The sequence below is a fragment of the Hordeum vulgare genome, chromosome 3H (genome assembly GCF_904849725.1).
Source record: "Hordeum vulgare subsp. vulgare chromosome 3H, MorexV3_pseudomolecules_assembly, whole genome shotgun sequence".
NCBI classification, from domain to species: Eukaryota; Viridiplantae; Streptophyta; class Magnoliopsida; order Poales; family Poaceae; genus Hordeum; species Hordeum vulgare.
The window spans coordinates 551,079,941-551,152,029 of NC_058520.1; the positions used below are offsets into that span (position 1 = coordinate 551,079,941).

The 72,089-nt window shown below is 45.8% G+C and overlaps 3 protein-coding genes across 6 annotated transcripts; 1 reads left to right on the forward strand and 2 right to left on the reverse strand.

The window, feature by feature from the left end:
- Positions 1-41,984: 41,984 nt before the first annotated feature.
- LOC123444939 (histone H2B.5) lies at positions 41,985-42,622 on the forward strand. The gene has a single exon (XM_045121829.1). It carries the CDS (start codon positions 42,068-42,070, stop codon positions 42,476-42,478), a length of 411 nt encoding a protein of 136 aa, XP_044977764.1. The 5' UTR covers positions 41,985-42,067; the 3' UTR covers positions 42,479-42,622.
- On the reverse strand, positions 42,509-48,487 carry LOC123444938 (pentatricopeptide repeat-containing protein At5g42450, mitochondrial). Of its 4 annotated transcripts, XR_006631048.1 has the most exons (3): positions 46,815-48,486; positions 46,504-46,678; positions 42,509-44,598 (listed from the first exon to the last, which is right to left on the reverse strand). XR_006631048.1 is itself a non-coding variant. In XM_045121828.1 (2 exons), exon 1 carries the CDS (start codon positions 48,209-48,211, stop codon positions 46,835-46,837), a length of 1,377 nt encoding a protein of 458 aa, XP_044977763.1. In that variant the 5' UTR covers positions 48,212-48,487; the 3' UTR covers positions 46,141-46,681; positions 46,815-46,834. The 4 variants fall into 4 exon arrangements, 2 of the variants coding, with proteins under 2 accessions (XP_044977763.1, XP_044977762.1); XR_006631047.1 differs by having other exon boundaries at positions 46,504-48,486; XM_045121828.1 differs by lacking the exon at positions 42,509-44,598 and having other exon boundaries at positions 46,141-46,681; positions 46,815-48,487.
- A 696-nt stretch (positions 48,488-49,183) lies between these two features.
- On the reverse strand, positions 49,184-51,917 carry LOC123444940 (50S ribosomal protein L17-like). Its single transcript, XM_045121830.1, has 6 exons — positions 51,729-51,917; positions 51,574-51,628; positions 51,431-51,481; positions 50,703-50,794; positions 50,085-50,162; positions 49,184-49,474 (listed from the first exon to the last, which is right to left on the reverse strand). Exons 1-6 carry the CDS (start codon positions 51,782-51,784, stop codon positions 49,321-49,323), a joined length of 486 nt encoding a protein of 161 aa, XP_044977765.1. The 5' UTR covers positions 51,785-51,917; the 3' UTR covers positions 49,184-49,320.
- Positions 51,918-72,089: the final 20,172 nt, after the last annotated feature.

Sequence of the window (72,089 nt, forward strand, 5' to 3'; positions counted from 1 at the left end):
CGTTCTAAGCAAGATAAGGTGCATAAAGGATTAACATCACATGCAATTCATAAGTGACATGATATGGCCATCATCATGCGCTTCTTGATCTCCATCACCAAAGCACCGGCACGATCTTCTTGTCACCGGCGTCACACCATGATCTCCATCAACGTGTCGCCATCGGGGTTGTCGTGCTACTCATGCTATTACTCCTAAAGCTACGTCCAAGCAATATAGTAAACGCATCTGCAAGCACAAACGTTAGTTTAAAGACAACCCTATGGCTCCTGCCGGTTGCCGTACCATCGACGTGCAAGTCGATATTAACTATTACAACATGATCATCTCATACATCCAATATATCACATCACATCGTTGGCCATATCACATCACAAGCATACCCTGCAAAAACAAGTTAGACATCCTCTAATTTTGTTGTTGCATGTTTTACGTGGTGACCATGGGTATCTAGTAGGATCGCATCTTACTTACGCAAACACCACAACGGAGATATATGAGTTGCTATTTAACCTCATCCAAGGACCTCCTCGGTCAAATCCGATTCAACTAAAGTTGGAGAAACTGACACTTGCCAGTCATCTTGGAGCAACGGGGTTACTCGTAGCGATGAAACCAGTCTCTCGTAAGCGTACGAGTAATGTCGGTCCAAGCCGCTTCAATCCAACAATACCGCGGAATCAAGAAAAGACTAAGGAGGGAAGCAAAACGCACATCACCGCCCACAAAAACTTTTGTGTTCTACTCGAGAAGACATCTACGCATGAACCTAGCTCTGATACCACTGTTGGGAACGTCGCATGGGAAACAAAAAAATTCCTACGCGCACGAAGACCTATCATGGTGATGTCCATCTACGAGAGGGGATTTCCGATCTACGTACCCTTGTAGATCGCACAGCAGAAGCGTTAAGAAACGCGGTTGATGTAGTGGAACGTCCTCACGTCCCTCGATCCGCCCCGCGAACCGTCCCGCGATCAGTCCCACGATCTAGTGCCGAACGGACGGCACCTCCGCGTTCAGCACACGTACAGCTCGACGATGATCTCGGCCTTCTTGATCCAGCAAGAGAGACGGAGAGGTAGATGAGTTCTTCGGCAGCGTGACGGTGCTTCGGAGGTTGGTGATGATCTAATCTCGGCAGGGCTCCGCCCGAGCTCCGCAGAAACGCGATCTAGAGGTAAAACCGTGGAGATATGTGGTCGGGCTGCCGTGGCAAAGTTGTGTCAAATCAGCCCTAAAACCTCCGTATATATAGGTGGAAGAGGGGGCGCCTTGCCTTGGGGTCCAAGGACTCCCAAGGACTTCGGCCGAGCCAAGGGGGGCAACCCTCCCATTCCAAACCGAGTCCAACTAGGTTTGGAAGGAGGAGTCCTTCCCCCTTTTCCCACCTCCCCTTTTTTTCTCTTTGATTTTCTTCCTATGGTGCATAGGGCCTTCTTGGGCTGTCCCACCAGCTCACTAAGGGCTGGTGCGCCACCCCCAAGGCCTATGGGCTTCCCCAGGGTGGGTTGCCCCCCCCCCCCCCGGTGAACACCCGGAACCCATTCGTCATTCCCGGTACATTCCCGGTAACTCTGAAAACCTTCCGGTAATCAAATGAGGTCATCCTATATATCAATCTTCGTTTCCGGACCATTCCGGAAACCCTCGTGACGTCCGTGATCTCATCCGGGACTCCGAAAAACATTCGGTAACCAACCATATAACTCAAATACGCATAAAACAACGTCGAACCTTAAGTGTGCAGACCCTGCGGGTTCAAGAACTATGTAGACATGACCCGAGAGACTCCTTGGTCAATATCCAATAGCGGGACCTGGATGCCCATATTGGATCCTACATATTCTACGAAGATCTTATCGTTTGAACCTCAGTGCCAAGGATTCATATAATCCCGTATGTCATTCCCTTTGTCCTTCGGTATGTTACTTGCCCGAGATTCGATCATCAGTATCCGCATACCTATTTCAATCTAGTTTACCGGCAAGTCTCTTTACTCGTTCCGTAATACAAGATCCCGCAACTTACACTAAGTCACATTGCTTGCAAGGCTTGTTTGTGATGTTGTATTACCGAGTGGGCCCCGAGATACCTCTCCGTCACACGGAGTGACAAATCCCAGTCTCGGTCCATACTAACTCAACGAACACCTTCGGAGATACCTTTAGAGCATCTTTATAGTCACCCAGTTACGTTGCAACGTTTGATACACACAAAGCATTCCTCCGGTGTCAGTGAGTTATATGATCTCATGGTCATAGGAACAAATACTTGACACGCAGAAAACAGTAGCAACAAAATGACACGATCAACATGCTACGTCTATTAGTTTGGGTCTAGTCCATCACGTGATTCTCCTAATGACGTCATCCAGTTATCAAGCAACAACACCTTGTTCATATTCAGAAGACCCTGACTATCTTTGATCAACTGGCTACCCAACTAGAGGCTTTCTAGGGACAGTGTTTTGTCTATGTATCCACACATGTATATAAGTCTTCATTCAATACAATTATAGCATGGATAATAAACGATTATCATGAACTAAGAAATATAATAATAACTAATTTATTATTGCCTCTAGGGCATATTTCCAACAGGTCTTGGTACTAAAAAATAATGGTACTTTCCGTATGTGCATTGATTACACGGACCTCAACAGAGCTTGTCCAAAAGATCCTTTCGCTCTTCCCCGCATCGACCAGATTATTGACTCGGTGGCGGGATGCGAACGTTTGTGCTTCTTGGACGCCTACTCTGGATATCACCAAATCAAGATGGTCGTGGAGGATTAAGAGAAAATAGCTTTTATAACCCCCTTTGGGGCTTTTTGCTATGTGTCCATGCCGTTTGGACTCAAGAGTGCATGAGCGACTTATCAACGCTGCATCCAGAATTGCCTCCGTAGCCAAATCGGACGTAACGTCCACGCCTATGTCAATGACATTGTGATTAAAACCCGCGAGGGGGAGACGCTACTGGAAGATCTCAAGGAAACTTTTGATAATCTGCGGGTGTATCAGATGAAGCTGAATCCCACCAAGTGTGTTTTTGGTGTTCCTGCAGGGAAGTTGTTGGGCTTCCTGGTGTCTGAGCGTGACATCGAAGCTAACCCGGACAAAATCGAAGCAGTTACTTCCCTTGGAAAACAAGCAAATGTTAACCAAGTCCAACGAATGGCGGGTCGCATTGTGGCCTTAAGTCGCTTCATAAGCCGCCTGGGAGAAAAGGCGATTCCCCTTTATCAATTGCTAAAGAAATTTGACCATTTTGTTTGGACAGATGAAGCAGATGAAGCTTTCGAAGCCTTGAAACGGCAACTGGTCAACCCGCCGGTCTTGGCCGCCCCGACTGAGAAAGAACCCATGCTTTTGTATATTGCGGCAAACTCCAAAGCAGTAAGTGTGGTGGTGGTCGTTGAAAGGAAGGAGGAAGGAAAGGAATACCCAGTGCAGCGCCCGGTGTATTTTGTCAGCGAAGTGCTAACTCTTTCCAAGCAGCGGTACCCACATTGGCAGAAGTTAGTGTATGGGGTGTTTATGGCGAGTCGAAAGCTTAAACATTATTTTCAAGAACATCCCATCACAGTGGTTAGTTCCGCCCCCCTCGGGGACATCATCCAGAATCGGGAGGCAACAGGGCGGATTGCCAAGTGGGCAATTGAACTTGGGCCGCATCACGTACGATACACCCCTCGCACAGCCATCAAATCTCAAGCCTTGGTTGATTTCGTCAATGATTGGACCGAGTTACATGCCCCAGAAGACAGGCCTGATCTTACATACTAGACTATTTATTTTGACGGATCCAGACAGTTGGAAGGCTCGGGGGCTGGTGTGGTACTGGTGTCCCCTCAAGGAGATAAATTCTGTTATGTCCTCCGACTCATGTTTCCGTGCACCAACAATGCTGCAGAATATGAAGCTTTGCTTCATGGCTTGCGACTCGCCAAGGAGATGAACCTTACCCGGGTCAGATGTTTTGGCGACTCTGATCTGGTGGCTCAGCAAGTTTCAGGCACTTGGGATTCTCGAGACCCCGTGATGGCGGCTTACAAAAGAGCTGTGTCCGATGTGGAGGGTCATTTCCATGGCTATCAGGTTGATCACATTGACCGGCGCCTTAACCAGGTGGCTGTTGCCCTTTCGCGTCTTGGTTCCCAGCGAAAGCCGGTTCCCCCCAATGTTTTTCTGGATACTTTGCATAATCCCTCCGTGAGTTTGCCATCAGAGGAGGAGTTGGCGATACCAGATCCAGAGTCTCAATTCGTGGCAGCTCTCCACGTTACGCCGGATTGGGTTCTTCCCTATCTGGCCTATCTCGCCCGAGGCGAGTTACCAACAGATGAAGTTTTGGCCCGCCAAATTGTTCGGCGAAGCAAATCCATGGTGATCATCAACGGCGAATTATATAAGTGGAGTCCCTTTGGGGTTTTTCAACGATGTGTTTCCTTCGAAGAAGGGTGCATAATCCTAAATGACATTCATTCCGGAGATTGTGGGCATCACGCCGGGTCACGTTCTTTGGTTTCAAAGGCATTCCGTCATGGTTTCTTTTGGTTGACGGCTCATGCAGATGCAGAAGAGATAGTTCGTCGATGCGAGGGATGCCAGCGTTATGGACGACGGGCTCATGTGCCGGCTCAAGAACTAAGAATGATTCCCATTACTTGGCCTTTCGCGGTCTGGGGGTTAGACATGGTTGGCCCCTTTAAAATGTCATCCAACAAGAAAACCCATTTGCTGGTGGCGGTTGATAAGTTCACCAAGTGGGTTGAGGCAGAGCCTGTTGGAACTTGCGATGCGGAGACAGCGGTCAAATTCTTGAAAAAGTTGATCTTCCGGTTTGGATATCCATACAGCATCATTACTGATAATGGCACTAATCTGTCTCAAGGGGCGATGCAGGAGTTTTGTCGTCGAGAGCATATCCGGCTTGATGTTTCTGCGGTTGCTCACCCACAATCTAATGGACAGGCGGAGCGGGCTAATCAGGAAGTTTTACGGGGAATCAAGCCCCGACTCGTGGTTCCCTTGGAAAAAAACCCGGGATGTTGGGTTGAGGAGTTGCCTTCAGTGCTATGGAGCATCCGGACCACCCCGAACCGGTCCACGGGTTTTACCCCTTTCTTTCTGGTCTATGGAGCACAAGCTGTTCTTCCCACTGACATAAGGCATGACTCACCTAGAGTCACCACTTATGTGGAACAGGACAACGAACTGGCGCATCGAGACTCTTTGGACGCCTTAGAGGAGGCGCGTGACTTGGCTGCGGCCTGATCGGCCATTTATCAGCAGGATTTACGGCGTTATCACAGCCGCCGGGTCAAGAGCCGAACTTTTCAGGAAGGCGACTTAGTGCTTCGGCTGATACAGGATCGTGCTGGCATGCATAAGTTATCACCACCATGGGAAGGACCATTCGTCGTCAGCAAAAATCTTCACAACGGCTCTTACTATCTGGTGGATCTCCGGCCTAACCGGCCAACCACGGAGGCTGAGTCGACTCGCCCCTGGAATATTGCCCACTTGCGGCCTTATTACACTTGAGCTCTTAAGATCTGTATTTTGTAAGTTTTTCAGTGCTTATAAAGCAATAAAATTAAAACGCCTCCCGACTTGGGGGCTTCCTCTCATTGAGATCAATTTTATTACCCATTGGGCCTATGAAATTATTGTCTTGGGTGGCGCTTGAGCTTGTTTTACTCGCCCTATCCTGTCGTGACCTTATGAGCCGACGAAATTATTATCTTGGGTGGCGCTTGAGCTTGTTTGACTCGCCCTATCCTGTCGCGACCTTATGAGCCGACGAAATTATTATCTTGGGTGGCGCTTGAGCTTGTTTGACTCGCTCTATCCTGTCGCGACCTTATGAGCCGACGAAATTATTATCTTGGGTGGTGCTTGAGCTTGTTTGACTCGCCCTATCCTGTCGCGACCTTATGAGCCGATGAAATAATTATTTTAAGTGGCGCTTGAGCTTGTTTGACTCGCCATATCCTGTCGCGACCCTATGAGCCAACAAAGTTGCTATTTTTACCTCCCTCGCACTGTTACAAGGTTTTTCAGACTTTTTTTCTGACTCGTCTCAAAATATTTTGGGGCGACTGCTATTTGTTATCACTTATTACTCACTGAGATGGTTTGATATATGTTTTCAAGCTTAGAACAGGTTGATGATCAAAATCACTCCATCCATGGCGGATTAAGCATCATAAAAAGGCCTCAATTGCGGGTCAAGTATTATGATAAAAAATCCTCAAATGGCGGATCAAGCATTTCAAAACGCCTTAAGGGAGACATAAGGATTTTTTTAAGGTGTCACAGAAGCAGTGTTGATTCCTAAAAGAGACCTATTACATGGCTCTCATGGCCAATTCAATGAAATTTTATTCTGCTGATGCCCTTGGATCAGCCTGCTGCGAGCTTTGGCCAACCTCAATCTGCAAGTCGCCCAGTACCCAGTTACACTTGGATAAAGCGGCAAATTCATCTTCATCGGTCAGGATTGATGAGAGATCCGCGTCCAAGTCAAAAGGATTCTTGGGTCGACGTGGAGTTAAGATGGTCGTCACAAAGGTTGGCGGGTTGACCTTCTTGTTCTTATTGTCATAGGCGGCTTGGTATTTTGATAAGTCCAGGCTTGCAGCAAGCTGAGTCGCTGCCAGACGGGAGTCCTTGACAACACGCTGGTAGTCCTCTTCGGCAAATTCTGACCCATCATCCTTGAGTTGAGGAAAGCCCGCTGCTACTTCTTCTGGGTTTATCTCTGGAGCATATGCTAAGCATCGACTCAGTGTAGTCAGCACTCCTTTCTGGGCGTCTGACCGAGTTAACTCGCCAATTTGGGGAGGAAGAGTGGATAGGCAGCCAAGCATCTTCTTTATTGATGTTATAGGCTCCTTGGCGCCCATCACCGCTTTCACAGTCAGTACACTTCCGGTATATAGCTGCTCCGTCAGCGTGTAAATCGTCTTCAGCGTCAGGACGCAATCATCCTGAAGGTTGGCGGCTCTCGGGCCTGTATAAGGGGTAATGATAATCAGCGACTCAGATAAAAGTTATTTGTTTACAAAGGTCAAGAGTTAGTTTTTTTTACCAAAGACGGCTTGCGCCATGTTTGAGATATGTCGTTTTAAGCCGGACAGCTCTTGTTGCACAGTATCCAACTTGGCTTCAGCCTTTTCTGCTCGCTTTGTTAAAACATCTTGGTCAGCTTGAGCCCTTTTTAAGTCGGCTTTTAGCTTTTCCATCTCAGCTAAGACCAGTTCATACTTCTCCTCTGATTTGGCCCGGGCATCTTGCTAATCAGATAAGCTTTTCTTCAAGTCGCCAAGTGCTGATTCAGTCTGGATAAGAGATTCCTGTTGAATCATATGGTTAAGGGGCAAGTCTCGGAACTATTGCAAGCAACATTCCTGACACTTGGGGGCTAATTTATAATTTTTCCAGACAAAATTATACAGCATCAAGACCCGACTCATCTTTTTACTGATGACCCGGCCCTTGGGGGTTACTGGTCGAAAGTTTTTCAAGTCATCAAGACCCGGCTCATCTTTTTACTGATGACCCGGCCCTTGGGGATTACTGGTCGAAAGTTTTTCAGGTCATCAAGACCCGGCTCATCTTTTTACTGATGACCCGGCCCTTGGGGGTTACTGGTCGAAAGTTTTTCAGGTCATCAAGACCCGGCTCATATTTTTACTGATGACCCGACCCTTGGGGGTTAATGGGGATAATATAGTATACAACAAAACGTACCTCATGTTTGTTTTTCAGCATCCGAAGCAGGCTTTTCTCCATCTCATAACTCGCCTCCAGGCGGCCTAGCTTACTTCATGGCTGACTTTTTTGGCCTCTTGGACTAAAATTTATCACCTTTCTGAAATGGCATATTTTATAAGAGGTCATAGTTCAAATGAGACATAAGAAGTAAAATACAAAAGGTGGGTTAAAGTTGTTTACCTTAGGTGTCGGGTTAATCTTGCAGAAAGGTTTGAGACCTATTTGGCCGCATTTTCCCGCGGGCTCGCCGGTCAGCTTCTTGATGATGGTGACAATGTCACTTTCTGTCAGAGCCGTGTGGAAGTAGCACTGAGGATGATCTAGAGTGCCGTCGAATTCACACATTAACCCGTCCCGGCGACTTAAAGGGAGGATGCGCCATTCGACCCAGCAGCGGATCAAGTCAACTCCAGTAAGGCCGTTGTTTGTCAAAGATCTTAACTCGGACAATACTGGGATAAAATCTGACTCCTCCTCTTCGGTGAGCTTGTCTGGGAGTTTGAAATTCGTTGGAAGGCGATCTTCCCTATAACCCAGAAGTTTGTTTTCACCCTCAGGCGAGGTCTCTTGACAATAGAACCAAGACTCGCCCCAGCCTTTGGGGTGGCTTCGCATGGCGAGTGACGGAAATGGGCTATCCCTGCGGCGCTGAACATTTACACCGCCAAGCTCCAGGCTGGGGCCATTGTGAAATTCTGTTTGGCGATTTAAGTGGAAGAAATACCAGAATAAGGGAACTGAGGGTTCCATCCGCAAGTAAGCCTCACAAAACACGTGGAACTGGCATAGGTTGCTTATCAAGTTGGGCCCTAGATCTTGGAGGCGGACATTCATAAAAGCCATGGCGTCTCTGAGGAACTTCGATCTAGGCGGCTAAAAACCTCGCTCAAGGTGTTCAACGAAAACAACTATTTCCCCTTCTTTGGGATTGGGGACTTCTTCTCCGAACTCGGTGCGCCAACCGATAACATCCTGAGGGTCCAAATTTCACGTTTTCACATAATCCTCTAGTATGGCATCATTAACCTTGGTGGGGAGCCAGTCACTTTTGAAAACGGTGCCCATGCTACAAAGGGATAAAGTACGGGTGAATTGACATGCCAAAAACATCTACTGAAAGAGGTGAAACGATTTCATTTGGGTCCCCAAATAATTTGCCCGCTGGCTGAGGAAATTATTTGATCCGCCAACGAAGGCCCGGGTGAGGTTGCCAGGGCGACTTATGAAACTTTGGCTACTTAAGGGAGCAGTGTTTCAAGGCATCAGAGGTATTTATCCAAAAATGGCGAAGTATGAAGACTACAAACAGTTTTCACATAACAAGCGGTAGATTATGGATCTACTGGACAGATAGAAATGAACACGGAAAATGACCAGATACGGCAACCTGCGACTAAGATGGGATAATACTATTGATTTGGTGAAGTCCTACTCTAAATGTGCAAATCGAGGGCGGACGGATAAAGGTATCAAAGACATTGATTTTCTCGTCATCGTCGCCATCGATTAATCAGGAACAAGTAACAACTATTCGGGAAGCGCCAAGAACATGGCAGTGATGAACTTCGAAAGAGAGCTGGGATCTGCTCTTGAATAACAGAAACCTAACCTGGTGGATTCGGCTGGAGACGGTCGATAACGGCGAACTGCTCGGCCACGGCGAAGTGCTTGACGGTGACAAGGTCTTCGGGCGGCACCAATGCTTTCGGATGACGGCGAGAACCACGGGTGGTGGCGGAGCTCTCGGAAGACGATGAGGGTTTTCGCTGCGATAATGGGGAGAAGGGCGACAAGACTGGTAGGTGGAATGCGCCCAGTCCTTTCCCCCACCTATTTAAGAGGGCAGGCACTGGAATCGAGGTGCCATGAGCGGGAACCACCAAAAGATAAAGATTCGCCATGATGGCGCTCCGAAATTTTTGGGATAACGATACCGAAGGATCCGTTGGGATTACGTCATTATCTTTTTCGGAATTCAAGGGATAAGAAGGTACCAACAAGAAATGGTTTGGTGACTTAAGTTTTCCACAACAGATGGCGGGTTAAGTTCATGGCGTATAAAAGAGGATGAAAAATGAATCGCCCTTAATTGAGTAAGGATATTGGCGTGAAGAAAATTCAAGTCAATCTGGGGCCTAATGTTAGGGATATTATCTATTGATAACCCGCCCTAGTTGGGTCGGGTCACCAAATCTGGCGATTCATCTAAAATATGGTTCGGGCCTTGGCCTGGCGAGACCAAGGTTGTATGGCGGTTTACAACTTCCGGATGGTCTCCAAGCTTTGGAAAGATGGCGACTTAGAGATCGTAAGAGTCACGGTTTGTAGAAAGGAAAATACCCTTGTAAACCCTAGGGACTCGACCTGTATATAAAGGCGAGTCCAAGGGAAGAAGAGGGTAGGTTAGAAATCATCGAGTGCTAGGCCTGGCGAGTTACGCCCTCCTTGTAATCGAAACTCCATCAATACAACACAAAGCGGGACATAGGCTTTTACCTCCTCACGAGGGGCCGAACCTGGGTAAATCGCCGTCTCACTCCCGTTCAACCCCTTTGAGTCGCCACCAAGGTGCGATGGCTCCAATACTAAGTCCTTTCACGAGGACATCTATCGTGACAAAACCACGACAGTTGGCGCCCACCGTGGAGGGAGTAGTTCTCCCTCGGGGCTGAGGGTATGTACCAGTAGCTATGTGTTTGATCTCTCTCTCTCATGTTCTTGAGATGTCTTGATCTCGATGTACCATGGGCTATGCTACTATAGTTGGATCTTATGATGTTCTTCCCCCTCTCCCTCTTGTAATGAATTGAGTTTTCCCTTTGGAGTTATCTTATCGGATTGAGTCTTTGAGAACACTTGATGTATGTCTTGCACGTGTCTATCTGTTGTGATCAACTTGCGGGTTGTGACAATTGGGAACCTATGCATATGGGTTGGCACACGTGGATCCATGTGAGTACTCAATGTATGGTTTGGTGATCAACTTGCCGGTTCGTGACATTAGGAACCTATGCATAGGGGTTGGCACACGTTTTGACTCTCCGGTAGAAACTTTGGGGCACTCTTTGAAGTTCTATGTGTTGGTTGAATAGATGATTATGAGATTGTGTGATGCATATCGTATAATCATGCCCACGGATACTTGAGGTGACAATGGAGTATCTAGGTGACATTAGGGTCTTGGTTGATAGGTATCTTAAGGTGACAATCACTAACCTGGACTGACGTTGTTTTCAGCAGAATTGCCATGGTGTTGTTTTTGTGCAGAAATGAAAGTTCTCGGAACGTCGTGAAAATTTATGGAGATTTTTTCTGGAATAAAAGAAAAATACCTGCGCAAAGTTCCACGTGAGGGGGCGTGCCAGTGGGCCACAAGCCCCTGGGCCGCGGCCACCCCCTATGGACGCGCCATGAGGGCTTGTGGGGCCCACGTGGCACCATCGCCCCCAATCTCAGTTCTATATCTTTCGTTTCGCCTGGAAAAAAATCAGAGAGAAGGTTTAATCGTGTTTTGCGATACGGAGGCGTCGCCTAATCCTGTTCTTCATGTGGAGGGCACATGTGGAGTCCGTTTCGGGCTCCAGAGAGGGGAAGTCGTCGCCATCGTCATCATTAACCTTTCTCCATCGACAATTCCATGATGCTCTTCATCGTTCGTGAGTAATTTCATCGTAGGCTTGCTGGACGGTGATGAGTTGGATGAGATGTATCATGTAATCGAGTTAGTTCTTGACGGGGATTGATCCCTAGTATCCACTATGTTCTAGATTGATGTTGCTACTACTTGGCTATGCTTAATGCTTTTCACTAGGGCCCGAGTGCCATGATTTCAGATCTGAAACTATTATGTTGTCGCCAATATATGTGTGTTTTAGATCCTATCTTGCAAGTTGTAGTCACCTACTATGTGTTATGACGCGGCAACCCCGGAGTAACAATAGCCGGAACCACTCCCGGAGATGACCATAGTATGAGGAGTTCATGTATTCACCGCGTGTTAATGCGTTGGTCCGGTTCTTTATTAAAAGAAGAACCTTAATATCCCGTAGTTTCCATTAGGACCCCGCTGCCACGGGAGGGATGGACAATAGATGTCATGCAAGTTCTTTTCCCTAAGCACGTATGACTACATACGGAATACATGCCTACATTAGATTGATGAACGGGAGCTAGCCACATATCTCTCCGTGTTATAGGTGTTACGTGATGAATCACTTCCGTCACACCCATCCATCACCGATCCACTGCCTACGAGTCTTTTACTACTGGTTCTCGCTACGTTACTTTCCTAGGCTTGTCCCTTGCTACAAGAGGGATTGGGCCACTTTGCTGCTGCTGTCACTTTGCTGTTGTCACTATTGTTGTTACTTGTTACTTTGGTGTTGCTGCTATTATTGTTCCTTGCTACTCTGTTGTTACTTGTTGCAAGACTTTGTTGGTGCTAACATGCCGTCAACAGGGCCTTTTCTGGCGCCATTGCGGCGAGTTGTCAAAGCTTTTTCTCGTGTCGTTGCTATCATACTACCTTGCTACTGATACTTTGTTTGCAGACACTAATCTTTCAGGTGTGGTTGAATTGACAACTCAGCTGCTAATACTTGAGAGAATTATTTAGCTTCCCCTTGTGAGCGAATCAATAAATTTGGGTTGAATACTCTACCCTCGAAAACTGTTGCGATCCCATACGCTTGTGGGACATCACCTAGCCACTGATTCCACCAGAACCGAGAGGTCCTCTCTATCAGCCATGGCGTAGCCATGGCCACGGCCGCTTTCATTCATGTAAGAGCGTAGCAACATGCTCTGCACCTCTCTAGGAGGTCGTAGCACCTTCCAGTTCTTCCTCTCGCATCCCTGGTATCAAGTGCCATCTAGGCCGAGATCCGGCCGCCGCCTCTAGCGTCACTACCGTCGGCTCCGGCGACCCCCGCGCACCTAGCTTGTTGCATTCGATACGGACGAGCACGGGCTATACCCTAGTGGCCTAATCAGTCGCTCTGGTTGTCGTAGCATGGACACCGTCGTGCCCCTGGGTCACGAGCGATGAGCCCCATCGCCTATGTCATCGGCGGGTGGGCCCAGTTAGTCATGTGACTAGCTTAGTTCTAATCACTCATTTAATTAACCCCATGGACCGCTGACATATGGGCTCGACAGTGTGATATGTTTCTCCAGCAAAATGATACGTCCATTTTGCATCATGCTTTCATGTTGATATTTATCGCTTTATGGGCTGTTATTACACTTCACGGTACAATACTTATGCCTTTTCTCTCTTATTTTGCAAGGTTTACATGAAGAGGGAGAATGCCAGCAACTGGAATTCTGGCGTGAAAAAGGAGCAAGTTTGAGATACCTATTCTGCGCAACTCCAAAAGCCATGAAAATCAACGAGAATTTACTTTCGAATTTATAAAAAATACTGGGCCGAAGAAGTGCCAGAGGGGAGCGAGCAGGAGGCCACAAGCCTGCTAGGCGCGGCCTCCCTCCTGGCCGCGCCTAGGGGGCTTGTGGGCTCCCTGTTGGACCACTAGCCCCCCTCTTTTGCTATAAGGAGGGTTTCGTTCCGGAAAAAATCAAAATGAGGCTTTCGGGAGGAATCGCCGCCGCCACGAGGCGGAACTTGAGCAGAACCAATCTAAAGCTCCGAGAGGGTCGTCCTGCCGGGGAAACTTCCCTCTCGGAGGGGGAAATCGTCGCCAACGTCATCACCAACACTCCTCTCATCGGAGGGGACTCATCACCATCAACATCTTCATCAACACCATCTCATCTCCAAACCCTAGTTCATCTCTTGTAACCAATCTCCGTCTCGCGACTCCAATTGGTACCTGTAAGGTTGCTAGTAGTATTAATTACTCTTTGTAGTTGATGCTAGTTGGATTACTTGGTGGAAGATTATATGTTCAGATCTTTGATACTACTCATTACCTCTCTGTTCATGAATATGATTATGCTTTATGAGTGGTTACTTTTGTTCCGGAGGACATGGGATAGGTCATGCTATAAGTAGTCATGTGAATTTGGTATTCGTTCGATATTTTGATGTGTTGCATGTTGTCTCTCCTCTAGTGGTGTTATGTGAATGTCGACTAGATAACACTTCACCATTATTTGGGCCTAGATGAAGGCATTGGGAAGTAGTAAGTAGATGATGGGTTGCTAGAGTGACAGAAGTTTAAACCCTAGTTTATGCGTTGTTTCGTAAGGGGCTGAGTTGGATCCACTAGTTTAATGTTATGGTTAGACTTTGTCTTAATTCTTCTTTCATAGTTGCAGATGCTTGCGAGAGGGTTAATCATAAGTGGGATGCTTGTCCAAGTAAGGGCAGTACCCAAGCGTCGGTTGCTACTGCAACAAAAAACCTTCCAATGGCACCCGAAATAGGCACGTTGTCGGGAAATTATCTTAACGTGCTCCTCCCGGCAACGGCGCCAGAAATAGGAGTGTTGCTTGATACTCCTCAGCAATGGCACCAGGAATCCTTCAGCTGCGGCTACGCCTTAAGGGACTTCCTAGGCAAGTATGCAAAGGATTTCCCCCGTGGCCTTGGAGCCTTGCGTTGGTGTTCCCTCGAAGCAGAAAGGGTGATGTAGCGTAGCGGTGGTAAGTATTTCCCTCAGTTTGAGAACCAAGGTATCGATCCAGTGGAAGAGTATCTCAAGATCCTGCACAAACACAAAAGCTTGCTCCCAACGCTATGAAGGGGTTGTCAATCCCTTATAGATTGTTTGCCAAGTGAGAACTGAAAGCAACAAAGTAACAAAGCAAAGTAAAAGAGGAGGTGTAAATGATGGATGTGAATAGACCCGGGGGTCGTAGTGTTTACTAGTGGCTTCTCTCATGAAAGCAAGTAGATGGTGGGTGAACAAATTACTGTCGAGCAATTGATAGAACCGCGCAAAGTCGTGATGATATCTATGCAATGATTATATCTATAGGCATCACGTCCAAAACAAGTAGACCGATACTTTCTGCATCTACTACTATTACTCCACATGTCGACCGCTATCCAGCATGCATCTAGTGTATTAAGTCCATAAGAACAGAGTAACGCCTTAAGCAAGATGACATGATGTAGAGGGATAATCTCAAACCAATGATAAACCCCCCATCTTTTTACCCTTGATGGCAACTACTTGATGTGTGCTTGTTGTCCCTACTGTCACTGGGAAAGGTCACCACATGGTAGAACCCAAAACCAAGCACTTCTCCCATTGCAAGAATCATAGATCTAGTTGGCCAAACAAAACTCAAGACTCAGAGAGACTTACAAGGATATAAAATCATGCATATAAGAAATCAGCAAAGACTCAAATATATATATCATAGATAATCTGATCACAAATCCATAATTCATCGGATCTCGACAAACACACCGCCAAAGAAGATTACATCGGATAGATCTCCATGAAGATCATGGAGAACTTTGCATCGAAGATCCAAGAGAGAGAAGAAGCCATCTAGCTACTAACTACGAACTCGTAGGTCCGAAGTGAACTACTCACGAGTCATTGGAGGGGCGATGATGATGATGAAGAAGCCCTCCAACTCCAAAGTCCCCTCCGGCAGGGCGCCGGGAAGGGTCTCCAGATGAGATCTCGCGGAAACGGAAGCTTGCGGCGGCAGAAAAGTATTTTCGAGGCTCCCCTGATTTTTTGCTGAATATTTGGGAATATATAGGCCAAGGATCTAGGTCAGGGGGCGGCCAGGGAGGCCACAAGCCCTCACACCGCCGCCTCCCCCTGGTGGTGGAGTGGGAGCTTGTGGGCTCCCTGGAGCCCACCTGGCTTGGCCTAGAGGCCCCCTGATCTTCTTCCGTTCGGGAAAAAATCATTTCGGGGTTTTTATTCCGTTTGGACTCCGTTCCAAAATCTGATCTCAAAAGAGTCAAAAACACACAAAAAAAGGAACTGGCACTTGGCACTGAATTAATAAGTTAGTCCCAAAAAAGATATAAAAGGTACATAAAACATCCAAAGAAGACAAGATAGCAGCGTGAAACCATCAAAAATTATAGATACGTTTGAGACGTATCAAGCATCCCCAAGCTTAACTCCTGCTCGTCCTCGAGTAGAGAAGTGATAAAGAATGAATTTTTGATGCTTTCATGCTACCTAGCATAGGTTTCCTTTGTAATTCCTCTTATGCGACGTGAATGTTCAGATCCATTAGATTCAAAACAATAGTTTGCTATTGACGTGGAAACAATAATAATTCAAGCAAACTAGCAAGGTAATCATGAACTTTCAAAATAACAAGGCCAAAAGAAAGTTATCCCTACAAAAGCATATAGTCTGGCTATGCTCTATCATCATTGCACAACGAATTTAAATCATGCACAACCCCGGTATTGGCCAAGTAATTGTTTCACACCTTTACTTTCTCAAACCTTTTCAACTCTCACGCAATACATGAGCGTGAGCCATGGTTATAGCACTATAGATGGTGTGGAATGTGGTGGAGGTTGCAAGACAAAAAAGGAGAAGATAGTCACATTAACCAGGCATATCAATGAGCTGTGGAGATGCTCATCAATAGATATCAATGTGAATGAGTAGGGATTGCCATACAAATGATGCACTAGAGCTACGAGTATGTGAAAGCTCTTAAAGAAAACTAGTGGGTGTGCATCCAACTTGCTTGCTCACGAAGACCTAAGGCAATTTTGAGGAAGCCTATCATTGGAATATACAATCCAAGTTATATAATGAAAATTTCCCACTAGCTATACGGTGGTGACAAAACAAGAGACTCTCAATCATGAAGATCATGGTGCTTAATATGCACAAGTGTGGAAAAAGTGGTAGCATTGTCCCTTCTCTCTTTTTCTCTCATTTTTTTGGTGGGCTCTTTGGCCTCTTTTTTTTGGTGGGCTTCCTTGGCCTATTTTATTTCCTCACATGGTACAATGCTCCATTAATGATGATCATCACACTTTCAACTCAAAACTTAGAGCAACTATGACTTTGTATGGAATGCCTTCGGTAGTGTACCGTGGCAATGATCTAGCATGGCATAGACATCAATGGAACATCATGCTAGCTATCTTACGATCATGCAATGGCAATGTAGACGTGGTGGCACATGTGATGGTGGTACTTGCATGGCAATATATCTCGGAATGACTTTGAAAAAGCCATAGCAGGTAGGTATGGTGGCTGTTTTGAGGGAGGCTAATGGTGGGTTTTGTGCACCGGCGAAAGTTGCACGACACTAAGAAGATAGTGATGGTGGAAGGTGAAAGTGCATCTAAACCATGGACTCAACATTAATCATGAAGAACTCATATACTTGTTGCAAAAGTTTTATTAGTAATCGAAACAAAGCATTCAACACATACTCCTAGGGGAAGGGTTGGTAGGTATAAACCATCGCGCGATCCCGACCGCCACGCAAAGGATGACAATCAATATACTAATCATGCTCAGATTTCATCACATGGAGGTTCATCGTACGTGCATGCTACGGGAATCACTAACTTCAACACAAGTATTTCTAGATCCACAACACCTTACTAGCATGACTTCAATATTACCATAACCACAACTCAAAACTAATTGATATGAATCAAACTTCTCTAACTATTCAATGCACATGAAGGTGGAAGTTTTCATATCCCTTTGGATAACTACCCCTTTTGATACTAATTTCAAAGCATAGATCAACTAAGCCACGCACCACTGTGCTCTAAAGATATAAGTGAAGCACACAGAGCAAAAGTATCTAGCTCAAAAGATATAAGTGAAGCACATGTGAGCTGAATTGTCTACCAAAAGATATAAGTGAAGCTCGACAAAATCACGGTGCGTGCATGTCTCTCTCTCTAGGTGTGAAGCAAGGATGATTGTGTCACAACAAAAATAAAAGACTCCTACGATACAAGACGCTCCAAGCAAAAACACATAATATGTGGTGAATAAAAATATAGCCCCAAGTAACGTTACCGATGGATTGAAAACGAGAGAGGGGATGCCTTCCCGGGGCATCCCCAAGCTTAGGATTTTACGGCATCCTTGAATCACTTGGGTGCCTTGGGCATCCCCAAGCTTGATCTCTTGCCACTCTTTATCTCTTTGTCCATAGAAACTTCACCCAAAACTTGAAAACTTCACAACACGAAACTTAAACAGAAACTCGTGATAACATTAGTACAAGAAAGCAAACCACCACTTCCTTAAGTACTGTGGCAAACTTAAATTCTACTTGTGCTGATGTTGGGTTACTGTACTTTCAATCTTCCATGGCTAATACCCCCCGATACTATCCATAGTTTCATCAAAATAAGCAACCAACACAACAAAAACAGAATATGTTAACAGCAGACCAGTCTGTAGCAATCTGTATATTTAGTATACCTATGGTACTTCAAAAATTCTGAAACATTACGACAGTCTGAAGAATTTTCGTAGCAATCAGCAGCAAAAAGAATCAACTCAAAAGCTCTTACAGAAAAAAATGAAAATTCTTTTCGTGATCAGAAAGTTTATGTCTTTTCCAGCATGACCAAACGATCATCCCCAAGACTAATCATAACGGTTTTGCTTGGCACAAACGCAAAAAGAAACACAAAAACACAATCATAACAGAATTATAAAAGTGTGGAAAACACAAAACATAAAGAAAAAGGATAGATTCGTTGGGTTGCCTCCCAACAAGCGCTTTTGTTTAACGCACTTAGCTAGGCATTCAATGATGCTATCACAAAAGACAAGAATTGAAGCATAACGAGAGCATCCTAAAGCATGTGAAAACCACATCTAAGTCTAACATACTTCCTATGCATAGGCATTTTATAAGAAAACAGATTGTCAAGACAACCAATAGTTACCATATGCAAGGAAGAAGAAAGAGACAAGAGCAATCTCAACATCACGAGAGGTGATTTGGTAACATGAAAGTTTCTACCACAATATTTTCCTCTCTCATAGCAATTACACGTGGGATCATATTCGAATTCAACAATGTAACTATCACAAAGGATATTCTTTTCATGATCCACATGCATGCAAAGTTGACGCTCTTCAAAAATAGTGGGATTGTCATCAACCAAAGTCATGACTTCTCCAATCCCACTTTCAATATTATTGCAAATATCATATTCATCATGAGGTTTGAACAAATTTTCAAGATCATAAGAAAAATCATCACCCCATCATGATTATTGCAACAAGTAGTGACAAAGCAAAACTAGCATCCCCAAGCTTAGGATTTTGCATATTTTTAGCATGATTATCACTAATAGAATTTATAGTGAAACCATTGGAATCATGCTTTTCATCCAAGAAGACCTCGTGAATCACTTCATAAATTTCTTCCTCGCAATTTTGAGATTCACGCATCTCAAGCAAAACTCCATAAAGATAGTCAATTGCCCTCAACTCACTAGCAATTCGTTCCACATAAGCGGGTCTCTTAAAGAGATTAACAAACGAAGATGCAAGCATATTGAAGGCACATGGCACACAAGCGAACAGGAAGCAAGCGAGAGAAAAGGGCGAACGAAAAAGGAAAAAGGCAAATGAAAACGACAAATGTGAAGTGGGGGAGAGGAAAACGAGAGGCAACTGGCAACAAAAGTAAATGCAAGAGATGAGTTTGTGAGACCTATTTGGATAGATCTTGATTTCTCCTCCCCGGCAACGGCGCCAGAAATACTTATGCTACTGCAACAAAAGACCTTCCAATGGCGCCCGAAATAGGCACGTTGTCGGGAAATTATCTTAACGTGCTCCTCCCGGCAACGGCGCCAGAAATAGGAGTGTTGCTTGATACTCCTCAGCAATGGCACCAGGAATCCTTCAGCTGCGGCTACGCCTTAAGGGACTTCCTAGGCAAGTATGCAAAGGATTTCCCCCGTGGCCTTGGAGCCTTGCGTTGGTGTTCCCTCGAAGCAGAAAGGGTGATGTAGCGTAGCGGTGGTAAGTATTTCCCTCAGTTTGAGAACCAAGGTATCGATCCAGTGGAAGAGTATCTCAAGATCCTGCACAAACACAAAAGCTTGCTCCCAACGCTATGAAGGGGTTGTCAATCCCTTATAGATTGTTTGCCAAGTGAGAACTGAAAGCAACAAAGTAACAAAGCAAAGTAAAAGTGGAGGTGTAAACGATGGATGTGAATAGACCCGGGGGTCGTAGTGTTTACTAGTGGCTTCTCTCATGAAAGCAGGTAGATGGTGGGTGAACAAATTACTGTCGAGCAATTGATAGAACCGCGCAAAGTCGTGATGATATCTATGCAATGATTATATCTATAGGCATCACGTCCAAAACAAGTAGACCGATACTTTCTCCATCTACTATTATTACTCCACACGTCGACCGCTATCCAGCATGCATCTAGTGTATTAGGTCCATAAGAACAGAGTAACGCCTTAAGCAAGATGACATGATGTAGAGGGATAATCTCAAACCAATGATAAAAACCCCATCTTTTTACCCTTGATGGAAACTACTTGATGTGTGCCTTGCTGCCCCTATTGTCACTGGGAAAGGTCACCACATGGTAGAACCCAAAACCAAGCACTTCTCCCATTGCAAGAATCATAGATCTAGTTGGCCAAACAAAACCCAAGACTCGGAGAGACTTACAAGGATATTAAATCATGCATATAAGAAATCAACAAAGACTCAAATATATATCATAGATAATCTGATCACAAATCCACAATTCATCGAATCTCGACAAACACACCGCCAAAGAAGATTACATCGGATAGATCTCCATGAAGATCATGGAGAATTTTGGATTGAAGATCCAAGAGAGAGAAGAAGCCATCTAGCTACTAACTACGGACCCGTAGGTCTGAAGTGAACTACTCACGAGTCATTGGAGGGGCGATGATGATAATGAAGAAGCCCTCCAACTCCAAAGTCCCCTCCGGCAGGGCACTCGGAAGGGTCTCCAGATGAGATCTCGCGAAACGGAAGCTTACGGCGGCGGAAAAGTATTTTCGAGGCTCCCCTGATTTTTTGCTGAATATTTGGGAATATATAGGCCAAGGATCTAGGTTAGGGGGTGGCCAGGGAGGCCACAAGCTCTCACACCGCCGCCTCCCCCTGGTGGCGGAGTGGGAGCTTGTGGGCTCCCTGGAGCCCACCTGGTTTGGCCCAGAGGCCCCCTGATCTTCTTCCGTTCGGGAAAAAATCATTTCAGAGTTTTATTCCGTTTGGACTCCGTTCCAAAATCAGATCTGAAAAGAGTCAAAAACACACAAAAAACAGGAACTCACACTTGGCACTGAATTAATAAGTTAGTCCCAAAAAAGATATAAAAGGTACATAAAACATCCAAAGAAGACAAGATAACAGCGTGAAACCATAAAAAATTATAGATACGTTTGAGACATATCACCGGTCCACCCACATATCAAACTATGAAAGTAGCGAACGCGAATCATATGAATATAATGAAAACTAGCTTGACATAATTTCCCATGTGTCCTCAGGAGTGCTTTACCTCCTATAAGATTTGTCCAGGCTTGTCCCTTGCTACAAAAGGGATTGGGCCACTTTGCTGCACCATTGTTACTTTTGTTACTTGCTACTTGATGCGAATCATCTTGTCACACAACTACTTGTTACCGATAATTTCAGTGCTTGCAGAGATTACCTTGTTGAAAACCACTTGTCAGATCCTTATGATCCTCGTTGGGTTCGACACTCTTACGTATCGAAAGGACTACGATAGATCCCCTATACTTGTGGGTCATCACAAAACAACTTCACGAGTGAGATAAGTATTACGAACACGAGTTATTTCACATAACCTCAAGAGCTCGATCAAGGATGGAGGTAAAAGGTGAAGGTAGGGTTGAAGAAAATTCTCTTCCTCAGTTTCTTCCTTGTTGAGCACAGATTGCCCTTCGTCCAACGCCGGATTCTTCTCCTTACGTTTGCCCTTAGTTTCTTTAGGCAGCCTTTCCTTGGCCTCCATGACCTGCATTCTTTTCAGATCAGCATTTACTTCTTCATAGACTTGAGGGAGATCGTTCTCCCCCACAGACTCTTGAGACGACATCTTGCTCTAAATTTGCGGCAGAAAACAGGCTCGAAACGAAAACAGAGGAAAATTGCGTGATACGAGGGTCAGACCTTTCGGGAGAATATATAATGAATTTTTTCGACCAGAAGGAGTACTCTGCAAGAAAACGGAGTCCCGGAGGCACACGAGGTGGTCACAAGCCCCCCAGGCACGGCCAGGGGGGTGGCCCGCACCTGGCAGGCTTGTCGCCTCCTCGTGCGCTTATCCGCACTGCTTTAAATTTTTCTATTTTTCTAAAAAATCCAAAACGGAGGAAAAATCCTACTGGAAAAGTTTTCGAGTCGGTTTACTTACCGAATCACATACCTCTTCGTTTTTTGAGTCTGAAACAGGCTCATAAATATCCCTTAGATACTCCTTCGGAGTTATGGTATTGATAATATTGCTTTCAACATTTATGGGAGTACCTGAGATATAATGCTTGATTCTCTGCCCATTTACCACTCTTGGAAAATTACCTTCCGTGTTGTTGATCTTGATGGCACCAAAACGATATACTTCCTCAACAATGTAAGGACCTTCCCGTTTAGAGAGAAGCTTGCGTGCAAAAAATATTAAACGAGAATTATATAGCAAGACATGATCACCTACATTGAACTCACGTTTCTGTATCCTTTTATCATGCCACCTCTTAACCTTTTCTTTGAACAACTTGGCATTTTCATATGCCTGAGCTCTCCATTCATCAAGCGAGCTAATATCAAATAACCTCTTCTCACCAGCAAGTTTGAAATCAAAGTTGAGCTCTTTGATTGCCCAATAAGCCTTATGCTCTAGCTCAAGAGGTAAATGACATGCTTTGCCATAAACCATTTTGTACGGAGACATGCCCATGGGATTCTTATAAGCAGTTTTATAAGCCCACAATGCATCATCGAGCTTCTTAGACCAATTCTTCCTAGACCTATTAACAGTATTTTGCAGAATTAATTTAATATCTCTATTGCTTAGTTCTACTTGACCACTAGACTAAGGGTGATAGGGATGCAATTCTATGATTGACATTGTACTTAACGAGCATTTTATGGAAAGCGCCATGAATGAAATGTGAACCACCATGAGTCATTAGATATCTAGGGACTCCAAATCTAGGGAAAATAACTTCTTTAAGCATCCTGATAGAGGTGTTGTGATCAACACTACTAGTTGGGATAGCTTCTACCCACTTAGTAACGTAATTAACAACAACTAGGATATGAGTATACCCGTTGGATTTTGGAAAATGTCCCATATAATCAAAACCCCAAACATCAAATGGTTCAATGACAAGTGAATAATTCATAGGAATTTCCTGACGTTTACCGATATTACCTATTCTTTGACATTCCTCACAAGACAAGACAAACTTACGGGCATCCTTGAAGAGAGTGGGCCAATAGAAACCTGATTGCAATACCTTGTGTGCAGTTCTATCTTCCGCATGGTGTCCTCCGTAAGCCTCAGAGTGACACTTCTGTAGGATTTGTCCCGGTTCATGTTCAGGTACATAATGTCTAATAACACCATCTACTCCTTGCTTATAAAGGTGAGGATCATCCCAGAAGTAATGTCTCAAATCAAAGAAGAATTTCTTCTTTTGCTGGTATGTGAAACTAGGTGGTATATATTAGGCAATGACATAATTTGCATAATCAGCATACCATGGTGTACTACGTGAAGTGTTGATGACATTTAATTGCTCATCAGGAAAGCTATCATCAATAGGTTGTAGGTCATCAAGAACATTCTCCAACCTAGACAAGTTATCTGCTACGGGGTTATCAGCAACCTTCCTGTCGACAACATGCAAATCAAATTCTTGTAGCAAGAACCCATCTGATAAGTCTAGGTTTAGCGTATTTCTTTTCCATGAGGTACTTAATAGGAGCGAGTGTGAATAGTGACTTTGGAATCAACTATGTAAGATCTGAACTTTTCACATGCAAACACTGTTGGGGAACGTCGCATGGGAAACAAAAAAATTCCTACGCGCACGAAAACCTATCATGGTGATGTCCATCTACGAGAGGGGATGTTCGATCTACGTACCCTTGTAGACCGCACAACACAAGCGTTAGTGAACGCGATTGGTGTAGTGGAACGTCCTCACGTCCCTCGATCCGCCCCGCGAACCGTCCTGCGATCAGTCCCACGATCTAGTGCCGAACAGACGGCACCTCCGCGTTCAGCACACGTACAGCTCGACGATGATCTCGGCCTTCTTGATCCAGCAAGAGAGACAGAGAGGTAGATGAGTTCTCCAGCAGCGTGACGGCGCTCCGGAGGTTGGTGGTGATCTAATATCAGCAGGGCTCCGCCCGAGCTCCGCAGAAACGCGATCTAGAGGTAAAACCGTGGAGATATGTGGTCGGGCTGCCGTGGCAAAGTTGTCTCAAATCAGCCCTAAAACCTCCGTATATATAGGGGGAGAGGGGGAGCCTTGCCTTGGGGTCCAAGGACTCCCAAGGACTTCGGCCGAGCCAAGGGGGGCAACCCTCCCCTTCCAAACCGAGTCCAACTAGGTTTGGAAGGAGGAGTCCTTCCCCCTTTTCCCACCTCCTCTTTTTTTTCTTTTCTCTTTGATTTATTCCTATGGCGCATAGGGCCTTCTTGGGCTGTCCCACCAGCCCACTAAGGGCTGGTGCGCCACCCCCAAGGCCTATGGGCTTCCCCGGGGTGGGTTGTCCCCCCGATGAACACCCGGAACCCATTCGTCATTCCCGGTACATTCCCGGTAACTCCGAAAACCTTCCGGTAATCAAATGAGGTCATCCTATATATCAATCTTCGCTTCCAGACCATTCCGGAAACCCTCGTGACGTCTGTGATCTCATCCGGGACTCCGAACAACATTCGGTAACCAACCATATAACTCAAATACGCATAAAACAACGTCGAACCTTAAGTGTGCAGACCCTGCGGGTTCGAGAACTATGTAGACATGACCCGAGAGACTCCTCGGTCAATATCCAATAGCGGGACCTGGATGCCCATATTGGATCCTACATATTCTACGAAGATCTTATCGTTTGAACCTCAGTGCCAAGGATTCATATAATCCCGTATGTCATTCCCTTTGTCCTTCGGTATGTTACTTGCCCGAGATTCGATCGTCAGTATCCGCATACCTATTTCAATCTCGTTTATCGGCAAGTCTCTTTACTCGTTCCGTAATACAAGATCCCGCAACTTACACTAAGTCACATTGCTTGCAAGGCTTGTGTGTGATGTTGTATTACCGAGTGGGCCCCGAGATACCTCTCCGTCACACGGAGTGACAAATCCCAGTCTCGATCCATACTAACTCAACGAACACCTTCGGAGATACCTGTAGAGCATATTTATAGTCACCCAGTTACGTTGCGATGTTTGATACACACAAAGTATTCCTCCGGTGTCAGTGAGTTATATGATCTCATGGTCATAGGAACAAATACTCGACACGCAAAAAACAGTAGCAACAAAATGACACGATCAACATGCTACGTCTATTAGTTTGGGTCTAGTCCATCACGTGATTCTCCTAATGACGTGATCCAGTTATCAAGCAACAACACCTTGTTTATAATCAGAAGACACTGACTATCTTTGATCAACTGGCTAGCCAACTAGAGGCTTGCTAGGGACAGTGTTTTGTCTATGTATCCACACATGTAAATAAGTCTTCATTCAATACAATTATAGCATGGATAATAAACGATTATCTTGATACAGGAATTATAATAATAACTATATTTATTATTGCCTCTAGGGCAGAATTCCAACAGTCTCCCACTTGCACTAGAGTCAATAATCTAGCCCTCACATCATCATGCGAATTACATTGTAATAAATCAAACACCCATACAGTTCTGGTGTTGATCATGCTTTACCCGTGGAAGAGGTTTAGTCAGCGGGTCTGCTACATTCAGATCCGTGTGCACTTTGCATATATTTACGTGCTCCCCTTCGACGTAGTCGCGGATGAGGTTGAAGCGTCGTTTGATGTGTCTGGACTTCTTGTGAAACCGTGGTTCCTTTGCTAGGGCAATGGCACCGGTGTTGTCACAGAACAAGGTTATTGGATTCAGTGCGCTTGGCACCACTCCAAGATCCGTCATGAATTGCTTCATCCAGACACCCTCCTTAGCCGCCTCCGAGGCAGCCATGTACTCCGCTTCACATGTAGAATCTGCTACGACCCTCTGCTTGGAACTGCACCAGCTTACCGCACCCCCATTAAGAATAAATACGTATCCGGTTTGCGACTTAGAGTCGTCCAGATATGTGCCAAAGCTTGCATCGACGTAACCTTTTACGGCGAGCTCTTCGTCACCTCCATACACGAGAAACATCTCCTTAGTCCTTTTCAGGTACTTCAGGATATTCTTGACCGCCGTCCAATGATCCACTCCTGGATTACTCTGGAACCTACCTGCCATACTTATGGCCAGGCTAACGTCCGGTCTAGTGCACAACATTGCATACATGATAGTACCTATGGCTGAAGCATAGGGGACGGTGCTCATATGCTCTATATCCTCATCAGTTGATGGGCACTGAGTCTTACTCAATCTCGTACCTTGTAAAACTGGCAAGAACCCTTTCTTGGATTGTTCCATTTTGAACCTCTTCAAAACTTTATCAAGGTATGTGCTTTGTGAAAGTCCTATGAGGCGTTTTGATCTATCCCTGTAGATCTTAATGCCTAGAATGTAAGCAGCTTCTCCTAGGTCCTTCATAGAGAAACTTTTATTCAAGTAATCCTTTATGCTCTCCAAAAACTCTACGTTGTTTCCAATCAGCAATATGTCATCCACATATAATATTAGAAACAACACAGAGCTCCCACTCACTTTCTTGTAAATACAAGATTCTCCAACCACTTGTATAAACCCAAATGCTTTGATCACCTCATCAAAGCGTTTGTTCCAACTCCGAGATGCTTGCACCAGTCCATAAATGGATCGCTGGAGCTTGCACACTTTGTTAGCATTCTTAGGATCCACAAAACCTTCGGGTTGCATCATATACAACTCTTCCTTAAGGAAACCGTTAAGGAACGCCGTTTTGACATCCATCTGCCAGATTTCATAATCGAAAAATGCAGCTATTGCTAACATGATTCTGACGGACTTAAGCATCGCTACGGGTGAGAATGTCTCATCGTAGTCAACTCCTTGAACTTGTGAAAAACCCTTTGCCACAAGTCGAGCTTTATAAATGGTCACATTGCCGTCAGCGTCCGTCTTCCTCTTAAAGATCCATTTGTTCTGAATAGCCTTGCGGCCCTCAGGTAGTACTTCCAAAGTCCACACTTTGTTCTCATACATGGATCCTATCTCGGATTTCATGGCTTCTAGCCATTTGTTGGAATCTGGGCCCACCATCGCTTCTTCATAATTTGCAGGTTCATTGTTGTCCAACAACATGATTGACAAGACGGGATTACCGTACCACTCTGGAGCAGCACGTGGTCTCGTCGACCTGCGTGGTTCGACAGAAACTTGAAACGGAGTTTCATGATCATCATCATTAACTTCCTCCTCAACCGGCGTCGCAATGACAGAGGTTTCCCCTTGCCCTGCGCCACCATCTAGAGGGATGAGAGGTTCGACAACCTCATCAAGTTCTATCTTCCTCCCACTCAATTCTCTCGAGAGAAACTCCTTCTCGAGAAAAGCTCCGTTTTTAGCAACAAACACTTTGCCCTCGGATTTGAGATAGAATGTGTACCCAACTGTCTCTTTTGGGTAACCTATGAAGATGCACTTTTTCGCTTTGGGTTCCAGCTTTTCAAGTTGAAGCTTTTTGACATAAGCCTCACATCCCCAAACTTTAAGAAACGACAACTTTGGCCTTTTGCCATACCACAGTTTGTATGGTGTTGTCTCAACCGATTTTGATGGTGCCCTATTTAAAGTGAATGCAACTGTTTCTAATGCATAACCCCAAAACGATAACGGCAAATCGGTAAGAGACATCATAGATCGCACCATCTCTAATAAAGTACGATTACGACGTTCGGACACACCATTACGCTGTGGTGTTCCAGGCGGTGTCAACTGTGAAACAATTCCACATTGTCTTAAGTGAGCACCAAACTCGAAACTCAGATATTCACCCCCACGATCAGACCGTAGGAACTTGATCTTCTTGTTACGATGATTTTCAACTTCACTCTGAAATCACTTGAACTTTTCAAATGTTTCATACTTGTGCTTCATTAAGTAGACATAACCATATCTACTCAAATCGTCAGTGAAGGTGAGAAAATAACGATATCCGCCGCGTGCCTCTACGCTCATCGGACCACACACATCGGTATGTATGATTTCCAACAAGTCACTTGCACGCTCCATTGTTCCGGAGAACGGAGTTTTAGTCATCTTGCCAATGAGGCATGGTTCGCACGTGTCAAGTGAATCAAAGTCAAGTGACTCCAAAAGTCCATCGGCATGGAGTTTCTTCATGTGCTTTACACCAATATGACCTAAGCGGCAGTGCCACAAAAATATGGCACTATCATTGTTAACTCTAACTCTTTTGGTCTCAATGTTATGTATGTGTGTATCACTATCAAGATTCAATATGAACAATCCTCTCACATTGGGTGCATGACCATAAAAGATGTTACTCATAGAAACAGAACAACCATTATTCTCTGACTTAAAAGAGTAACCGTCTCGCAATAAACAAGATCCAGATATAATGTTCATGCTCAACGCAGGCACTAAATAACAATGATTCAAGTTCATAAATAATCCTGATGGTAACTGAAGTGAAATTGTGCCGACGGCGATTGCATCAACCTTGGAACCATTTCCTACGCGCATCGTCACTTCATCTTTCGCCAGCCTTCGTCTATTCCGCAGTTCCTGTTTAGAGTTGCAAATATGAGCAACAGAACCGGTATCGAATACCCAGGCACTACTACGAGAGCCGGTTAAGTACACATCAATAACATGTATATCAAATATACCTGATTTTTCTTTGGCCGCCTTCTTATCAGCCAGATACTTGGGACAATTGCGCTTCCAGTGACCCATACCCTTGCAATAGTAACACTCTGTTTCAGGCTTAGGTCCAGCTTTGGGTTTCTTCGTCGGATTGGCAACAGGCTTGCCGCTCTTCTTTGAATTACCCTTCTTGCCTTTGCCGTTTCTCTTGAAACTAGTGGTCTTATTCACCATCAACACTTGATGTTCTTTACGGAGTTCAGACTCTGCGACTTTCAGCATCGCAAACAACTCGCCGGGTGACTTGTTCATCCCTTGCGTGTTGTAGTTCAACACAAAGCCTTTATAGCTTGGCGGTAGTGATTGAAGGATTATGTCAGTGATAGCCTCTTGCGGGAGTTCAATCCCCAGCTCAGCTAGACGGTTTGAGTACCCAGACATTTTGAGCACATGTTCACTCACAAACGAGTTCTCCTCCATCTTGCAAGCATAGAATTTATCGAAGGTCTCATACCTCTCGATCCGGGCGTTCTTCTGAAAGATAAACTTCAACTCCTGGAACATCTCAAATGCTCCATGACGCTCAAAGCGATGTTGAAGTCCCGGTTCTAAGCCATACAAGACTTTACATTGAACTACTGAGTAGTCCTCCTTACGTGCTAACCAAGCATTCTTAACATCCTGGTCAGCCGTAGCGGGTGGTTCATCTCCTAGCGCAGCATTAAGGACATAATCCTTCTTCCCAGCTTGTAAGATTAGCTTAAGATTACGAGCCCAGTCTACAAAGTTGCTTCCATCATCTTTCAACTTAGCTTTCTCTAGGAACGTATTAAAATTCAGGGTGACTGTCGCGCGAGCCATGATCTACAACACAAATATATTCAAAGTGGACTTAGACTATGTTCAAGATAATTAGAGTTTAACTTAATCAAATTACTCGCTAAACTCCCACTCAAAAAGTACATCTCTCTAGTCATTTGAGTGGTTCATGATCCACTTACACTAGCTCAAGTCCGATCATCACGTGAGTTGAGTATAGTTTCAGTGGTAAGCATCCCTATGCTAATCATATCATTTATATGATTCATGATCGACCTTTCGGTCTCATGTGTTCCGAGGCCATGTCTGCACATGCTAGGCTCGTCAAGCTTAACCCGAGTGTTCCGCGTGCGCAACTGTTTTGCACCCGTTGTATGTGAACGTTGAGTCTATCACACCCGATCATCACGTGGTGTCTCGAAACGACGAACTGTAGCAACGGTGCACAGCCGGGGAGAACACAATTTCGTCTTGAAATTTTAGTGAGAGATCACCTCATAATGCTACCGTCGTTCTAAGCAAAATAAGGTGCATAAAAGGATTAACATCACATGCAATTCATAAGTGACATGATATGGCCATCATCACGTGCTCCTTGATCTCCGTCACCAAAGCACCGGCACGATCTTCTTGTCACCGGCGCCACACCATGATCTCCATCAACGTGTCGCCATCGGGGTTGTCGTGCTACTCATGCTATTACTACTAAAGCTACATCCTAGCAAAATAGTAAACGCATCTACAAGCACAAACGTTAGTATAAAGACAACCCTATGGCTCCTGCCGGTTGCCGTACCATCGACGTGCAAGTCGATATTATCTATTACAACATGATCATCTCATACATCCAATATATCACATCACATCGTTGGCCATATCACATCACAAGCATACCCTGCAAAAACAAGTTAGACGTCCTCTAATTTTGTTGTTGCATGTTTTACGTGGTGACCATGGGTATCTAGTAGGATCGCATCTTACTTACGCAAACACCACAACGGAGATATATGAGTTGCTATGAACCTCATCCAAGGACCTCCTCGGTCAAATTCGATTCAACTAAAGTTGGAGAAACTAACACTTGCCAGTCATCTTTGAGCAACGGGGTTACTCGTAGCGATGAAACCAGTCTCTCGTAAGCGTACGAGTAATGTCGGTCCAAGCCGCTTCAATCCAACAATACCGCGGAATCAAGAAAAGACTAAGGAGGGCAGCAAAACGCACATCACCGCCCACAAAAACTTTTGTGTTCTACTCGAGAAGACATCTACGCATGAACCTAGCTCATGATGCCACTGTTGGGGAACGTCGCATGGGAAACAAAAAAATTCCTACGCGCACGAAAACCTATCATGGTGATGTCCATCTACGAGAGGGGATGTTCGATCTACGTACCCTTGTAGACTGCACAGCAGAAGCGTTAGTGAACGCGGTTGACGTAGTGGAACATCCTCACGTCCCTCGATCCGCCCCACGAACCGTCCCTCGATCAGTCCCACGATCTAGTGCCGACCGGACGGCACCTCTGCGTTCAACACACGTACAGCTCGACGATGATCCCGGCCTTCTTGATCCAGCAAGAGAGACGGAGAGGTAGATGAGTTCTCCGGCAGCGTGACGGCGCTCCGAAGGTTGGTGGTGATCTAATCTCAGCAGGGCTCCGCCCGAGCTCCGCAGAAACGCGATCTAGAGGTAAAACCGTGGAGATATGTGGTCGGGCTGCCGTGGCAAAGTTGTCTCAAATCAGCCCTAAAACCTCCGTATATGTAGGGGGAAGAGGGGGGGCCTTGCCTTGGGGTCCAAGGACCCCCAAGGACTTCGTCCGAGCCAAGGGGGGCAACCCTCCCCTTCCAAACCGAGTCCAACTAGGTTTGGAAGGAGGAGTCCTTCCCCCTTTTCCCACCTCCTCTTTTTTTTCTCTTTGATTTTCTTCCTATGGCGCATAGGGCCTTCTTGGGCTGTCCCACCAGCCCACTAAGGGCTGGTGCGCCACCCCCAAGGCCTATGGGCTTCCCCGGGGTGGGTTGCCCCCCCCCCCCCGGTGAACACCCGGAACCCATTCGTCATTCCCGGTACATTCCCGGTAACTCCGAAAACCTTCCGGTAATCAAATGAGGTCATCCTATATATCAATCTTCGTTTCCGGACCATTCCGGAAACCCTCGTGACGTCCGTGATCTCATCCGGGACTCCGAACAACATTCGGTAACCAACCATATAACTCAAATACGCATAAAACAACGTCGAACCTTAAGTGTGCAGACCCTGCGGGTTCGAGAACTATGTAGACATGACCCGAGAGACTCCTCGGTCAATATCCAATAGCGGGACCTGGATGCCCATATTGGATCCTACATATTCTACAAAGATCTTATTGTTTGAACCTCAGTGCCAAGGATTCATATAATCCCGTATGTCATTCCCTTTGTCCTTCGGTATGTTACTTGCCCGAGATTCGATCGTCAGTATCCGCATACCTATTTCAATCTCGTTTACCGGCAAGTCTCTTTACTCATTCCGTAATACAAGATCCCGCAACTTACACTAAGTCACATTGCTTGCAAGGCTTGTGTGTGATGTTGTATTACCGAGTGGGCCCCGAGATACCTCTCCGTCACACGGAGTGACAAATCCCAGTCTCGATCCATGCTAACTCAACGAACACCTTCGGAGATACCTGTAGAGCATCTTTATAGTCACCCAGTTACGTTGCGACATTTGATACACACAAAGTATTCCTCCGGTGTCAGTGAGTTATATGATCTCATGGTCATAGGAACAAATACTTGACACGCAAAAAACAGTAGCAACAAAATGACACGATCAACATGCTACGTCTATTAGTTTGGGTCTAGTCCATCACGTGATTCTCCTAATGACGTGATCTAGTTATCAAGCAACAACACCTTGTTTATAATCAGAAGACACTGACTATCTTTGATCAACTGGCTAGCCAACTAGAGGCTTGCTAGGGACAGTGTTTTGTCTATGTATCCACACATGTAAATAAGTCTTCATTCAATACAATTATAGCATGGATAATAAACGATTATCTTGATACAGGAATTATAATAATAACTATATTTATTATTGCCTCTAGGGCATAATTCCAACAAACACGACTGCTAAAAATTCCTTTTTAGTAGTAGCATAGTTTCTTTGGGCACTCTCTAGAGTTTTACTAGCATAGTGAATAACATTCAACTTCTTATCAACTCTTTGTCCTAGAACAGCACCAACAGCATAATCACTAGCATCACACATGATTTCAAAAGGTAAGTTCCAATCAGGTGGTTGAACAACAGGCACAGTTATCAAGGCATTTTAAGTATTTCGAAGGCTTCCTCACAATCATCGTCAAAAACAAAAGGAATATCCTTTTGCAAGATATTGGTAAGAGGCCTAGAAATCCTAGAGAAGTCCTTAATGAACCTTCTATAGAAACCAGCATGACCAAGGAAACTTCTTGTACCTCTGATATGTGTAGGGCATGGCATTTTCTCGATTGCATCAACCTTAGCCTTATCGACTTCAATACCTCTTTCAGAAATTTTATGTCCTAAGACGATGCCTTCATTAACCATAAAGTTCCACTTTTCCCAATTCAAGACAAGATTGGTATCTTTACATCTCTGCAAGACTCGATCAAGGTTGCTGAGGCAATCATCAAAAGAAGACCCTTAAACGGAGAAGTCATCCATGAAAACCTCAACAATCTTTTCACAAAAGTCAGAGAATATAGCCATCATACATCTTTGAAAGGTGGCAGGTGCATTACATAAGCCAAAAGGCATGCGTCTGTAAGCAAAGGTACCGAAAGGGCAGGTGAAAGTGGTTTTCTCCTGATGATATTGTGCAATAGGTATTTGGGAGAAACCAAAATAACCATCTAGAAAGCAAAAGTGTGTGTGTTTAGACAGTCTTTCTAGCATTTGGTCGATAAAAGGCAAAGGGTGATGATCTTTCCTAGTGGCTTTATTCAATTTCCTAAAATCGATCACCATCCTATAGCCAGTATTAATCCTCTGTGGGATCAATTCATCCTTATCATTAGGGACAACGGTAATACCTCCCTTCTTAGTGACGCAATGCACCGGACTCACCCAATCACTATGAGCAACAGGATAGATAATACCTGCTTCGAGGAGCTTTAGTATTTCTTTTCTTACTACCTCTTTCATCTTAGGATTTAATCTCCGTTGATGATCGGCAACTGGTTTGGAATCAGTATCGGTTTCAATCTTGTGCTCGCATAGAGTGGGACTAATGCCCTTAAGATCATCAAGAGTATATCCAATAGCAGCATGGTGCTTCCTCAGAGTTTTTAGGAACTTCTTTTCTTCATGCTTTGAGAGGCTAGCACTAATTATAACATGATATATCTCTTTTTCATCGAGATAAGCATACTTAAGAGTATCACGCAACTATTTGAGCTCGAACGTAGGATCACCCTTTGGTGGGGGTGGATCTCCAAGCAGTTCAACACGCAAGTTATTCTTAAGGATGGGATATTGTTCAAAGGTAACTCTATCTATCTCATCCCTTTCATCCATATGCATATCATTTTCATGATCAAGCAAGTATTTCTCTAAAGGATCAGTAGGAGGCACAACGATAGAAGCTAGAGAAATAATTTCAACCTTACTAGGCAACTCTTTTTCATGAGGTTGTCTACCAAACTTGGAGAAATTGAACTCATGTGACACACCTTCAAAGCCAACAGTGACAGTTTGCTTCTCACTGTCAATATGAGCATTGCAGTATTAAGAAAAGGTCTGCCAAATATGATGGGACAAAAGCTATCTTGTGTGGTAGCAAGAACGAGGAAATCAACAGGATACTTCGTTTTACCACACAAGACTTCAACATGTCTAACAATTCCCACAGGGCAGATAGTTTCTCTATTGGTAAGCTGAATAGTGACATCAATAGGTTCCATCTCGACCAGTGCAATCTCGTCTTTAATTTCATCATATAAGGATTTAGGTATTGCACTAACACTAGCACCCACGTCACATAGACCATGATAAAAATGATCTCCTATCTTAACAGAAACAACAAGTGTGCCAACAATCGGCCTATGTTTGTCTCTAGCATGAGGTTTAGCTATTCTAGAAGCATCTTCACATAAGTGAATATCATGTCCCTCAACATTGTCGGACAGGAGATCTTTGATAATAGCAATGCTAGGTTCAACTCTAATTTCCTCAGGGGGTGTAGGTGTTCTAATGTAGCCCCTATGTATCATATTTGAAGCTTTAGAATGATCCTTTATCCTAACAAGGAAAGGTGGTTTCTCAATGTAAGCACTAGGAACAATAGGATCATTATAAGCAATGACTTTCTCTTCAACTGGATTGGGTTTAACTACGTTGACTTCTAAGGGAGGATGATATTTAAACCACTTCTCTTTAGGGAGATCAATATGAGCAGCAAATGATTCACACAATGAAGCTACTATCTCAGAGTCAAGTCCATATTTAGCGCTAAAATCACAAAAAGTATTTGTTTCGACAAAGGATTTCACGCAATCAAACTTGAAATTCATACCCGACTCTTTACCTTCATCAAACTCTCAATCTTCAGAGTTGCGTTTAATTCTTTCCAATAAATTCAATTTGAAGTCAATATCTCTCTTCATAAAAGAACCGGTACAAGAAGTGTCAAGCATGGTGCGATCATCATGAGAAAGCCGAGCATAGAAGTTTTGAATGATAATTTCTCTCGAGAGCTCATGGTTGGGGCATGCATATAACATTGATTTAAGCCTCCCCCAAGCTTGAGCGATGCTTTCTCTGTCACGAGGCCAAAAATTATAAATATAATTCCGATCACGATGTACTAGATGCATAGGATAAAACTTTTGATGAAATTCCAATTTCAACCGGTTGTAGTTCCATGATCCAGTATCATCACATAGCCTATACCATGTCAATGCTTTATCCCTCAAAGATAAGGGAAAGACCTTCTTCTTGACCTCATCCTCGGGCAAACCTGCAAGCTTAAATAAACCACAAACTTCATCTACATAGATTAGATGCAAGTCGGGATGTGATGTTCCGTCTCCTGTAAAAGGATTAGCCAGCATTTTCTCAAGCATCCCCGAAGGAAATTCATAGCAAATATTTTCAGTAGGTGCAGAAGGTTGAGGAGAAACTCCTTGTGCTTCCGTTCGAGGTGAATATACCCCGAACAAGCTCCTCAAAGGATTAGTTTCCATAGTGACAAGTGACAATAAATTTCAGCACACTATATAAATGTTTCCTTACCAAATTCCACTTACCAAAGGCGCTTCACTCCCCAGCAACGGCGCCAGAAAAGAGTCTTGATGACCCACAAGTATAGGGGATCTATCGTAGTCCTTTCGATAAGTAAGAGTGTCGAACCCAACAAGGAGCAGAAGGATCTGACAAGTGGTTTTCAGCAAGGTAATCTCTACAAGTACTGAAATTATCAGTAACAAGTAGTTGCGTGACAAGATAATTCGTAGCAAGTAACAATAGTAACAACGGTGCAACAAAGTGGCCCAATCCCTTTTGTAGCAAGGGACAAGCCTGGGCAAACTCTTAGAGGAGCTAAAGCGCTCCCGAGGACACATGGGAGATTCTGTCAAGCTAGTTTTCATCATGTTCATATGATTCGCATTCGGTACTTTGATAGTTTGATATGTGGGTAGACCGGTGCTTGGGTACTGCCCTTACTTGGACAAGGATCCCACTTATGATTAACCCCTCTCGCAAGCATGCACAACTACGAAAGAAGAATTAAGACAAAGTCTAACCATAGCATTGAACTAGTGGATCCAAATCAGCCCCTTACGAATCAACACATAAACTAGGGTTTAAGCTTCTGTCACTCTAGCAACCCATCATCTACTTACTACTTCCCAATGACTTCCTCTAGGCACAAATAATGGTTAAGTGTTATGTAGTAGACGTTCACATAACACCACTAGCGGAAAAACAACATACAACGCATCAAAATATCGAACGAATACCAAATTCACATGACTACTTATAGCATGACTTATCCCATGTCCTCAGGAACAAAAGTGACTACTCACAAAGCATAATCATGTTCATGACCAGAGTGGTAATGGGTAGCATCAAGGATCTGAACATATAATCTTCCACCAAGTAATCTAACTAGCATCAGCTACAAAGAGTAATTAACAGTACTAGCAACCTTACAAGTACCAATCGGAGTCGTGAGACGGAGATTGGTTACAAGAGATGAACTAGGGTTTGGAGATGAGATGGTGCTGATGAAGACGTTGGTGGTGATGATTCCCGTTCGATGAGAGGAGTGTTGGTGATGACGATGGCGACGATTACCCCCTCCGGGAGGGAAGTTTCCCCGGCAGGACGACCCTGTCGGAGCTCTAGATTGGTACTGCTCAAGTTCCGCCTCGTGGCGGCGGCGATTCCTCCCGAAAGCCTCCTTTTGATTTTTTTTCCAGAACGAAACCCTCCTTATAGCAAAGGAGGGGGGCCACTGGTCCAACAGGAAGCTCACAAGCCCCCTAGGCACGGCGAGGGGGGAGGTCGCGCCTAGCAGGCTTGTGGCCTCCTGCTGGCTCCCCTCTGGTACTTCTTCAGCCCAGTATTTTTTATAAATTCCAAAATAAATCCTCGTTGATTTTCACGGCTTTTGGAGTTGCGCATAATAGGTATCTCAAACTTGCTCCTTTTTCAGGCCAGAATTCCAGTTGCCGGCATTCTACCTCTTCATGTAAACCTTGCAAATTAAGAGAGAAAAGGCATAAGTATTGTACCATGAAGTGTAATAACAACCCATAAAGCAATAAATAACAACATGAAAGCATGATGCAAAATGGACGTATCAAGAAGGCGGCCAACGCCAAACCAGGTATATGTGATATACATGTTATTGATGTGTACCTAACCAACTCTCATAGTAGTGCCTGGGTATTTGATACCGGTTCTGTTGCTCATATTTGCAACTCGAAGTAGGAACTGCGGAATAAACGAAGGCTTGCGAAGGATGAAGTGACGATGCGCGTGGGAAATGGTTCCAAGGTTCATGCAATTGCCATCGGCAAAGTCTCACTTCAGTTACCATCAGGATTAGTTATGAACTTAAATAATTGTTATTTAGTGCATGCGTTAAGCATGAACATTATATGTGGATCTTGTTTATTGTGAGACGGTTACTCATTTAAGTCACAGAATAATGGTTGTTCTATTTTTATGAGTAATATCTTTTATGGTCATGCACCCAATGTGAGGGGTTTGTTCATATTGAATCTTGATTGTGATGACACACATATACATAACATTGAGACCAAAATATGTAGAGTTAACAATGATAGCGCCACCTTTTTGCGGCACTGCCGCTTAGGTCATATTGGTGTAAAGCGCATGAAGAAACTCCATGCTGATGGGCTTTTGGAGTCACTTGATTTCGAATCACTTCACACGTGCGAACCATGCCTCATGGGCAAGATGACTAAGACTCCGTTCTCCAGAACAATGGAGTGTGCAACTGACTTGTTGGAGATCATGCATACTGATGTATGCGGTCCAATGGGTGTGGAGGCACGCGACGGATATCGTTATTTTCTCACCTTCACTGATGATTTGAGTAGGTGTGGATATATCTACTTGATGAAACACAAGTCTGAAACGTTTGAAAAGTTCAAGCAATTTCAGAGTGAAGTTGAAAATCATCGTAACAAGAAGATCAAGTTCATACGATCTGAACGAGGGGGTGAATATCTGAGTTTCGAGTTTGGTGCTCACTTAAGACAATGTGGAATCGTTTCACAGTTGACACCGCCTGGAACACCATAGCGTAATGGTGTGTCCGAACGTCGTAGTCGTACTTTGTTAGATATGGTGCGATCTATGATGTTTCTTACTGATTTGTCGTTATCTTTTTTGTGGTTATGCATTAGAGACACCTGCATTCACTTTAAATAGGGCACCCATCAAAATCCGTTGAGACGACACCATATGAGCTATGGCATGGCAAGAGGCCAAGGTTGTCGTTTCTTAAAGTTTGAGGATGCGATGCTCATGTCAAAAAGCTTCAGCCTGGAAAGCTGAAACCGAAAGCGGAAAAATGCGTCTTCATAGGTTACCCAAAAGAGACAGTTGGGTACACCTTCTATCTCATACCCAAGGGCAAAGTGTTTGTTGTTAAGAACGAAGCTTTTCTTGAGAAGGAGTTTCTATCGAAAGAATTGAGTGGGAGGAAGATAGAACTTGATGAGGTTGTGGAACCTCTGCTCCCTCTCGATGGTGGCGCGGGGCAGAGAGAAATCTATGTCGAGGCAACACCGATTGAGGAGTAAGCTAATAATGATGATCATGAAGCTTCGGATCAATTTGCTGTCGGACCTCGCAGGTCGACAAGATCACGTACTGCTCCTGAGTGGTACGGGAATCCTGTCTTATCTATCATGTTGTTAGACAACGATGAACATGCGAAATATGAACAAGCAATGGTGGGCCCGGATTCCAACAAATGGTTAGAGGCCATGAAGTCAGAGATAGGATCTATGTATGAAAACAAAGTGTGGACTTTGGAAGTATTGCCTGAAGGTCGCAAGGCTATTCAGAACAGATGGATCTTTAAGAAGAAGACGAACGTAGACGGTAATGCGACCGTTTATAAAGCTCGACTTGTGGCAAAGGGTTTTTCACAAGTTCAAGGAGTTGACTACGATGAGACGTTCTCACCCGTAGCGATGCTTAAGTCCGTTCGAATCATGTTAGCAATAGCTACACTTTTCGATCATGAAATCTCGCAGATGGATGTCAAAATGGCGTTCCTTAATGTTTTTCTTAAGAAAAAGTTGTGTATGATGCAACCCGAATGTTTTGTCGATCCGAAGAATGCTAACAAAGTATGCAAGCTCCAGCGATCCATTTACGGACTCGTGCAAGCATCTCGGAATTGGAAAAAACACTTTGATGAGGTGATCAAAGCATTTGGGTTTATACAAGTTGTTGGAGAATTTTGTATTTACAAGAAAGTGAGTGGGAGATCTGTAGCGTTTCTAATATTATATGTGGATGACATATTCTTGATTGGAAACAATGTGGAGTTTTTAGAGAGCGTAAAGGATTACTTGAACAAATGTTTTTCAATGAAATACCTAGGAAAAGTTGCTTACATATTAGGCATTAAGATCTATAGGGATAGATCGAGGCGCCTAATAGGACTTTCACAAAGCACATACCTTGATAAAGTTTTGAAGAAGTTCAAAATGAAGCAGTCCAAGAAGGGGTTCTTGCCAGTGTTACAAGGTATAAAGTTGAGTAAGACTCACTGTCTAGTAACCGCGGAAGATAGAGAAAAGATGAGTACCGTCCCCTATGCTTTAGCCACAGGGTCTATCGTGTATGCAATGCTGTGCACAAGACCGGACGTCAGCCTGGCCATAAGTATGTCAGGAAGGTTTCAAATTAATCCAGGAGTGGATCACTGGACGGCGGTCAAGAATATTCTGAAGTACCTGAAAAGGACTAAGGAAATGTTTCTCGTTTATGGAGGTGATGAAGAGCTCGTCGTAAAGGGTTACGTCGATACAAGCTTTGACACTGATCCGGATGACTCTAAGTCTCAAATCGGATACGTATTTATTCTTAATGGGGGTGCGGTAAGCTGATGCAGTTCCAAGCAAAGCGTCGTAGCAGATTCTACATGTGAAGCGGAGTAGAATCTTGGAGTTGTGCCGAGTGCACTAAATCCAATAACTCTGTTCTGTGACAACACTGGTGCCATTGCTCTAGCAAAGGAACCAAGGTTTCACAAGAAGACCAGACACATCAAACGATGCTTCAACCTCATTCACGACTACGTCGAAGGAGAGGACGCAAATATTTGCAAAGTGCATGCGGATCTGAATGTTGCACACCCACTGACTAAACCTCTTCCACGAGCGAAGCATGATCAACACCAGAACTGTATGGGTGTTAGATTCATTCCAATGTAAATGGCCGCTTGCCGCAGCTCCGCCCCCTCCGACGCATCCGGCTGCTCCGCTACAGCCTCTTCCGCCTCAATCTCCGCATCCATCTCATCGAAGAGGGCGTCGGCCTCCGCGTGCCTCTCCCGGATGAGCCGACGATTGGCCTATACCTCGTCCCCATCCCGGGTGGAATCGAGGATGGCGTGGTGCTCCGCCATCTCCTCCGACTAGGCGACGGCGAACTTCGCGTCCGTCTCCGCCATGCTCAAACAGGAAGCCTCCTCCTCCTCTTCCTCATGTTGTTGTTGCTGCTCGTCCTCCTCCTTCTTCGTCTTCAGCGAGTCCGGAGGGAGGTGCGGCGATGCGGGTGGCGCGGTGAGCCTGAATCTCCGCCTCGATTTGAAGGTGCCGCTCCGGAGTGAGGTGCACGTATATGGTGATGAGCCGTCGGACCATCCTGACGGAGAAGGAACTGCGAGAGGAGGCGGACGGGCTCGGGCGGCGGCGGAGAGAAGCAGGAGGCGGAGAGAAGCAGGAGGCGGATGAGCTAGGGTTAGGTGTGTCGGCCGGATTAAATAGCCGACCGTGACTTCTGGTGGGGAGCCGGAGTGGCGCCACACGATATTCACACCGTGCGGACGGTCGAGGCTCCCGTCGGACCGTCGGGATTTCCGGTGACTCCGCGTGGGGCCAAGCTGTCAGGTCGACGTGACGGCGTGCCCGGACACGCCCGAGGTCCCCCATATCCCCTCGTATTTGGGCTAGAAATGGGATGTCGGTCAGCCCAGACGTTTGATGCCGGTTTGAGAGACGTGTCTAGGTCAATTTTTTGTGACCGATGACATGATCGAACATTTAAGGGGTCCCGCTTTATATGCTTAGAGCATGGTTAATAGTATAGCCAACTGCTGGTCATAAGCTATCTTATATCTAGCTTGTAAAATAGTTAGCTATAAAAAGATACTATTTTTATCATATATGGCCCATTTCATTCTCACAAAACACGTAGGAGCATGTGATATAGCTAGCTCTTCACGAAGAGTCCGCTTTCATTCCATCTCCTCTTCTCGCTCATCCAACTCAACAAAAAATATATTATTTTAATCCTCACATCCTACTGACTCTATCTTATCATTGCTCTTACGCATCAAACATATATATATACCCTAAAATAATCCCGAGCAAATCCAAATTATGACATGGTCGCACTCACTCCAATCCATCACGGAGCGCCCAAAACAGACCTTCCCGCTCGCGCTTCGCTTCCCAAATTTCTACTGGCCGCCTAAACCCACCGCCCAACAGCGAGGTCACGCCTCCCCGCGCGGATCCACCCCGTCACCGCGTCCAAATCCGTCCGTCCATCAAATCCAACGACCCCGGACTCAGCCACGTCACCGATCCTGACCCTAACCGTCTCCACCAGTCACGCCCCTCCGCGCATCCCTATATATTCCCAGCGCCCCGTCCACCGAAACACACGCCTCAAACCCCAACCACAACAAGCCCACAGTCCTCCCCCCAAACCCATCTCTCGCCTCCTGCTCCCCGCCGAAACAGCCATGGCGCCCAAGGCCGAGAAGAAGCCCGCGGCGGAGAAGAAGCCTGTGGAGGCGGAGAAGAAGCCCAAGGCCGAGAAGCGCGTGCCCGGCAAGGACGGCGGCGCCGACAAGAAGAAGAAGAAGGCCAAGAAGAGCGTGGAGACGTACAAGATCTACATCTTCAAGGTGCTCAAGCAGGTCCACCCCGACATCGGCATCTCCTCCAAGGCCATGTCCATCATGAACTCCTTCATCAACGACATCTTCGAGAAGCTCGCCGGCGAGTCGGCCAAGCTCGCGCGCTACAACAAGAAGCCCACCATCACCTCCCGGGAGATCCAGACCGCCGTCCGCCTCGTCCTCCCCGGCGAGCTCGCCAAGCACGCCGTCTCCGAGGGCACAAAGGCCGTCACCAAGTTCACCTCCTCTTAGATTGCGTGCCGCCGCCGAGCCTCTTGTTAGTTTGGTCCCGTTTGTTCGTGCGTCAACAATCAAAGGGGGTTTGGTTCCCCTATACAAACAGTGTAAAATGAGTCGGATTTTCTGAATCGATGAATCATCCAGTGGTTGTTTCAATCGTGTTCTGCTTCAGTTTTATGATGATGTCGGTTCTAATTCTTATAAATCTTGTGATGTGCTCAAGCATTTTTCTTGGGCTGAGGCTTCTGCATCTCCCTGTTCATCCACGGATGAGTAAATTGTTGGCGTAGGTCTTCATTATTTCATCTGATTTGTTGTTTGGCTCGCAATGAAACATTGCCGCTGAAAACAAAATTCAGTAAAACTGTCAGAGGTAGGTCTTGATCCAATTCTATCGGCATGCTGTACAAATTCTTTTGATTAGATGATTGGCTGCCAACTGAAGTCAGGAGATGTACCGAATACACATTGCTGTACCGATGGAAGTTTTTATCTGATCAGATTTGGTAAGTAGTTACTGAATTTTGTTTTCAGGGCAACATTTCATTGCAAGCTTTTAACACATTCTAAAGAATTTTAGAACGCCAGCTATATTCTAGTTAGTTTCAAACGTGCCTTTCTTCACTTCTGAAGATGTCAGCTGTTTGTTTGTTCTGAACCTTGTGCTTCTTCTTTGACGATTTTGTTGAATTCTGCATGGACGGATGTCTTGGTTTAAATCCAGCGTCATGCTGTACATGCGTATTTTTCCTGTTGAATTATTTTGATCAGATGACAGGAGACGTAATGATGAAGGATGGAAAGTTTTTATTTGATCAGATTGGGTAACTTCATAATGAATTTGTTTTCAGGGGCAAGATCTCATGTCCGAGCTTTAACACAGTTTACTCATTCTAAAATCCAGAAAGCCAGCCGTATTCTAGTGATTCTACACATAATCCAACCCAGTGCTAAAATGTCTACTTCCAGAGGAACATGGATGATATTTTTTATTGCCACAGTAGCTTAATGTGCTGCACTGCAATGAGTTTTGTTTGAGCAATTTTTTTATTTTCCCATCCCTGTTAACACATTGTTCTCTAGTCCAACAGTATGAAAAATAAAACCATCGACAGCTTGAAACCAATCAGCAACCGCCGTGTTCTAGGAAGTCTCAGTTCTGAAGATGCCAGTTGTTTGAATTTAACTCTGCTATCTGCTAGAGTAATTTTTGTTCTGAACCTTGTGCTTCTGCCTTTGAAGATTTCGTTGAATACACCGTTTATGTAGGCCTTGATTTAATTCTAGCAATTAGCTGCATATGCTTGGTTTTCTGTTCAATTCTTGTGATGAGATGATTTGCTGCCAACTGAGGAAGGGAGGTGTACAGGCTACGGATGGTGTTGTATGGATGGAAATATTTTATTTGAGCAGATATGGTCACTTATTTACTGTTCTTTTGTTTCAGGGGCAAGATCTCATTGCAACTTGCAAGTTTCAACTCATTCTAAGAATTCAAAAGGCCAGCCGTATTTCTAGTAGTTGTTCACACAATCCAACTCAGTGCTAAAATGTCTAAGCTAGTGCTACAGATCGGTGTATTTTTTGGCACAGAGGGAAGGGTAGAAAACGTTATCACCTGGTTAATGGGCTACTCTGCAATGAGTTTGGCACGAACTATTTCCTTATCCGCACTAGCACATTTTTCTGAACCGGGCTAATCCCTTTTCCATTATAAGCATAACGTAAATATAAAAGCCAATCTGAGAAAGTTTCAGGAGATTGGAGAAGAAAGAAGCAAGTTCAAAGCACCACTTCGGAAAACCGACTGCAAATGCTCACAGTCGAGGCATCTGCCACGGGGCGAAAACCCGGTGGCACCAGCAAAGGCTACCCTAAACACAAGTTTCAAACACCGCTCACGCATGAGCACAGTATAAGTATATACATGCAGACTACAGACATAACGGCGAAATGCAGCCACAGAATAGAAGAGCTTCAGGACACAGGAAGGTGTCCAATTTGATCAGCATCATTTCATCTCTATGTCTTTTCTGTGCAGCCACACAGATCCTCATCATGTTCGTGGCATTTTCCTTCAGCATCATCGCTCCACCCTCCAATGTGCCTTGGTTTCTCCATCTTCTGTAAACCTGTCCATGACGACAATGAAACACAGGCCGCAAAATCAACTTCAAAAGGAGTCTTTGGATGTTTGAACTCAAAGGTGGCACGATTTAAGACACTTGCAAACCGCCCAGCAAACTGCAGTCAACCAAACAGCATTATTTTTCTCCTCAGGAAAGAACACAAGTAACTCCATGAGAAAAATTGCCAAATGTTGTTAGGGCAAAGATCAGTACCGAAGACCGACCCCATGGTACGGCAAGCAACTCTGGCAACAGGGCACAAGAAGAGAAGATGCTGTGATGCCTCTCTTTCACAACAAAAAGAACATTTAGGATTACCAGCCCAATTTTTTCGTTTCATCACATCTCTAGTAAGGACAGCGTCCTGGAAAAGCTGCCAAAGAAATATTTGGATTTTCTGAGCCTCCAGATCCATCTGTAGCCACATCCAGCTAAATTATTTTCCAAATACTCATACATAGGCTTAGTAGTAAAGATCTTCTTAGCAACCAAAGTCCAAATAATACGGTCAGGTTAATTTGATAGGTTCAGTTTGTCAAGAGAATCTATAATCTCATTCACTGATTGTTAAGATCAGGATTCAGTCTATGTCTAAGAAGATTGTTTATCGGAACCGATCAACATTGAGCCACAGTATCATCAGGTAGGTTACACATGCTGAAGAGAAGAGGAAATTTGTCACAAAGGGGTAGGTTGTCGCCCAGTGGATCTTTCCACAATCTAGCAATACTACAGAGTTAATCACCACTTTTCTACCAGCCATATATAAATATTTGACTTTGAGGATAGATTTCCAAATAGGAGAGTCATTATTTTTTTCCCTTCACATTGGCTATTGAGCATTTTTTCAGATATTTGGCGTAAATAATATCGTGTCACAGCCCCTTCTCATTCTCAAGCTTCCACCACCACTTAACAAGGAGAATGATATTTTGTTTCCGAAGGTCTTTTACCCCCAGACCTCCTTTACTCTTAGATCGACAAACTCTGGACCACTTGACCAGGTGACAGCGTTTTTTCCGCTTCCCTCTGTGCCAAAAGAACCTTCTCCTGTGCTTATCAAGCTTTTCAATGCAAGTTTTGGACAATAGGGACATTGCCATTTAGTTAGCCAGTTAGGCAATACTGGATAAGGGGAGTTAAGAAGAATCAGCCTGCCACCTGAGGAGGCCGCATTTCCTATCCAGGAGTCACATCTTTTCAAATATTTGGTTACCACAAATTCACAATCAGCATTTCTAAGTGCAGTAAAATTAACAGGGACCCCCAAATATTTGGCAGATCGGCATATTCTTTCACTTTTTTCTTGCCTGGGTATGATGAAGGATCTCATGCATGGATGCATGGAAAGCACACAATCCATGGTGTTTCTGTTTTTAATAAAAGTATTTCTGATGGCGACATATGAGTTTGTCAACAAACAATGCCACTTTGTTGTCAAGGACTTCTGTGATCAATTTATAGGAACACCTGAGCAAACAGATGGGGCGAAATGTTGATTTTTTAGCTCCTTTGAGCTTAGGAATCAACGTTAGTATACCATAGTTAAGTCTCTCAACATCAAAAGTACCATTATAAAAAGGCAGAGAAAATATCAAATATCTCATGCTTAACTATATCCCAACAACAAGTAGATCCCAGCAGCATTGATCAAATTGCGTAGGGATGTTATCAGGTCCAGGGGCTAGGTTACTACCCATGCCAAAAAGAGCATCCTTGATTTCCTCTTCAGAAAAAGGCTTATGCCAAAAAATCATTGTCTTCAGGGTCAGTTTCTCATGATCACCCCAGGCATCAGGGGAATTTTATTCACATTAACACATGGTAGTTTGCTCACAGAATTCCTAGTTCTATAGTCGGACATTCCTGTACAGCTTGACATTTAAAATAAATAAATATCTTCGGTACCTTGACACCAAGTAGCACCCTGAAAGCTTTGAGTTACATGTCTTCCAAGGTTCCAAGTTTGCAACACCACCCTCTGCTTGGAAGATGAACCATCTCTGGCCATCTTTCTTCTGATCTCCAGGTACTCTGCAGTTGCTGTTCGTTGTTGGTCTTATCAGGCAAAACTCATACTCTCCTGCTACCGCACAAGTTAAAGTCTATCAATATCTACTTAACCTGATGAGTGATGAACATGACTAATTTGACTCTCGGCCAGTCAGTCTAGCTATCATGTACGCATTGCATCAGTCACCAAAGAAACACATAGTTACCGTCGAGTGTTGTTCCACAATCATACTGCAAGGCAATGCTCATCTTCATCATTATCCAGGCAAACCTCGAGCACCTTGTAAATTTCATCACTCTGAGGATGTCTAGAGTCTCCATTGACGAAGACATGGGCCTTGTCCTGGACATCAATCCAGCTGCAGCCAGTGATCCTCTTGAGCCCCTTCTCCTTAATATGTCTCCTGATCATTGACGCACTCTCCCAGTTTCCAACTGAAAAATAAACATTAGAGAGAAGGATGTATGAAGAAGTGTCCTCTGGGTCAAGTGCATGAATACGCTTGGCGACGCTCTCGGCGAGGTCCTTGTTCCAGTGAATCAGGCACCCTCCTATCATTGACTTCCAGAACCCAAGGCCTGGCTCAAATGGAAGGTCCTCAAGAAACCTCTTGGCTTCGTCGAATCGTTTGGCACGAGAGAAGAGATCCACAACACAAGCGTAATGCTCCGGCTTCAATGTGTCGGGTTGCTCCCTCTGGGCTGTCTTGAACAACGAATAGCCCTCGTCGACCAGACCGGCATGGTTGCAACCGAACAGCAATCCTAGGAGGGTGACATTATTTGCCTTCAAGCCCGTTGCTATCATCCTCTTGTGGGCAGCCAAAGCTTCCTCCCCTCTCCCATTCTGCGCATACCCACAGATCAGAGCGTTCCAGGAGACCACATTCTTCTGCTCCATGCTTGCAAAGACCAGCACACTGTCCTCCAAGCTACCGCACCTGGCATAGCAGATGACGAGAGAATTGCCGATGTAAACGTCGAGCTTGCCCAAGTGCTTGATGGCCGACGCATGGACGCTTCGAGCGACGCCGAGCGCCCCCGTGTTGGCAACAGAGGTGAGCACGCAGGGAAACGCGAACTCGTTCGGCCAGACGCCCTCTCGACACATCTCCCGGAACAGGCCGACGGCCTCCTCGCTGAGCCCCGCCTGGCTGCACCCGCCGATCATCGCGTTCCAGGAAACCACGTTCTTCTCCGGCATGCACCGGAACAGCCCGAGGGCCTTCTCGGGCATCCCGTTCTTCAAGAACCCGGCGATGAGCGCGGTGTAGGAGACGACGTTGGGCTCGCGGGTGTCCCCGAGCGCGCCCTGGGCCTCCCTCATGGCGCCCATCTTGGCGTAGTGGTCGACGAGGGCGCTTCCCACAAAGACGTCGGAGCGGAGGCCGAACTTTGCGGCGCAGGCGTGGAGCTGCGCGCCGGCGCGCGGGTCGCGCAGCGCGGTGGCCGACCGGAGGACGGTGCCGAAGGTGAACTCGTTCGGCCGCGGGACGCCGTCCGCGAGCACGCGGGAGAAGAGGGACACGGCGTCTCGGTGCCGGCCGGCGCGGGCGAGCGCGCCGATGGCCGCCGTCGCCGCGACGACGTCCCGGTACCGCATTCCGTCGAGCAGGTTACGTGCGGCTTGCGGGGCGGGGCGGGGCGGGATGCGCTGGGTCAGGGACGGCCCTGTCGCCGATCCGAGGAGCTCGCCATGCGATTTCTGGAACTTCCGTCGCCGGCAGGAAGGATCTGTGCGTCTTCGCTCGCTGTGCAGGGAGATTTGCGCGGGGGTGCTGAGGATGCCGAGGCAGCTCCTTGGGCTGAGATAGCAGGGCCGGACTAGGTTTGTGTTTGTCCAAGTGATGCGTAAAACGAAGGGACTGATTTTGAAAATTGTAGAGCTTGTTACGGCATATTTTGAAACGACAAGCACGTGCGGCAATCTTCACCGACGAATTATTTTCAAGAATCCACCACATTCACAGCCGTTTGATTTGATGCATTCCAGCCGTTTGATTTGGTGTGGTTGCCCGATCCGCACGCGGGGCTTATTTGATTCAGCTTGCTCCAGCTCGAGCGCTTATTTGATTCAAAGAAATTTCAGTAGATTTGGATGGTCAGATTTTTTTCTTTGTAGGTCGTTTGATTCATAGGATGGAATCATTGACACTTTTTTTTCTTTCTAACTTGTATGTAGACATCTAGTGAAATTGCTTAAAAGACTTATATTTAGGAACGGAGGGAGTAGGCATCAAAAGGGTACAACGCGATCTGTTAAATGACAGTAATACTGCAATAGTACTACATGGATTTCAGATCAGCAAATTCTCCATTTTGTATGGGAAAAGAAGGCATTTGCACCCCAAACAAAAGCACACCACTAGCTGCAGTTGGGGCGCGCGCGCGCGCGCACACACCACTAGCAAGCAATTAACCGAGATACGTACTTTTCATGGAGGCCGCGAAAGGCATGAGATCCAGGCCCGAATTTGCCAGGTGATTCTTCAAACATTTCATTATACATCGGCAATAAAAAAAAACCAACACATCGCTGACATTTCTTGCCCATACGCTGGAGGGATAGCAGATCTAAGTTGAATTATTTCTATTGACAATTATACGCTGGCAAAAATCCTCCTGCATGATAAGCCTCGTGCTTGGTCTGAGTTACACAAACAAAATGGATACTCTCATTCACCAGTAAGAAACATAGTGCAGATGGTGCTCTCATAAGCCTTCTGATTTGGGGTTCACGGTAACTTTCGGTCCCGCCCATTGCTGGCTAGCACGAGATTTGGCCCATGGATCAAGTGGAACCCGCTGAGGCGGTGGTGGCGTTGCAGGTTTGGCCTCTCGGAGTTCGTTCTCTCTGTCAACAAACCTGCACAGGGAGCATGTTAGATACAACATCTGAAAAAGCAAGGTGGAAAGTCCCGTCGATCTACAAAAACTAAGAGCAATAGCTGAAGGCAACCAGTTATGGTTTCTGGAAATTCCAGGGATCAATTTTTTGGTATAACGCCATCAATCTTGGCAAAAATTTGCGAAAACACAGCAGAATATTGGACTAACTTGGCATTAAGAGCTCTAGACCTATCACGGAACTAACCAGCTCTCTTGATCAGTTAATAGCCTTCAAATCTACATTTCATTGTCTGGGCATAGTAATGTAAGATTATTCATGGATTTGGAACCATGAGTTGGTTGCAAGACCTTATGGGTTTCAGCTCTAGCCTATCCCAACTTGTTTGGGAGTAAAAGCTTTATTGTTGTTGTTGTTGATGATGATCCATGGATTTGGAAACATTCCTGGCAGCGCCTTATTTCATTAAAACAAAGCATGCCATGAAAATATTTTTGTTCTCAACCAGTCAGACCTTCGACATCAAGCAAACACAAAGGCAAAGTCAAACAGAAATAAAAGGTGAGTAACAGAGAGTAGCTATTATCACGCTGTGGAAATGTTAGGATATATGAACAAAGAAACTTACTCAATGTATGCCATTGGTGCAGCATCACCTATTCGTATCCTAGTTCGCAAAAGTCTTGTATATCCGCCTGCTCGATCTCTAGGATATAAAACATATAAAAAATAAAAAATCAGTAGGTTCAGCTTGAAAATGATATTATCATCTGTTTCGAAATAAACAATATTCTAGTTTTTTTGTTCCAAAAATACATGGCTCCTACAGATATGAGGACATTTACGACATATCCCTTCCTACAGACCTCTCCATTGTCTAGCAAGGTTACTTTGCTATGAGAAAAATAGTAATCCTAAGTATGCAGGAGCTTAGCAAGGTCGAAAAGTAAAGGGCTGTTTGGATGGTGCCCAAGCTAGCCCTGCCAAAGCGAAGGCGTGCCAAAATTTTGGCGAAGGAAATTGCCGCCGGGAACTCGCCCGCATGCTGCTGCAAAATCCCACGGGATGACCAAATAATTGGCTGAGATACGAAAACTTGGCTGTGAACCAAACACACGCCAACCAGCTGGTCAACGACCAATATTTTGGAAGGGCGGCCTTGGGCTGCCATCCAAACAGCCCCTGAATCAAAGAGATTTCCAGTTGTATTAGATAAGCTGATTCATGGCTAGCTAAAAAGACATACTTATAGCGGTAGGCCAGCTCTGTGAATAGCTTATGGACAACATCATCTCCACGAACAAAAGCAGAAGCACGTCTTGCTGCATCCAGTGTACCCTACATGATTTATCAATACGACATGAGGTTCTGCATTGTCAGCCACTCAGCCTGGATGTAGTAGTTAACTAAATCAATGCAAACATCTTGATCAGATAACAAGAGCACATGAGTTTCAGTATTTGAAACCTGAAGATAAGACTACGAAATCAACGCAACATCTTGGGTAGATAACAAGACGCTTGAAGTCGCATATGGAAGGAGATAGTTTCAAGAACAGAACATACAAAAGCATCAGGAACTTATGTTTTACCAACAAAAATATGATAATTAGGACTCCTGATGTATAGAGCAGCTCTTTGGCTCTACAATATAACGATTTTTTAGCAGGGAAAGATTGATAGGCACTATGCTAAAAAATAGACAACATTTCATTCTGCTTGAAAATGACATGTAAGCCTCATGATGACACAACAGAAAGTTATAAGGTCCGATCCTAAGTGACTGCAAATGAACCGAATGCTAATACAGCTGAACAGAACCAATTAATTACTTTTCCCACTCATTAACTAGTTCTGAGCTTTGTGTGCAGTTGACTACACCATGGTTGCAGACAGACAGCTCCATAGAACAATGGAAATCACATGTTTTCAGGTGAAAAAACGTTGGGCACTAGGGATATGGCGTTGAGTTTACATCTTTGCCGAGCTGCACCATCTGATCCGCCTTGCGCCGCACCTCCTTCGCCTGAAACACCAACCACCCAGAAAAGGTCACTACATCAGCCACCCAGATTCCGGTGCGGCAAACATCCACGGCAAAGCAATCGACAGACGTACCTTGGCGACGGTGGTCTCGATGCGCTCGTGCTTCACCAGCTGCGACACCATCGTCCTGCCGAAGCACACGAATCCGGAAGGAAAATCAGCCGCACGGCGACGCAGCGCATATTCATCACAGCGGCGAGCGGAGAGAGAAGATCAGCACGAGATACCTGAGCATGGACACGCGGTGCGCGGCGTGGCGCCCGAGCTTGCGGAACTTGCCCATGGCGTCGGCGGCGGGGGCTGAGCGGCCGGCGCGGCGGCGGCGAGGGTTGAGGGGTTTGAGAAGGTGCTCGGTCGGTGCTGCTCGGACTTGGACCTGGACGCCTGCTAGGTTTGTGCTGCCCTCCGACTTTCTGGCCCGTCAGGCCCGAAATGAAGTTCTGAGTGGGCCTTAATTGGGCGGCGGCCAGTGGATACACGCAATCGCAACAGAGGTCGGAAAGAACTTCCCTAAAAAGAATGTTCGGAACGACGATGATCGTGACAGCATAAGAGCATCTAGAATAGTAGATCCGGCTGCCGGCTGTAAGCTCATGCCATATCACCTATAATCCATCTTATAACTAATATGTATAATAGTTGGTTAGAAAAGTGTATTACTTATTTATTATATGACCCACCTTTCATTCTCACGAAGTGCCTAGGAGCACGTGCTAGAGTTGGCTCTTAACTAAGAGCCCGCTTACCTTCTCTCTCCTCTTCTCTCCTCCAACTAAGCAAAAATATACTACTTTATTCTTTATAGCCAGCTCACTCAACTCTATTGTACTTGCTCTAAGCAGATACGTGTTGCTCCGTTGGTGTCCAATCGATGATCCTCGTGCTAGTCGTGAACAGCTGAAACCTGCACCTCAACCTCGGCCAGTGATAGCCGGAAACCGGTGGCGGAGTCAGCTCAATGTGATAGCCTGGAGAACATATGAAGGCTCCTAATGGTCGGAAGTTATTTTGTGATTTGTCCACGGAAAAGCTGAATTTTCTTCATCCTTGTCATTATTTTAAGAAAGAGATTGCAAGCTGAGCCTGGACAACTGCCGAGGATAGGTGGGCGATGGCTCCGTCACTACCGGAAACATACATCGAGAACAATCTGACAGGTCCTCCCGGCTGGACTGTTGACAGACAAACGCATGCATCCTCAACATCGGGGGTGACTACCGTAGCTCATGTCAAAGAAGATCCGACCGACAACGCGATATATAAGACAATAGATGAATGTTTTTGCACCCACTGAAACCCCAAACACCTAGAAGGGACCCCGTCAAGGAGTGCGACGGTTATAAACTGCCCTAGGTCGATTCGCTCGTTCCTATATCCTTGGGATTCGCATTCAAAGAACAACGAAAAACGAGAGAGAAAAACAATGATGACATAAAACGTAGATGAAAAACTAGTATAGATTGATATGTTCGATTGTGTGTTATTCAATCGGCCGACATCTCTTACAAATATATGAGACGGTTGGACTTTCCGTACAAAAAAAAGACTCAAATCCTGTCTAAAACATTAAAAGTTAACCTAACTCCGATTACGAGGGCCGGAACTTCCGATCGGCCTGGAAATTCCGGGCTAAAATTACGACGAGTAGCCTTGTTATACTGATTCTGTAGGTCGCATATGACTTCAGATCACGATGGTCCCAAAAGCAAAATTGTAGAGTTTGAAACGCAGAGTATTTCGTTAATTGAACACTTCTTCATATGAGGCCATGTTGAAGTTGAATTTGGGTTCTCAAAACTGCAAAAAAAAAATCCAGTTTTCGGGGCCTATCGCGCGCAAACTTTCGGTTTAGTCCGGAACCTTCCCGGAACTTGCCCGGAACTTCCGAGGCAAACTTCTACAACCCAATGTTTCAGCTGTAGCTTTTGCATGTGAACTCAAATTTAGATAATTTTTATGTCAAAATCGATAACCTCGACGAGTCGAAGATAGTTCATGTAGAACATTTTCTGATACGAGGCCATCTTGGAGGCATAATTGGCCGAACAGTACTGTGCTTATGAAATCTTAATACTTTGAGCATGATTTTGACCTTCGAGATGAGGTCGGATGACGATGACCGAAACTTCAAAAATGTTTATGTCAATACTATGGAACCTTTTCATATAGAGCACTTCTTTATTTTAAGCCATGTTGGTTGTGTTTTCTTTCATGCCAAAATCTGATGTCAACATATGCCCTTCTGTTTTTCGAGAAAGCCTGCGTGCCGGAAAAATAACTCACATAATGCTTTTTGTAAGGACGATGTCAACACTCCATCAACCATTTTTTATGCTTAGGACGATAAGTATATATCGACCATCTTTACTCTTAGGGCGATAATTGTGTAACGACCATGTTTTATGCTAAGGGCGATAATCATATATCAGCCATTGCTTACTTAAGCTTCTTTCCACACATTTGGGTGGTATTTTTTCAGATATTTGCCATTAAGAGCTCGAGGTAGCATTGTACCTGTTGGAATTATGCCCTAGAGGCAATAATAAATATAGTTATTATTATAATTCCTGTATCAAGATAATCGTTTATTATCCATGCTATAATTGTATTGAATGAAGACTCATTTACATGTGTGGATACATGGACAAAACACTGTCCCTAGCAAGCCTCTAGTTGGCTAGCCAGTTGATCAAAGATAATCAGTGTCTTCTGATTATGAACAAGGTGTTGTTGTTTGATAACTGGATCACGTCATTAGAAGAATCACGTGATGGACTAGACCCAAACTAATAAACGTAGCATGTTGATCATGTCATTTTGTTGCTACTGTTTTCTGCGTGTCAAGTATTTGTTCCTATGACCATGAGATCATATAACTCACTAACACCAGAGGAATACTTTGTGTGTATCAAACGTCGCAACATAACTAGGTGACTATAAAGATGCTCTACAGGTATCTCCGAAGGTGTTCGTTGAGTTAGTATGGATCAAGACTGGGATTTGTCACTCCGTGTGACGGAGAGGTATCTCGGGGCCCACTCGGTAATACAACATCACACACAAGCCTTGCAAGCAATGTAACTTAGTGTAAGTTGCGGGATCTTGTATTACAGAACGAGTAAAGAGACTTACCGGTAAACGAGATTGAAATAGGTATGGGGATACTGACGATCGAATCTCGGGCAAGTAACATACCGAAGGACAAAGGGAATGACATACGGGATTATATGAATCCTTGGCACTGAGGTTCAAACGATAAGATCTTCGTAGAATATGTAGGATCCAATATGGGCATCCAGGTCCCGCTATTGGATATTGACCGAGGAGTCTCTCGGGTCATGTCTACATAGTTCTCGAACCCGCAGGGTCTGCACACTTAAGGTTTGACGTTGTTTTATGCGTATTTGAGTTATATGGTTGGTTACCGAATGTTGTTCGGAGTCTCGGATGAGATCAATGACGTCATGAGGGTTTCCGGAATGGTCCGGAAACGAAGATTGATATATAGGATGACCTCATTTGATTACCGGAAGGTTTTCGGAGTTACCGGGAATGACGAATGGGTTCTGGGAGTTCACCGGGGGGGGGGGGGGGCAACCCACCCCGGGGAAGCCCATAGGCCTTGAGGGTGGCGCACCAGTCCTTAGTGGGCTGGTGGGACAGCCCAAAAGGGCCCTATGCGCATTGGAAGAAAAATCAAAGAGAAAGAAAAAAAAGGAGGTGGGAAGGGAAGGAAGGACTCCCACCCACCAAACCAAGTCCAACTCGGTTTGGGGGGGGGGGTAGACCTTCCCCCCTTGGCTCGGCCGACCCCATTGGGGCTCCTTGAGCCCCAAGGCAAGGCCCCCCTCTCTCACCTATATATACGGAGGTTTTAGGGCTGATTTGAGACGACTTTTCCACGGCAGCCCGGCCACATACCTCCACGGTTTTTCCTCTAGATCGCGTTTTTGCAGAGCTCGGGCGGAGCCCTGCTGAGACGAGATCATCACCAACCTCCGGAGCGCCGTCACGCTGCCGGAGAACTCTTCTACCTCTCCGTCTCTCTTGCTGGATCAAGAAGGTCGAGATCATCGTCGAGTTGTACGTGTGCTGAACGCGGAGGTGCCGTCCGTTCGGTACTAGATCGTGGGACTGATCGCGGGATTGTTCGCGGGGCGGATCGAGGGACGTGAGGACGTTCCACTACATCAACCGCGTTCACTAACGCTTCTGCTGTACGGTCTACAAGGGTACGTAGATCAGTCATCCCCTCTCGTAGATGGACATCACCATGATAGGTCTTCGTGCGCGTAGGAACATTTTTGTTTCCCATGCGACGTTCCCCAACAGTGGCATCATGAGCTAGGTTCATGCGTAGATGTCTTCTCGAGTAGAACACAAAAGTTTTTGTGGGCGGTGATGTGCGTTTTGCTGCCCTCCTTAGTCTTTTCTTGATTCCGCGGTATTGTTGGATTGAAGCGGCTTGGACCGACATTACTCGTACGCTTACGAGATACTGGTTTCATCGCTACGAGTAACCCCGTTGCTCAAAGATGACTGGCAAGTGTCGGTTTCTCCAACTTTAGTTGAATCGGATTTGACCGAGGAGGTCCTTGGATGAGGTTAAATAGCAACTCATATATCTCCGTTGTGGTGTTTGCGTAAGTAAGATGCGATCCTACTAGATCCCATGGTCACCACGTAAAACATGCAACAACAAAATTAGAGGACGTCTAACTTGTTTTTGCAGGGTATGCTTGTGATGTGATATGGCCAACGATGTGATGTGATATATTGGATGTATGAGATGGTCATGTTGTAATAGATAATATCGACTTGCACGTCGATGGTACGGCAACCGGCAGGAGCCATAGGGTTGTCTTTATACTAACGTTTGTGCTTGCAGATGCGTTTACTATTTTGCTAGGAAGTAGCTTTAGTAGTAATAGCATGAGTAGCACGACAACCCCGATGGCGACACGTTGATGGAGATCATGGTGTGGCGCCGGTGACAAGAAGATCGTGCCGGTGCTTTGGTGATGGAGATCAAGAAGCACGTGATGATGGCCATATCATGTCACTTATGAATTGCATGTGATGTTAATCCTTTTATGCACCTTATTTTGCTTAGAACGACGGTAGCATTATGAGGTGATCTCTCACTAAAATTTCAAGACGAAATTGTGTTCTCCCCGACTGTGCACCGTTGCTACAGTTCGTCGTTTCGAGACACCACGTGATGATCGGGTGTGATAGACTCAACGTTCACATACAACGGGTGCAAAACAGTTGCGCACGCGGAACACTCGGGTTAAGCTTGACGAGCCTAGCATGTGCAGACATGGCCTCGGAACACATGAGACCGAAAGGTCGATCATGAATCATATAGATGATATGATTAGCATAGGGATGCTTACCACTGAAACTATACTCAACTCACGTGATGATCGGACTTGAGCTAGTGTAAGTGGATCACGAACCACTCAAATGACTAGAGAGATGTACTTTTTGAGTGGGAGTTTAGCGAATAATTTGATTAAGTTAAACTCTAATTATCTTGAACATAGTCTAAGTCCACTTTGAATATATTTGTGTTGTAGATCATGGCTCACGCGACACTCACCCTGAATTTTAATACGTTCCTAGAGAAAGCTAAGCTGAAAGATGATGGAAGCAACTTTGTAGACTGGGCTCGTAATCTTAAGCTAATCTTACAAGCTGGGAAGAAGGATTATGTCCTTATTGCCGCGCTAGGAGATGAACCACCCGCTACGGCTGATCAGGATGTTAAGAACGCTTGGTTAGCACGTAAGGAGGACTACTCAGTAGTTCAATGTGCAGTCTTGTATGGCTTAGAACCGGGACTTCAACGTCGCTTTGAGCGTCATGGAGCATTTGAGATGTTCCAGGAGTTGAAATTTATCTTTCAGAAGAACGCCCGGATCGAGAGGTATGAGACCTCCGATAAATTCTATGCTTGCAAGATGGAGGAAAACTCGTCTGTCAGTGAACATGTGCTCAAAATGTCTGGATACTCAAACCGTCTAGCTGAGCTGGGGATTGAACTCCCGCAAGAGGCTATCACTGACAGAATCCTTCAATCACTGCCGCCAAGCTATAAAGGCTTTGTGTTGAACTACAACATGCAAGGGATGAACAAGTCTCCCAGCGAGTTGTTTGCGATGCTGAAAGTCGCAGAGTCTGAACTCCGTAAAGAGCATCAAGTGTTGATGGTGAATAAGACCACTAGTTTCAAGAGAAACGGCAAAGGCAAGAAGGGTAATTCAAAGAAGAGCGGCAAGCCTGTTGCCAATCCGACGAAGAAACCCAAAGCTGGACCTAAGCCTGAAACGGAGTGTTACTATTGCAAGGGTATGGGTCACTGGAAGCGCAATTGCCCCAAGTATGTGGCAAATAAGAAGGCGGCCAAAGAAAAATCAGGTATATTTGATATACATGTTATTGATGTGTACTTGACCGACTCTCGTAGTAGTGCCTGTGTATTCGATACCGGTTCTGTTGCTCATATTTGCAACTCGAAACAGGAACTGCGGAATAGACGAAGGCTGGCGAAAGATGAAGTGACGATGCGCGTAGGAAATGGTTCCAAGGTTGACGCAATCGCCGTCGGCACAGTTTCACTTCAGTTACCATTGGGATTAGTTATGAACTTAAATCATTGTTATTTAGTGCCTGCGTTGAGCATGAACATTATATCCGGATCTTGTTTATTGCGAGACGGTTACTCTTTTAAGTCAGAGAATAATGGTTCTTCTATTTCTATGAGTAACATCTTTTATGGTCATGCACCCAATGTGAGAGGATTGTTCATATTGAATCTTGATAGCAATACACACATACATAACATTGAGACCAAAATAGTTAGAGTTAACAATGATAGCGCCATATTTTTGTGGCACTGCCGCTTAGGTCATATTGGTGTAAAGCGCATGAAGAAACTCCATGTTGATGGACTTTTGGAGTCACTTGACTTTGATTCACTTGACAGATGCGAACCATGCCTCATGGGCAAGATGACTAAGACTCCGTTCTCCGGAACAATGGAGCATGCAAGTGACTTGTTGGAAATCATACATACCGATGTGTGTGGTCCGATGAGCGTGGAGGCACGCGGCGGATATCGTTATTTTCTCACCTTCACTGATGATTTGAGTAGATATGGTTATGTCTACTTGATGAAGCACAAGTCTGAAACATTTGAAAAGTTCAAGCAATTTCAGAGTGAAGTTGAAAATCATCGTAACAAGAAGATCAAGTTCCTACGGTCTGATCGTGGGGGTGAATATCTGAGTTTCGAGTTTGGTGCTCACTTAAGACAATGTGGAGTTGTTTCACAGTTGACACCGCCCGGAACACCACAGCGTAATGGTGTGTCCGAACGTCGCAATCGTACTTTATTAGAGATGGTGCGATCTATGATGTCTCTTACCGATTTGCCGTTATCGTTTTGGGGTTATGCATTAGAAACAGCTGCATTCACTTTAAATAGGGCACCATCAAAATCCGTTGAGACGACACCATACGAACTGTGGTATGGCAAAAGGCCAAAGTTGTCGTTTCTTAAAGTTTGGGGATGTGATGCTTATGTCAAAAAGCTTCAGCCTGAAAAGCTGGAACCCAAAGCGGAAAAGTGCGCTTTATAGGTTACCCAAAGGAGACAGTTGGGTACACCTTCTATCTCAAATCCGAGGGCAAAGTGTTTGTTTCTAAAAACGGAGCTTTTCTCGAGAAGGAGTTTCTCTCGCGAGAATTGAGTGGGAGGAAGATAGAACTTGACGAGGTTATCGAACCTCTCATCCCTCTGGATGGTGGCACAGGGCAAGGGGAAACCTCTGTCATTGCAACGCCGGTTGAGGAGGAAGTTAATGATGATGATCATGAAACTCCGGTTCAAGTTTCTGTCAAACCACGCAGGTCGACGAGACCACGTGCTGCTCCAGAGTGGTACGGTAATCCCATCTTGTCAATCATGTTGTTGGACAACAATGAACCTGCAAATTATGAAGAAGCAATGGTGGGCCCAAATTCCAACAAATGGCTAGAAGCCATGAAGTCCGAGATAGGATCCATGTATGAGAACAAAGTGTGGACTTTGGAGGTACTGCCTGGGGGCCGCAAGGCTATTCAGAACAAATGGATCTTTAAGAGGAAGACGGACGCTGACGGCAATGTGACCGTTTATAAAGCACGACTTGTGGCAAAGGGTTTTTCACAAGTTCAAGGAGTTGACTACGATGAGACATTCTCACCCGTAGCGATGCTTAAGTCCGTCAGAATCATGTTAGCAATAGCTGCATTTTTCGATTATGAAATCTGGCAGATGGATGTCAAAACGGCGTTCCTTAACGGTTTCCTTGAGGAATAATTGTATATGATACAACCCGAAGGTTTTGTCGATCCTAAGAATGCTAACAAGGTGTGCAAGCTCCAGCGATCCATTTATGGATTGGTGCAAGCATCTCGGAGTTGGAACAAACGCTTTGATGAGGTGATCAAAGCATTTGGGTTTATACAAGTGGTTGGAGAATCTTGTATTTAGAAGAAAGTGAGTGAGAGCTCTGTAGGGTTTCTAATATTATATGTGGATGACATATTGCTGATTGGAAACAACGTGGAGTTTTTGGAGAGCATAAAGGATTACTTGAATAAAAGTTTCTCTATGAAGTCCCTAGGAGAAGCTGCTTACATTCTAGGCATTAAGATCTATAGGGATAGATCAAAACGCCTGATAGGACTTTCACAAAGCACATACCTTGATAAAGTTTTGAAGAGGTTCAAAATGGAACAGTCAAAGAAGGGGTTCTTGCCAGTTTTACAAGGTACGAGATTGAGTAAGACTCAATGCCCAGCAACTGATGAGGATAGAGAGCATATGCGCTCCGTCCCCTATGCTTCAGCCATAGGCTCTATCATGTATGCAATGCTGTGCACTAGACCGGGCGTTAGCCTGGCCATAAATATGGCAGGTAGGTTCCAGAGTAATCCAGGAGTGGATCACTGGACAGCGGTCAAGAATATCCTGAAGTACCTGAAAAGGACTAAGGAGATGTTTCTCGTGTATGGAGGTGACGAAGAGCTCGCCGTAAAAGGTTACGTCGATGCAAGCTTTGACACAGATCCGGACGACTCTAAGTCGCAAATCGGATACGTATTTATTCTTAATGGGGGTGCGGTAAGCTGGTGCAGTTCCAAGCAAAGCGTCATAGCAGATTCTACATGTGAAGCGGAGTACATGGCTACCTCGGAGGCGGCTAAGGAGGGTGTCTGGATGAAGCAGTTCATGACGGATCTTGGAGTGGTGCCAAGCGCACTGAATCCAATAACCTTGTTCTGTGACAACACGGGTGCCATTGCCTTAGCAAAGGAACCACTGTTTCACAAGAAGTCCAGACACATCAAACGACGCTTCAACCTCATCCGCGACTACATCGAAGGGGAGGACGTAAATATATGCAAAGTGCACACGGATCTGAATGTAGCAGATCCGCTGACTAAACCTCTTCCACGGCCAAAGCATGATCAACACCAGAACTGTATGGGTGTTAGATTTATTACAATGTAATTCGCATGATGATGTGAGGGCTAGATTATTGACTCTAGTGCAAGTGGGAGACTGTTGGAATTATGCCCTAGAGGCAATAATAAATATAGTTATTATTATAATTCCTGTATCAAGATAATCGTTTATTATCCATGCTATAATTGTATTGAATGAAGACTCATTTACATGTGTGGATACATAGACAAAACACTGTCCCTAGCAAGCCTCTAGTTGGCTAGCCAGTTGATCAAAGATAATCAATGTCTTCTGATTATGAACAAGGTGTTGTTGTTTGATAACTAGATCACGTCATTAGGAGAATCACGTGATGGACCAGACCCAAACTAATAAACGTAGCATGTTGATCGTGTCATTTTGTTGCTACTGTTTTCTGCGTGTCAAGTATTTGTTCCTATGACCATGAGATCATATAACTCACTAACACCAGAGGAATACTTTGTGTGTATCAAACGTCGCAACGTAACTGGGTGACTATAAAGATGCTCTACAGGTATCTCCGAAGGTGTTCGTTGAGTTAGTATGGATCAAGACTGGGATTTGTCACTCCGTGTGACGGAGAGGTATCTCGGGGCCCACTCGGTAATACAACATCACACACAAGCCTTGCAAGCAATGTAACTTAGTGTAAGTTGCGGGATCTTGTATTACGGAACGAGTAAAGAGACTTGCGGGTAAACGAGATTGAAATAGGTTTGGGGATACTGACGATCGAATCTCGGGCAAGTAACATACCGAAGGACAAAGGGAATGACATACGGGATTATATGAATCCTTGGCACTGAGGTTCAAACGATAAGATCTTCGTTGAATATGTAGGATCCAATATGGGCATCCAAGTCCCGCTATTGGATATTGACCGATGAGTCTCTCGGGTCATGTCTACATAGTTCTCGAACCCGCAGGGTCTGCACACTTAAGGTTTGATGTTGTTTTATGCGTATTTGAGTTATATGGTTGGTTACCGAATGTTGTTCGGAGTCCCGGATGAGATCACGGACGTCACGAGGGTTTCCGGAATGGTCCGGAAACGAAGATTGATATATAGGATGACCTCATTTGATTACCGGAAGGTTTTCGGAGTTACCGGGAATGTACCGGGAATGACGAATGGGTTCCGGCAGTTCACCGGGGGGGGGGGGGGCAACCCACCCCGGGGAAGCCCATAGGCCTTGAGGGTGGCGCACCAGCCCTTAGTGGGCTGGTGGGACAGCCCAAAAGGGCCCTATGCGCATTGGAAGAAAAATCAAAGAGAAAGAAAAAAAAAGGAGGTGGGAAGGGAAGGAAGGACTCCCACCCACCAAACCAAGTCCAACTCGGTTTGGGGGGGGAGACCTTCCCCCCTTGGCTCGGCCGACCCCCTTGGGGCTCCTTGAGCCCCAAGGCAAGGCCCCCCCTCTCCCACCTATATATACAGAGGTTTTAGGGCTGATTTGAGACGACTTTTCCACGGCAGCCCGAGCACATACCTCCACGGTTTTTCCTCTAGATCGCGTTTCCGCGGAGCTCGGGCGGAGCCCTGCTGAGACAAGGTCATCACCAACCTCCGGAGCGCCGTCACGCTGTCGGAGAACTCTTCTACCTCTCCGTCTCTCTTGTTGGATCAAGAAGGCCGAGATCATCGTCGAGCTGTACGTGTGCTGAATGCGGAGGTGTCGTCCGTTCGGTACTAGATCGTGGGACTGATCGCGGGATAGTTCGCGGGGCGGATCGAGGGACGTGAGGATGTTCCACTACATCAACCGCGTTCACTAACGCTTCTGCTGTACGGTCTACAAGGGTACGTAGATCAGTCATCCCCTCTCGTAGATGGACATCACCATGATAGGTCTTCGTGCGCGTAGGAAATTTTTTGTTTTCCATGCGACGTTCCCCAACAGTACCTTGAATTGATTCCACCAAAATATGAGTTTTGAGGAACTATTCTTGCAATCTTAAAAGGACCTTCCCAGTTTGGAGACCACTTTCCGAATTTTCTATCTCTTGAACCAATCAGCATGATCACTTTCCACACGATATCGTCAACTTGAAAATTCTTCAACTTCCTTTTTATTATAAGCTCTTGCCACTCTTAACTTATCTCTCTTTATGGCCTTTAAAGCAACCAAACGTTTATCAACAATTTCATCAATATTGTCCATCATTAAGTTATAAAAGTCCACGGTAGATAAATCATTTTGTTTGGCTATTGTCAAAGCACTCAAATTCATTTCCACTAGTAAAACGACCTCTTGGCTATATACTAGCTCATAAGGGATTACTTTTGTAGCATCGTGCTTTGAGATCCTATGTGCCCACAAAGCTTGGGACAACAACTTATGCCATTTCCTTGGATTATCCTCATTCTTCTTTTTGATGAGCTTGATTAATATTTTATTGCTAGACTCAGCTTGTCCATTAGCTTGGGCATAATACATAGAGGAATTGAGCAAATTTATTTTATAATATTTGACAAATTCTCTAACTTGATGTGTCATGAAAGATGAACCTTGATCTGTAGTTAATGTTTGAGGAATGCCGAATCAATGAATAATGTGCTCATTTATGAATTGAATTACCTCCGTAAGTGTCATGCTCTTGAGAGGTACCGCTTCAGACCATTTAGTAAAATAATCAGTTACCACCAATATGAACCAATGCCCCTTTGAAGAAGACGGTGAATTTCTCCAATGAAGTCTAAACCCCATCCTCTAAATGGCCACGGTTTGATAATAGGATGTAACATGACAGCACGAGCCAATTGAATATCACCAAAATTTTGACAGGCTTCACATCCTTTATAATATCTGAAACAATCATTAATCATCATCAGCCAATAAAACCCAACACGTCGTAACAACCACTTCATCTTGGTAGCCGACTCATGCATTCCACAAATACCTTCATGTACCTCTCTCGTAGCAATTCTAGCTTGGTCTTCGTCCAAGCACTTCAAAAGAATATCATCAACTGTTCGAAGATAAAGGTTATCATCCATCATCGTATATTTGAAAGCCATACGCGGAACAACCATGTCCACCCTTTCACTCTGATCACACAAGTAATCAATAACGGGCTTCCTTGAGTCTAGTTTTTTCAACTGCACTAGATTTTTTGTTAGTGGCTGAAGTGGTGTGTTCTGGTTCGACCTATCCTATGTTGGCAAAGCTAGACATCGGCTATTGAGAAATATGAAACATGCCATGATCAACATGATAGCTGGATGCTGGTTGTGCCAAATTATTTGCTCACCAATTATCATGTCTACATATATGAGCAATGCTAAAACAATCCAAAGCAGAAATAATATCTAGACATTTATCAAGGTAAACATTAAGTGATTCATCAAAACATTGGAAAACTCTGGATATTTGTTGTACCACTAATAGCGAATCACCAAAAGCCTCAATATGTGTAGCACCTATAGCCAACAACATTTCTAGGCGAAATAAGAATGCTTCATATTTGGCCTGATTTTTTGTGCAAAAATATTCTAAGCGACGCGAGGCTTCAAAAACAACACCATGAGGAGAAATGTAAACAATACCAACACCTTGGCCATTGCTACAAACTGAAGGGGACAAGATGCATCTTTGTGTTTCTACTATTGAGGATAACACGATGGGGTTTCTTCATATTGCCCGAGTTTACTTTGTCTACATCATGTCATCGTTCTCCATGCATTACTCTGTTTTATTTAATACTCTAGATGCATGCTGGATAGCGGTCGATGAGTGGAGTAATAGTAATAGGTGTTGTCACGAGTCGACCTATTATGTTTATGGATGTGATGCATATATACACATGATCATTGCCGTGAATATCGCATAACTATCCGCTTTCCTATCAATTGCCCAACAGTAATTTGTTTACCCACCGTATGATGTTTTCATGAGAGATGCCACAAGGGAAAACTATGGCCCCCGGGTCTATTCACCATATATTTACAAAACTTTAATACTTTGCCGCCATTTACTTGTTTTCATTTTATTTTGAAATTTCCAATTATCTACACATATCACTTGCTTGCAAATAACGAGACCAAGGGGATTGACAACCCTCTTGCCCGCGTTGGGTGCAAGTTGTTTGTTCTTTTGTGTGTAGCCGCTAAAGACGGTTGTTGTTGATATTTCTATTGGTTCGGTAAACCTTGGTTTTATAACTAAGTGAAATACTTATCCACACTGTGTTGCGATAACATGTTCCTTTTCATGAAAAACCCAACGTAGATCACAAGTATCATGAGTTTGTGGTCAGATTATTTATGAAAAGTATTTGAGTTATCTCTGAATTCTTATACGCATAACTATGATAGCTTTCTAGTTCTCTCTGATCTATCGGGTTGGTTTGGCCAACTAGATTGATTTATCTTCAGCGGGAGTAGTGCATTATAATGGGTTCAATCTTGTGGTGTCCAATCCTAGTGACAGAAAGGGACATGACATGTATTTGTATTGCTGCTACTAAGGATAAAATGATGGGGTTTATTCATATTAGTTGAGTATACTTTGTCTATATCATGTAATTTACCTTACAACATTACTTTGTTTTACTTAATACTCTAGAGGCATGCTGGATAGTGGTCAATGAGTGGAGTAATAGTGATAGATGTAGGCATGAGTCGGTCTACTTGCTGACGGACGTGATGCCTATATGTGATGATCATTGCCATGAATAAATGTTGGGGGGATAACCCCGGGGTAGGCTCATCAAGCCTGCTCCTTCATTTCCTGCCCAAAGGATATGAAAAAATACAGTTCCCCAATGCCTAAGTCTTCTGGCCGGCTAGGATGCACCCGCCGGCTGGAGGACGAGGCGGCCAATTCTCTGGCTGGACAGGCAACCCCTGCCGGCTAGAGGCGAGACGGATACCTCTTCCTGACCATCTTGGCCAAGCCAACCAGCTAGGAACGAGGCGGCCGTGCCCAGGCCGGCTAGCCAAGCAGGCTAGCCGGCCGGGGATCACAAGTCACATCAGATCGTAGGTCAGGATGATACCTTACGATTAAAGGTAGCTATGCGTCGGCAAAGGTACTGGATCGGAGTGTCCGGCAGGTACGAGCGTCGGCGGCCACGCCACTGACCTACCCCGGCTCTGATCCATCACCTAGCATAGTGTCAGACCGTCACACTCCCACTCCATTACTGCACTCGGCGTGGGGAACAGTGGAGGCGGTCGTACTACCTGCCCATGACGAATCTCGCTGGACGACGCTCGACGTATAGTGCGTGCTCAACGTCAACCTTACGCGAGAGCTTCATTGGCCAGCCGGCGGGTCCCAAGGCCAAGTGAGACCATGCAGCCGGCGGGCCCCTCGAGCGACAAGACAAGTGTCTCGTGGGCCCCTGGTCAGCCGGCGAGGCTGCCAGCCGGGTCCCACTCTTGTACCCTTTATCCATACTGTAGGCCGGCGGGTTCGTCTATAAAACCCCCCGGTCACCCTCCATGCAGAGGGTCGGTCGAAAAACACTTTACACCCACCAACCACATAGAGAGAGGCAGAGACGAGCCGGCTGCTCCCCTCTTCCTCCTCCCAACACAGCTCTAGGAGCAACCTTGTAATCCATCCATATACATCAAACACTCCGGCAGGACTAGGGGTCTTATCTCTACGGAGAACCCTGAACCTGGGTACATCGTGCGTTCCATGCTTGTACCAACCTCGTTCCCAGCGCCCTCCTTTGTCCCTTCGGTCCTCACCGACTTTAGCCTACCTATGGCATATGTTGTGAGTATTCACCGACATTTGGCGCCCACCATGGGGCCGATCATGACATCGGCTGGCTTTACGCGCTGGGCGGGGCCCCACACCTACGCCACCGGATGCATCGTCTCCGGATCGGTCTGCATGCCCGTGGAGCCCGCCTTCAACGAGGCAACACCGATGGTGATCGACGTCCCCGTCCGTCATGCGGATTCAGACGTAGATTCTGATGACAAGGCGCTTCCTAGCGTCGTCGTCGCTGCTATGGGGAACCTCATCGTTCTCTTTAGTGATTTACGTCTCAACGACGGTCCTCGCTACTTCGGCGAGGACTTTGACGTTGAGGCGCTCTGCGCCAGCTTCAGCAGGCTCTCTATCGTTGAGATGCCTGCACATGACGTGTACCCCAGCAACGTACTCGTCTTCGATGGCCCTCCGCCGTCGGTAGGGTTCTTCACCCCATACCATGTCGCCGCCATCTCCAACGTCGTGGAGGTGATGGTTATCGGCGCTGGCACCGGTGCGGCTCATGGCAAGGCATCAGCAGATGCTGGTGAGCCCACTGCTGCCACCGCTGATACTCTTCAGGACGCTATCGCCGGCCTGAAGACACCCATCGCTCCTTCCACGAATCCTAACGACGCCCGAGCCTCACTGGAGGAGGCTCAAAAGCATATCTTGGACGAGGGCATTGCCGTCGCCTCGGCAAAGCGTTGGATGGAGGCCACGCAGCGCGAGTATAACTCCACATACGGCCTCACTCCGATTTCCGAGGCCCCTAGTCGGCTTGGATCGGTCCGCAGTCGTGGCCGGTTCATTGCTGAGATCCTAGGCGGCGCTCAGCCCACCTACGAGACCCCTGCGGCCAACATGCGGGTAGCACAGGCGACCATGGAAGAGATGGCAAGCTTGGAGGGAGAGGAGCGCGCCTTCCAGGAGAAGCGGGTCAAGGATCTCCTTAACGCCGCCAACAAACAACACACTCGGCTTGACCCCGGTCAGGCCCAGTCAGAATCTCCGGGACCCAATTCCGGAGCACGCCGCAACCCTAGCGGTCAGCATCATGCGGAGGGATCTTCCTCGCATCGCACCTCCGGTCGGAGGGGCGAGGGAAGCCAAGACCAGCGCTCCCAGCGCCAGAGCAAGCACACTTCGAGCAAGCGTCGCGGAGGCGACGAGGGCGATTCGGAGTGTGAGGTTCTTCACCCGGGAAGGACCCATGTCTCTGGTTCGCAAGGTGCCTCCCCTCTCGCTACTCGGATTGGCGCTCGCACTCCCCAGGATGATCGGGACGCCCGCATGCGTCTCATCGTCCTGGCCCAGTCGGCCCTCCTGGAGGAGGACGGTCCCATCGGTCCGGCCTGCTTCGGCCCCCGGATCCGAGGGGAGCCATTCCCCCGAGGCTTCACCTTGCCTTGGGACACGCCCAAGTACAATGGCACTGCCAAGCCGGAGGACTGGCTGATCGACTACACCACAGCCGTCGGCATTGCCGGGGGCAATAAGCGCGTAGCGGTCCACTACGTGCCACTCATGTTGGCCGGTTCGGTCCGGACTTGGCTTAACAGCCTTCCGGCTGGTAGCGCTAACTCCTGGGTGGACTTCGAGGAGGCGTTCGTCCGCAACTTCACTGGCACCTACAAGCGCCCTGGCCGGCCCCGCGAGCTATCCATGTGCATCTAGAGGCCCGACGAACCCCTTCGCGACTACGTCACCCGGTGGACGGAGCTCCGCAACTCCTGTGAGGGGGTGCATGAGGTACAAGCCATCCAGTACTTCATCGACGGTTGCCGAGACGACACCCTCCTCAAGCACAAGCTCATGTGCTTCGAGCCCACCTCTCTGGCGGTGCTCATGGCCAAGGCGGACAAGTACGCCACGGCCGACTCGGCGATACGCGTCAAGGTGACCGCCTCATACAAGGTTGTCCCCACGCCGGCTACTCCCAAGCCGGCTGGAGACGGTCGAGGCGGCCAAAACAACAACAAGCGCAAGGCGGATCAGATGGATTCGCGCTCCAACCGCAAGTTGGTAGCCAACGTGGAGGGTGAGACGTCGGCTCCTCAAGCCGGCCCTCCGCGGAAGCGTTCCAACAAGAATAACACCAACTGGCTGCCCAAGCAGTCCTTCGAGCAACTGCTTGACGCCCCCTGCAAGATACATTCTGGGGCACAGCCGTCCAACCACACCCTTCGACAGTGCAGCTTCGCACGCCGGCTGTCGCAAGGGGATGGTCTGCCGGCTCCCCCAGGTGCGCAGGCAGCGCCTCATGCACCGGCTCCTGGTCCTGCTCCGGCTCCACCGCCACTGCCTCGCGACGACGACCGCCTCCATGATGACTACCCCCATTAAGATGGGGCATTCGTCGTCTTCACCAGTGAAGGCGATGACAAGCACAGCCTGTGCCAGAGACGGCGCGAGGTGAATGCCACGGTTCCCTCGGTTCCCCAGTACATGCATTGGTCTGACAAACCAATCACATGGAGCCGGGTGAACCATCCTGCGTTGATGCCCAACCCGGGCTCATACACGCTCGTCCTCGACCCCACCTTTGCCTCCAAGAGGCTTACCTGCCGGTTCTTCCGGGTACTGGTCGACGGCGGCAACAACATCAACATCCTCTACCTCGACACTCTCCTCAAGCTTGGGCTCAAGGAGACGGACGTCCTGCCGACCAGCACTGTCTTCCATGGCATCGTGCCTGGGCAGTCCTCCTCGCCTATCGACAAAATCCAGCTGGACGTCCTCTTCGGCGACAAGGCTCACTTCCGCCGAGAGTCCATATGGTTCGAGGTAGTGGACCTCAGCAGCCCGTATCACGCGCTGCTGGGCAGACCGGCTCTCGCCAAGTTCATGGCTATACCGCACTATGCCTACCTGAAGATGAAGATGCCGGGTCCAAAGGGCATCATCACTGTTGTTGGCGACTACAAGAAGTCGCTCGAGTGCGCCCAAGATAGCAGCCGCCTCGCCGACGCCCTGGTGATTGATACGTCTCCATCGTATATACTTTTCCAAACTCTTTTGCCCTTGTTTTGGACTCTAATTTGCATGATTTGAATGGAACTAACCTGGACTGATGATGTTTTTAGCAGAATTGCCTTGGTGTTGTTTTTGTGCAGAAATGAAAGTTCTCGGAACGTCCTGAAAATTTACGGAGAATATTTCTGGAAAATATGAAAAATACATGCGCAAAGATCCACTGGAGGGGATGGGCCAGTGGGCCACAAGCCCTATAGCCGCCACCCCCTGGTGGCGGCTAGCAAGCTTGTGGGGCCCACGTGGCTTTGCCGCCCCCAAACTCAGCTCTATAAATTCACTTTCGTCCCAGAAAAAATCAAGAGAGAAGATTTCGTCGCGTTGCGATACGGAGGCGCCGCCACATCCTGTTCTTCATCTGGAGGGCAGATCTGGAGTCCGTTTTGGGCTCCTGAGAGGGGAAATTGTCGCCATCATCATCATCATCAACCTTCTTCCCTCTCCAATTCCATGAAGCTCTTCATCGTTCGTGAGTAATCTATTCGTAGGCTCGCTGGGCGGTGATGAGTAGGATGAGATCTATCATCTAATCGAGTTAGTTTTGACGGGGATTGATCCCTAGTATCCACTATGTTCTGAGATTGATGTTGCTACTACTTTGCCATGCTTAATGCTTGTCACTAGGGCCCGAGTGCCATGATTTCAGATATGAAATTATTATGTTGTCACCAATATATGTGTGTTTTAGATCCGATCTTGCAAGTTGTAGTTACCTACTATGTGTTATGACCCGGCAACCCCGGAGTGACAATAATCGGAACCACTCCCGATGATGACCATAGTTTGAGGAGTTCATGTGTACACCAAGTTCTAATGCGTTGGTCCGGTTCTTTATTAAAAGGAGAACCTTAATATCCCGTAGTTTCCTTTTGAACCCCGCTGCCACGGGAGGGATGGACAATAGATGCCATGCAAGTTCTTTTTCCTAAGCACGCATGACGACACACGGAATGCATGCCTACATCACATTGACGAACGGGAGCTAGCCACACATCTCTCCGTGTTATAACTGTTGCATTATGAATATCATCCAAACAAATCACCGACCCATTGCCTACGAGTTTGTCCCACTACTGTTGTTACTACTGTTGCTCTGCTGCTCTTACTTGTTTTGCTCTGCTGCTGTTACTTCCTCTGCTGTTACTTGCTACAGTTTCCACTTGCTGCTGCTACCTGCTACAATACTGATTCGCACGACGCTGACGGGAAAGAACATTTCCCGTTTACCGGCAACTTCTGGCGCCATTGATACAATCGTTAGGAATAGTCTGCCGTCAATAGATCGTTTCTGACACCGTTGTTATCATACTATTTTGCTGTTGATACTTTGATTGCAGATACTAATCTTTCAGGTGTAGTTGAATCTGACACATTCATCTGGTAATACTTGAGAGTATCCTCTCACTTCCTGACTGGCGAATCAACAAATTTGGGTCGAATACTCTACCCTCGAAAACTGCCTCGATCCCACGCGCTGGTGGGTCATTGCAAGACAATTTCTAATCGTTGAGCAATCGAGAATAGCATTTGTCTAGCCATTGCGGGAGATCTGATAAACATCATTTTTCTGGCGCCGTTGCCGGGGAAGCGATTGCTATATTCTCTGAGTCACTTGGGATTTATATCTGCTGATCACTATGAAGAATCTGAAGGATCCAAAAACCAGAGTTTTGCCCTCAACTACGAGGGGAGGTAAGGAATTGCCATCTAGCTCTGCACTTGATTCACCTTCAGTTATGAGTAAGTTTGCGACATCACCTCCTGCTAGAAATCTTGATATGTCGCCTATGCCTGATGATGCTTATGATACTGCTAGAGATGCTATGCCTCATGATGCTAGAGATGCTATGCCTGATACTGCTTTGCCTGATGATGCTATGCTTGATACTGCTAGAGATACTACTTTGCCTGATGTTCCACTAGGGGTGTTCCTTGATGCTCATATTGCTAGAGTTACTGCCAATGCTCGTGATGCTTCTGGAAGTGCCGATACTATTGAGATAGAACCTGCTTTTGCTCCTGCTAGATCTAGCTCTCCTAGATATGAATTGCCTGATATACCTGAGGGTTACATTATGGAGGGAGAGATAGCTGAGGATTTTCTTGCATGTAAGGATGCCTATGACGCTGAGAAATTACTTCTCAAGTGGAAGGAAAAATCTCTGAAAGCTAGGATGAAATACGACCCGAAGTTTGCCACTTCACCTATCTTTATCACCAATAAGGATTATGAATTCTCTTTCGACCCTGAGATAATCTCTCTAGTCGAATCTGATCCTTTTCATGGTTATGAGTCTGAGACG

Coding starts and splice junctions, on each gene's coding strand:
- LOC123444939 (XM_045121829.1), top strand. CDS start 42,068: ATGGCGCCCAAGGCCGAGAAGAAGCCCGCGGCGGAGAAGAAGCCTGTG.
- LOC123444938 (XM_045121828.1), bottom strand. CDS start 48,211: ATGCGGTACCGGGACGTCGTCGCGGCGACGGCGGCCATCGGCGCGCTC.
- LOC123444940 (XM_045121830.1), bottom strand. CDS start 51,784: ATGGGCAAGTTCCGCAAGCTCGGGCGCCACGCCGCGCACCGCGTGTCC. Junction 50,795..51,430: donor TGGTGCAGCTCGGCAAAGAT/GTAAACTCAACG, acceptor TAAATCATGTAG/GGTACACTGGATGCAGCAAG. Junction 50,163..50,702: donor GAGCTGGCCTACCGCTATAA/GTATGTCTTTTT, acceptor TTTATATCCTAG/AGATCGAGCAGGCGGATATA.